Here is a 69,338-nt window from a genome sequence, read left to right on the forward strand (position 1 = left end):
TGGGGGTGCAGTGACACCCCCAGCTGGGGAGACACACATTTCCTGGCAAGTGTCAGCCGAGTGGAAACCGGACGGATGCGTCTCAGTCTGGAGAAGAGGGGAGAGGGGGCCTGCTGACAGATATGGGAACAGAGCAGGGCCTTCGAGTGGGGAGAAGCCGGGATGGTTGAAAGAACTGAGGCGGAACGGTGGCACGCTGAAGAATTTTGGGCTTGATCCTATGAGCAGTGGGAAGCCATTCAGGTTGGGGAATAACGCAGTGTTATGGCCCTGCACTGGACAATATTTTTGCCTTGTTTTCTCATTTAAAAAAAAAAAGTGGATTTTTCAATTCCATACCTGCCAAAATAATTTTTTTTTCAGAAGGAGAAAATAAGGGAATGATAGAATATGCATTTACCTCCAGGATTAAATGTGCTAACAGATGCAAATTGCCTAGCATTCTATGTGGTCTATAAATGGTAGTTCCCTTATCTTTCCTCTGAATTCCATTTCACAAATTCTGCTATTCGGAGAGCACGGAAGGAGACCAAGTCTCCCTACAGACTAAAGATAAATTTCATTTGAAGTATTCTGGATGGATGAAAAAAGTGGAATTGGTTCATAAGATCAAAGGGTGATTATTTTACAAAATTGTTATTCAAATAGTGAGGTCCCCCTGATCCAACTTATTACTTGATTTATGGAAATACAGTCCCTATTCAACTTTTTAGGAACACATTTGTTGCATAAAACAAGACCACATTTCACCATGTCAGAGCCCATGGCGATGTTATTCCTCACTGTGAGATTTCCATCTTTCTGGCCATGTAGTAGACATTTGAGTACTTGCGTGGTTGATTTAAATACTGGAAAAAATCTGCTAAATCTCAAGTTGGGGGCATCAGTTCTATAGCTCTCTCTTTATAGTTGTTCACATGACTTTTGATGGCATGAAAAATCTTGTTCTCGATTTATATTTAGCTCATACAAACACTACTGCACAATTATGTTGTAAGGAGGAATTAGGTTTTATCTTTAAGTTGTTATTATAGCGTTGTGGAAAGGTGAACATTGAGAATAACTATAAAGTAGTAGCATATTGTATTATTCATTTGGATACTCTTAAAAAAAGAAACAACTGTGGTGCAGGGCCTGGAAGAGACCGACACGTGTGTAGGTGTATCAGTCAGGCTCTGTATAAGGAGCGGATGGCATGCTCAATTAGAAATTAGAGGAGGGCTTAACACAGGGACTATTTACAAAGGTTTGGGTAAAGTGTAGGGAAATCATAGGGGTAGTGCAGTGTCCATAAAGCTGAGCACCAAAAAACTGATCCTTTAGAACTGTGGTGTTGGAGAAGACTCTTGAGAGTCCCTTGGACTGCAAGGAGATCCAACTAGTCCATCCTAAAGGAGATCAGTCCTGAATATTCATTGGAAGGACTGATGCTGAAGCTGAAACTCTAATACTTTGGCTACCTGATGCGAAGAACTGACTCATTTGAAAAGACCCTGATGCTGGGAAAGACTGAGCGCAGGAGGAGAAGGGGATGACAGAGGATGAGATGGTTCGGTGGCATCACCGACTCAATGGACACAAGTTTGAGCAAGCTCCGGGAGTTGGTGATGGACAGGGAAGCCTGGCATGCTGCAGTCCATGGGGTCGCAAAGAGTTGGACAGTACTGAACTGAGTGCAGTATCCAGGGGGCTAGGAATAACTGGGGTCTTTACCATTCCTAGAGCTAAAAGTTGAAAGGGAGGGAGAAATTCCAGAACCCAGAAAAAGAGCTGTGTGGAAAGGGCTGCCTTGAGAGGGAGCAGTGACCTTTTATCAAAAGACATAACCAACCTGAGGCCACCTGGCAGAGAGGGAACCAGGGAAATAAATACAGCACCCTCAGTGTCCTTCTGCCCTCCAGTCTGCTGCTGCCACCTCCCACTGGCTGTACCCAAATGGAAGCTAGAATGTCAAGTCTATGGAGTCTGTACAGGGGAGCATCCCAGGTCAGACAGTAGAACAGGAAGGGCAAATGGAAAAATATCTGGTACAGCAGGCTTCATTTCCAAGCTGAATAAATACCTGACATTTAAATCTTGATGTCTTAGACAATGAAACCTTTAGGGATGGCCCCGTGGCAGGAGGTTCAAGGTTATCATGTGTTTATGCTTTGGATCTACTGAACATTCTATAAAAAGAATTAAGCTGGACATTTTGATAGAAGCCCAGCTTTGACAAAAGAATCCCAGAAATGCAAGGAATTCTTCTTCCCGATGCACGTATTTTTCAGAACACCTGCCCACCCTATCAAAGAAGCACTTGTTTAGAGCTTGGAATATACCTATGACCCTACTGGACGCAAAAGTAGATGCTGCTTCCCTCCCCAGAAGCGAGCGAGTTCAGTTCAGGCAAAGCGCCCAGGATCTGAATCTCGTGGCTGGCAATTGGCAATTATGTTCCTTGTGTGTTGGTACCTCTTAGGTAGTGGCTGAATAGTCATTTTTCAGGCCAGAGGACCAGAAGTGGGTTTGTCAGTGCAGTTCCGGAAACTGGACTTGCTCTTGTGAATGGAGTGCATCGTGGTCTCACATTTTCTGATTCTGTGAAATCATCCCCCTCTTTAATGAAGTCCTCTTAGAAGAGGAGGGAATGGGTCTCCTTTACTGACATGACTCTGACAAGCAAATCAATTCGTTCCATTTGTTTCCTCTTTGAAAACAGCAATCCTCGAGCATTACATAATCTAATCTTCATGCCTCGCTGGTTTGTTCTGTCCTCCTGAGGAATTGGCAGATGGTGCCAACGCGGAGACCCGCACACACGCCTCGCGAGCCTCATGGTAATGGGAGAGTTGCTCACGGTGTCTGTCTCTTTGCTGTGGGGTCCCTCGCTGGCATTTGTTTCCCTGGCTCAGTCTGCTCTTTAGCATTCCTCAGGCACTGCTGGCTTCTTGCCTGGGGCTCTCATTCCAAGATTAATTGGAAATACTGAAAGCAGATAAAAAGAGAACAGAAAGTGAAGTTGCCAGGGCAGAGAATTTGCCGCATCTCTTCTAAACGCCCTCCTCTGTTAAAGTCTGAAGCATCTTTGGCAATTTTAGCTCCAGACCTTCCTCACCCAGCCCGGTCCCCGGGACCATCCTTGTTGCCGGGTTACACATAGCCTGGGGATGGCGCTGGCTGTGTCAGAGTGGGGAGAGCAGAGATCTGCTTGTTAAGGTCTCTGAATTTCTTTCTCTCTCTCTCTTGCTCGTGTGAGTCACATACCTGCAGGAATGATTGTTCCCCAGATAGGGCAGTTGCCTGGATCCGCCTTCAGGTCAGTGATGTCATCTTTGCTTAAGGAAAATTATCTCAGCACTCTGTAAGGGAAGGAGCTTCCCAGCAAGGCCCTGTCAGTGAAACCACGGTGTTTAGGTGTCCAGGCAAAGATGCTGCCTATGTAACTCATCTAAAAGGTAACAAAGGCTTCTCCAGCAACCTGTGGTGGAGGCAGTTCTACTGATATTAATACTTAGGACCGGAAATGAGCTGATATGCTCCAGTTGTGAAAATACTGAAATACTTCCATATCAATTGGTAAACAGTTCCACCTTTGCGCTTCCAAGTGCCTCACATCCTTCTGCTAATTTTTAAGTCTGTTGAGAGGCTGTTATTTTAGGTGATCGCATGAGCAAGCTCTACCTTTCCATGCAGCACTGTGAGTGGCCATTGCTACTTAGTTTTCAACTGTGCAGAACCTGGAGGTCTGCTCGGGTGCCGAGCCAGGCTCGACTCCAAGTGCCGCAGATGTAACCGCCCTGCTCACAGACTGCACTGTTGGCTGGCTCGAATTTTGGATGGAACCTCCAGGCAATTAAAACATAGAACCCTCCTGCCTGTGGCAAAAACATGCCTGGTCCTTAAAAGGTCACAAGTACCTTTACCCTGGCTGGTCACTCAGGATCCGGGCTGCACATACAGAGGATAGACACGATCTGTCTGATGGGGGAAAACAAAGCAAACCACGTGGAATGTTCTTCAGTTCCATTTCCCCACCACTGAGTCCAAACAGAGGGAACTAATTTCTCTAAAAACAACAAATGTTTTGCTGCTTTCAATTTGTGACTCGTTCACTCAACGTCAGGTGAGCACCTACTGTGCTATTATGTGTCGGTCACCTTGCTAGATGCTGGATCTCCAGTAGTGAATAAAAGCCTGTCTCTGCTTTCATGGAACACACAGTCGAGTGGGGGAGATAGATTATAAAGGAGGCCAGCATGGTTGGAATGTCCTTAGGTCGTCTCAACATGGGTTGCATTTCAGCTGATGGAAACTGTATGGATGTAATAGTGATTTCCGGTGTGTTGTATATGGAGTGTATGTGTCTACGCAGTGTAGGGGTGTGCCAGGGGTGTGTGGCAATCGTATCAAAGGAATAACACATGGCAGGGCGAGGGTAGGGGGTGAGATCACTTCCTGTATCCAGCCAAGATCTGAGAGAGGCTGAGAACTGCTTTGGGTTAGGGGAAGACAAAGAGGAATGCTCTGAATAAGAATGATGGTGATGATATATTTAATACTTGGAGATCAGATAGGCTGTCCTTAAAAGAAAATGGTAACCTCTGACCAGTCATCTGTTCAGTTCAGTTCAGTTGCTCAGTCGTGTCAGACTCTTTGCGACCCCATGAATTTCCCTCATCTATGCTTTTTATCTCCTTTGCCCTTGAAACAAGGGAACAAGTAAACAAAGAATTTGCTAGCTAGGAGGAGGGGTACAAACTGCACCCCCAAAACCATGGATGGCTAATGGCCTACATAGGGATCAGTTGGTGAAAACCCTGGCCTCACCGTCAGAGCCTCTTCCAATGGAATTCAGTCCCCACTATTTTGAAAATCATAATTCATGTCCCTAAGACAGTCTGGTAGTTGGTTCTACTTGTCAGTGTTAATTATTTTTGTTCTGTCTGTCCTGCTTGCTTGATTTTTCTTTGTATTGAGTTATAATTTATACACAGCAGGAGGTCTAGTTTCAAACGTACAGTTCAGTGTTGACATCTGCATATATATTCTTATAATCCACATCCCTTTTCATTTTATTTTAAAAATCTTGGAATCCTCTTAAGTGATGAACATTTGGGTCCAAAGGCAGATATCTGAAAAGGAACCCCCTCTTCAGTTCACTGACTGTCCCCTCCCTGCCGCCCAACCACTTGAAAAAAAAATTCTCATCTAATCCTTTCTCGAGTTCCCCAATCACCACAGAGGACTTAAAGCCATAAGAACATTTTGTAATCCCAGCTTTCTGAAACCTAACAGAGAGATTTTGTCATCTGAAAACAAGGGAGAGATTAAGTACAAATTTGGTTCTGACAGTGGCAGAAAGGAGCCAGCTCGGCAGGAAACATAACGAGACTTAATCCGAGCACCGCTGTCCACCTTTTTCAAGACTCTGAACATGACATAAGTTCTGGTCAGGACACAACAGTTTTTAAAGGAGTTTGCTACAGGGACATGACATCATCAGACTGAGGCATTTTAAATGAGAGATCCGTGTACATTTTAAAACCTTTGCCCTTAATCCTGCTTTGCTCCTCTGAATGCATGCTGCTAGAAATGAGACACCAAGACAGCTAAACACACTGTTCTCTCTAGACTGATGTGGTCCCAGACCCATCTTCTCTTTTTAACTGTCCTTTTGTCTTTCCAGCACTCCACAACAGCTCTTCTTTTGATAACTTCCATCAAGGGTTATGCAGTCAAATAACACAACATATAATTAGTTAATAATTGCAATTTGTATAACATTTAAAGGCAAGTGAGAGGCTTTATGTGACAATGCTTTTAATGCTTTTAAAGCTATAAAAATATGTATAATCCAAAAGGATTATTTAAAAAATTATTTCTACATGGCAGGATACTTTGCAGTAACTATACCCCCATTAATGGCAAAAAACAGAGAGGCAAGCCATTCTTATTTTCTATATCCAGAACTTCCCATGGCTTAACAGCGACATTTCTGAAATATTTCCTGAATCTGACCCAGAGTCTACTTTTAGTCCTTATTACCTCCCCATCAGACTTACAATCCATAAAGAAAGGCACAGTGTTCCCATTATTACTGCTCTGTTTCCAATGCCTAGCACATGGTGGGGACTTGAGCATTTATGTTAAAGAAATGGACCTAATTTCCTGGTTGGTCCTGCCTTCAGTGTCCTTTTAGTCTATTCCACAATGCATCATCATTTTCTTCAAAAACACAACCGTCAAGGCATCTGTCTTGTCTGTAGACTAAAGGACAGATTCTTGACTATATCACATTCCAGAGCCTTCACAGTTTCGTCCAATCACCTTTCCAGGCCTGTCTTCCAGCCCTTACCCCTCCTCCCCACAAACCATAGATAGTTCCCAAAATCCCTCTGCAGGTTCACACTCTCAAGCCTTCACAGAAGCTGTCCCCCTTCCTTGGAATGACCTTCCTTTTACCTTCCTTATTCACCTGGTGGAATTTCACTTCTTCAAAACGCAGCTCAAATGTCACCTTCTCTGATGCTTCTCCAGCTCCCTTAAGGGTTCTGCTTGGTGCTCCCACATAACCTAGCTTGTCCTGCCCTTATTGCACATTTCCCATGATATTATAGCAGGGTTTATCCTTTTTTTTTGTTTTTGCTTTTGTGTGTGTGCAAATTCCTGGACAGCAGGAACAGAAGCTTACCGTGATTCTTTACGAATCTCCTGACTCTGACCGTCCCTTCCTGCCTCCCCCATTTTTGGCCTAGTCCAAGCCACCCTGCTCCCTCACCTGCTCCACGCAACAGCACCTGGCCAGCTCACACTGCCATGTCTCCATCCGGGCGACAGACTTGCTGTGAAGCCACCAATGCTCCTCGAGCAACCAGGTGCCTCGTCTCTACCACAGACCTGCTAGTGGTTTCCCCTTGATATTTAAAAACTCCCAAAGCCCTGGACTCTCTGGCCCCTGCCTTCCTCTCCAGTTTCATCTCTATCGCTCTCCTGCTTGCTCACCCCAGCCCCACTTGTCTCTTCTTCTCCGGGAATGTGCCAAGTCATTCCCTCTTTGGGACTTTCTTTCTTTCTTTCTTTTTAACTTTTTGGCCACATCATGAGGCATGTAAGATCTTAGTTCTCTGACCAGGGATCGAACTCTCACCCCTGCATTGGAAGCTTGAATCTTAACCACTGGACAACCAGGGAAGTCTCCCTTCTTGGGACCTTCGACCTGTCTCCTCTCTGCCAGAAAACTGCCGGCTCTGGATATATGCCTGGCTTGCTCCCTTACTTCACTTTGATCTCTGCTCAAACGTCCCCTCCTTAGAAACTGCCTTCCTAACTACAGTCAAAGGTAACACCCTCCATTAAGTCTTCCTCTCCTACCCGCTTTATATCTCTTCACTGCACTAAATGCCACCAGTTGGTCACCATTAATTATCTGTGCATCTCCAGTTGTCTATCTGTTGCTAGGGATACAGAGTTTTTGTTTACCACCATGTCCCTGGTACCTAACATGGTGCCTGGCAAACAGCAGGCACTCAAGTGTTTGTGGAATGAGTGGATGAATCTTTATATCCCAGGTGACTAACACAGCACCTGGTTCTAGAAGGATTTGTCAAGTCAATGTCCAAATTAACAAATTTTACAGATGAAATGGCATCTTGGTCTATATCCAGGATAATCTAGGATCTGAGGGCAAGTGTTTCATCCATCTGTCCTGTGAACATAATCTTAATTTGTTTTATTTAAGATCATAAGTGATGCAACCAGATTCTTCACTTTTTCAGAAACTGGTCACTAACAGAGGTCTTGCCCAAGAATATTGAGGGAATATCAGAAAGCTCATCAAGAGGGGGCACAGTGGGGATTTAGAATACCCTTCAGCCCACTGCTTTCAGGAGCTCTGGAAGGATTCGGATAAGGTACTTTATCTCCTGTGATTTATCCAGAATGGACATTGGTTTTTAATCCTGCCCAACACTGATTACTCTGAGGGCTGGAACAGGTAAGACACGGACTGACCTGGGACTCCGAGAGAGTGGACTTGGCAATGAGGCACCCGAGCCTGCCTCAGCATTTGTTCTCCAGGAACCTGATGGCTTTGATGTGGCAATTCAGGCCCTGAGAGTAGGCGAAAGTGAAGAGTGAAAGTGCTAGTCGCCCAGTCATGTCCCACTCTGCGACCCCATGGAACCCTGCCAGGTTCCTCTGTCAGTGGGATTGGCTGCGGGGAACAAAAGGAATTTCCCTTGTTCACTTTGGCTTCTGGGCAGCGGTTTCTCCCATCCTGTTTTTCTTAAAACCTTGCGTATGGAATGAGATGTTTGCACAGGCAGACAGTACAGAGAGGGGTGAACCCTCAGCAGGGGTGAAGTGTAGCTTATTGGCAATCTGTCCATCTGTCCTTCTGTGGAGTCGAAGCTGTGATCAGACTTGCCCTGTTTGCCTGCATGGATGGGTTTCCCTGGTGGCTCAGCTGGTAAAGAATCTGCCTGTAATGTGGGAGACCTGGGTTTGATCCCTGGGTTGGGAAGATCTCTTGGAGAAGGGAAAGGCTACCCACTCCAGTATTCTGGCCTAGAGAATTCCATGGACTATACAGTCGCAAAGAGTTGGACACGACTGAGAGACTTTCACACTTTCCTGCATGGATGGCATCATCCATGTGATTTGGAGAGACCAGAACAGGGAGAGCCTGGGAGGTTCACACCCCATCCTTTCAAGTCTCTGGTATCCCATTACTAAACAAGAGTAGGGGATGGGGCCTCATAAGGTGCAGAGGGAAGGGAACTTCCTGAACTGCACTTGCGGTCCTGCTGTGAACACTGGGCTAGGCCTTTATGTGATAGCGTCATCAGATGTTACCGAGAAATTAGTTATGATTATTATCTGCATTTTACAGAACAGGAAAAGAAGGTTCAGAGAGGCTGATGACATTTGCCCAAGATACCCAGATGGTAAGTGGCAGAGCTGGGGTCTGAGATTCAAACCAGGCCTACGGAACTTCCTGCCTGCCTACCAAGAGCAGAAATTTCTTTACCATCTATACGGGCAAGAGGGCAGGAGGAGGACAAGAGCTGGAGAGGCAGCAGATGGGTCCTACCTGAGACTTGAGCATCACCAGACCCTGCAAAGTCCAGGTTATGCGGGTGCCACCTGGCTTCTCTTCGGTTCTGAGAACTGTCATCCTGGTTCCATTCCAGGGTACTGGGAATGGGTGAAGCCCCCATAGAGGGGAGCCGTTCCTTCCAGCAGTATCCTTCCACGCCATTCTGGCTCCGGGGTTCAGGGTGACGGTGTCATACACAGCCTGCCTTCACCCTCCTTGCGTATCGAGTTTACTTCCTTCACTTCTCTCGTCATCTTTTCGAAAGTTGTATCCCCTGGACAGTGCACCCCGCCAGCATTTCTGGAGGTTCCGGAGGTTGTGGGTTATTTGGGAACCTCCGGGTGTGCTCCCGGGCACTGCCGGCGCCACCAAGGTCTGGGCGTCTTCGGGGCCCTTCGCCGAGCCCCTTCCCTCGCGCGTGCGACTCCGCCGCAGCGCCCCCTCCGCCGCCAGGGGCCGCCCGGAAGCGGGGCTCCTCGAGCGCGGGGCGGGGCAAGGGGCGGGGCGCGGCGGTACCTGGGCCGCCGGGGAGCCGGGGGTGGACTCTTCGGGGACAGCCGGCGGCCCCCCCAGATTCGCACCGCCAGCCGCCGGGGAGCTCGGGGCTCCGGGCGTAGAGGCTGCGCTGTCACATGGGCGGCGGCGACGGGGCCGCATTTAAGCGGCCGGGGGACGGCGCCCGCCTCCAGCGCGTCCTCGGGCTCGGCTCCCGCCGGGCGCCCCGCTCTCTACCCGCCGGGGGCCCAGCGCCGCGCCGCACCGCGCCGCCCCCGCCGGGCCATGCGAGCGCGGGCCCCGCCGCGATGAGCTCGCACATCGCCAAAAGCGAGTCCAAGACGTCTCTGCTGAAGGCGGCGGCGGCGGCGGCGAGCGGGGGCAGCCGGGCTCCCCGACACGGCCCTGCCCGGGAGCCAGTGCTGCCCAGTCGCCGGCTGCCCGGCCCCTGCCCTGGCACGCCGTCGCCGTCCGGGGACCCCAGTTCGCGGAGGCCCCTGTGCCGGCCGGCGCCGCGAGAGGAGGGCACGCGGGGGAGCCGGCGCGGGCTCCCCCAGGCGCACTGCAGGCCCCGGGAGGCGCCGCCGGCCGCGGCGTCCCGACCTTCGCCGCCGTCGCCGCTGCCGCCGGCCCGCGGGCGGGATGGGGAGGAACGGGGTCTGTCCCCGGCGCTCGGCCTCCGGGGCTCACTGCGAGCCCCGGGTCGCGGGGACTCCGCTCCAGCCGCCGCGTCCGAGGCAGACCCGTTCCTCCACCAGCTGCGCCCCATGCTCAGCTCCGCCTTCGGCCAGGTAAGGGCCGCGCCTCCCACCCGCTCCCTGGAGAGGCGCTCGGGACCCTGCCGCGACTGCGAGCCCACAGCCCTCCTCCCGCTGCCCGCGGCCCCCCAGGTCACGCTCCTTTGGTCCTCCCGCCGCCTGGCGCCCTAGTCCGCGCGCCGCCTCCTCCCCCGTGCCTGATTCAGCACCCTGTGCGCTGTCCACGCTCCGGGCCTCTTCCGGGCCAGGCACCACCGCTTAGACTCCCTCCACCTGCCAGAACGGGCCAGTCTTGGAAAGGAGCGACCTCCACAAACCGCTTGGAAATTTGCAGGGGTCAAGGAGGGGTGCTCCGAGCAGGTGGCGCCAAACCCACTCTTTTGGCCTCTGACCGAGAAGACCAATGAATGAGCATGGAGTCTGGGGGTCAAGAGAGGGGACTTTGGGGTACACAGCCTTGTCAGGCGATGAGGGACCCTAGCCATTGCTTGTGGTGGCCCCAAAGACCTGGGAAAAGTTAGGAGAACTAAAAAATGTAAGAAAAGAGAAGTGTGTGGGTAGACATGGAGGGCTGTAAGAACTATGGCTCAAACTGGAACTTTGAGGGTATTTCAAGGAGGTTGTCATCTAGGAATGCCACAAGGATGGCCGCGGGCAGTTGTCGAGTTGTGAGACGTGGAAGAACACCCAGAGATCCCTAGTCTGAGTTAGTGTGCATTCTAGGGTCAGAAAGGTCGCTAAGGGGTCTCGAGTGGCTCATTTTGTTTCTTTTCTCTCAAGAGCCCCAAGCAGCTGGGCACCTGCCCTTTAGAAATGGCCCCGTAGTCATAATCCAGATCTACAGTTTGAGGCCGTGCTGCTGGGGAGAGAAGCTCAGCAGAAACGGACCTGTGAACTCCCGAGCGAAGCCAGGATTTTGTCTAGTTCCAAGTCCATAATTAAGTTGAACTCGTTGGCACGGCGTGGACACTGTTCTGCGGCAGCTGAGGAGGGGCGTAGTGCATAGATGTGATCAGAGTGTTTGCATGGTGTGTGGGGGATGGAGGGTGGGGGCGGGCCTGTGCGTTTCTGTGCTGGGATGTAGCGTAAAGAAGCCGTTTCAAGCTCCTGGCTTGCCAGGCTGGATCAGAACTCCAAGGAGGCCGTGTGTGTTTTGCTTCAGATGTGCACAGTTCCTTTTCAAAATACTACTCCGCTGCGGCTGATGCCAGTGAAGGTCTGACATGAAGGCGGCTGCACGTAGGCTCGGGTTGCGCGGGGCTGCGGTGGTGGTGTGATAGGGCAGCAGTCTGGCTTTGTTCCTACCAGGAGCCCTCGTTAGTTGAGGCAGTTGGAAACAGTTTCTCCAGAGTAGAGATGTGGATGCAGAGCTGTGACAGTGCAGCGCTGTGTTGACTGCGGTGGCATCTGTATGACTGAGGGGGTGTCAGGTGTTAGGGCAGGAGTGGGCTGGCTTGCGAAAGGGATACCGTGCCAGTTGAATCGGTGACAACTATCGGTTGCATTTATCAAATATTTTTTGATCACCTGCTTTGTCCAGGCGTTTGCTGGGCACTATGGAGATGAAAATAGAGAGGGTAGTGGGGTCCTGACTATTTTGGAGATTAGCAGTCTAGAAGCTTGGAAGGGTAGGTCATTGAGGATCACACACTTTCTGGTTATTTAGTTTGCCAGTGATCCGACTTCGTTCCTAGAAAAGGAGCCCTTTCTTTCCAGCCTTGCAGAATTTGTCTGCCTGGGCCCTTTGTGAGCACAGAGCATTTCAGCTCATGTGCTTTTCTTTCTTCTACTTTCTCAGTCATGAAATGAAGGCTGTTCTCCGTCCAGTGTTCTGAAATGTCACCAGGGTCACCTGAGTCAGGAGGAGCTGGAAGGTCCCATCAAATATTTACTACCTCCCCCTGGAAGCTCTTGCCTCTGGAGCTGCCAACTTTCTCTTTAAAGCTGGGCACATCCAGTCTGGGCTTCCTGCTGATGGCTCTAAGACATCTGCTCCAACGACAACGACAACAATAAAACCCAGCCTGGGACTTTGGATCAGAATCTCCAGTCTCCCGAAAGAATTAGTCTTTCTGTCCCTTCTCTCTGCATGGAGATTTCTGTCCTTAAGTCAGAACCAAGAGAAGGGAAATGAGGTTCTGAATATAGAAACTTTCAGATAGGATCTGCTTTGGGCAAAATATAGCCCTGGGGAAATATATTTTTCATGTCTCCCAAGTTCTTCTTTTTTTTAACCTTTGGTGAATCGCTCAACCTCAGTAAACCTATGTTTCCTTATCTGCATATTTGGAATAATCATAGTATCTAAGGTGGTGCAGTGGTAAAGAACCTGTCTGCCAATGCAGGAGACTTGGGTCCAATCTCTGGGTCGGGAAGATCCCCTGGAGAAGGAAATGATAACCTACTCCAGTATTCTTGCCTGGAAAATTCCATGAACAGAGGAGTCTGGCAGGTTACAATCCATAGGGTCCCAAAGAGTCAGACGTGACTGAGCATACACACACAGAGTATCTCAATGCGTTTGGGGGGGAATTAAAAGGGATGTGAAGATATACACAGAGCTTGGCCTAGAGCAAGGGTCTATGGATGTTATTATTGTTGTTGTTGATTCACTACCAAGGGCTGTGTCAGAACCTGTTTCCATTTGTAACAGAGTCAGGGAGGGCCAGGGGCCAAAGTGACACTGAGGGTATCAAGATAGACTCCCTCACGAGGGGGAATGGGAATTAGGGTTCTCCCAGTGACCTCACAGAGCATCCTTACTGCCTGCAGGGAGAGCATGTGGTTTTGAGGTTAAGGCATGGAATGGTGGGTTGGGAGACAGAGCTGAAGATTCCTATTCCAGCAATGTCACTTCCCACTGCTGTGACCTTGGGCCTGTTATTTTCTCTCTCTGGTCTGGGTTTCTTCATCCAGAAATGAGACTAACAACAACAACAAAAAGCTACCTTGCAGAACTCTCATGAGGGTTATACAAGGTTAAGGATGCCAAATGGCCTGGCTCAGAGTGGGTGCTGGAAGAGGGCTCAGGCTTCATTCATGTTATTATTATTATTAATAGAGTGATTGTCAAAATGAGGGCCTGCCTAAGGTAGTCTGAAAGCTGTCTCTGAGCCAAGTGAGGAAGGCCACTAAAGGAAGGAACTGAACGACCAAGGACCTTCCCTGGTATCCTCTTTGTGGCCAGCTAACGGCGCACCACCCAACTGCCTAGAGGGAAGATGTGGTACCAGGCAACTCTTGGCATTGGGTCTTGGAAAACTAATTAAAAAATTTTTTTGGCTGCACGGCATATGAGATTTTAGTTCCTTCACCAGGGATTGAACCTGCACCCCCTGCAATAGGAAGCACACAGTCTTAACCACTGAGCCATCAGGGAAGTCCAGAAAACTACCCAAAGGATAGTCTTTCTGTTCCTTATTTTAAGTTTGGGAAGAGAAACCTCTTTAGAGGAGGCAAATATGAATAAAACCCATAGATCCGTCCCATCCTTCCCCTTTCTCTAACTATAGGGACATCTCTTCTGATTTGAGTAGGCCAGCCCAATTCCTAAACTGCTTTGTGCATAACAGGATCAAAGATACTTAATGTATGAATGAATGAATGATGGGTGTCTCCAGCCTCTGGACTTTAGAGTTTCTTAGTTCCCATAGTTAAGATGAGGGAGACAGACCATGACAATTTGGGTCCTAACAGATTCAAGTGCACTAGGCCTGTGTGCCTAGGATGACGGCTCGGGTGTATTACTTACTCCTTCCCAGTCAGGTCACTTCCTACTGCTCTCTTAGAGGGCTGGGAGCCCCTGTGGCCTTTCTCTGGGGCCTGGGAAAGGGGAAGAGAAGGCCCGTTTGTGGTTGACATAGATTATAGATGATACTAGTGTCTTGGTGTCAGTTCGTAGGTTTTGCAGAAGCAGCATTGGCACTTTAGATCTCTGTCTAGAGCCCAGTAAGAAATGGACAAAGCCTCTTCTCATTATAAGCATCTTCTCATTATAAGCATCTTCTCATTATCTTATCTCCATAGCAAACTGAAATGTAGCATCATCTCCCCCCATTTTAGAGATGAAGAGACAGGCTCAAGAGAGGAGAAGTAGGTTGACCAAAGGTCCCAGAGTAAGTAAGAGGCAGGATTGTGACATGCTGTGTCTCTCTCCAGTCTGCCAGTGCCACACCATACTGGCTGGTAGGAAGTCACAGAAGTGTGTTTCCTGTTTGTCAGAAGTGTCCACAAAGCACCTCTCAGGTTACAACCCAGCTTTCCCCAAGTGTCTTAACACTGGGCTGCCATCCCAAGTTCAAATGCTGGCCTTAGGACTGCTCAGGGCCCAAAGCCAGCCTCCCTCCTAATCAGGAATAATCAGCAACGGGTTTATCCTTCTCATCCCTCTGATCCTATTATCCCATTCCAGAACTCTAAGTGTGGCTTCCGAAGGCCCAGGCCTGCTGCCACAGTGCATAGGGATGGGAAGGTGGGGGCCATGCGATGTGCTTTGCTCCTTAAGGAAGCCTCCACCATTCAGCCCTTTATAAAATTTTCTGCTGAAGGTCAAGCCATCTTCCTCGTCAAGATCAGTAGCTACTCCTGTCATGCAGAACCACCACCACCCCATCTGTCCAACCTAAAATAGCTTAAGCGAGCTCTGGGTTTGAATCCCAAATCCCTTTCTTCTGTTAAGCCCCAGGCTACTGTCGGCACCCCCTCTGCTAAAGAAGGATGGGATTTCTTCAAAGTAGGCAGATTTTTCCATAGGGGGAAAAGTCCTGTCTCCTGTCTCCAAGGACAGAAGCAAATTCCAAGGTTGACAAATAGGTGCTGTGTCCTGGACTGGCCTGCAGGGGGCAGGAGTCACCAGGTCTGACCTAGTGGGGGTCCTGCTAGACCAAGGCTGCTGGGCAGGGGACAGGGCACCTTCCAGGTGCTGGGCACTGTGCCAAGCCCTTTGCAGGTGTGATCTCATTAACTCCTCATAAGTCTTACAGGGAAGGGTTATTAGAGTACCCGTTTTATAAATAAAGAAACCGAGGCTCAGAAAGATGAACAAGTCCTCAAGGTCACATGGTTGGTAGGCAGCAGGGCAAGATTTGAACTCAGGTCTGTCCAACTCTGCATGCTGAACTCTTTACCTCTAGATCAGTGGTTCTCAACAGTGGCTGGAGGTTAGAATTACCTGGAGTATTAAACAACACCGGTGCCCGGGGCTCACCTACACCTATTCCATCAGCATCTTCGGGGAAGTTCCCCGGTGATTCTAGTCTGCAGCCAGCACTGAGAACGCTCCTGGTTCACCCTGTCCGGTCTTTTCATATATCCATCCATTTAGCTCATACAAATTGGGTTTGTACCTTACCTGGAGCCTAACTCATCTCCCCTCTGGGGTCTGTGGTAAGCCCCTAGCTTTTCAAAAGAGTCTGCAAGACTCTAGATTTTGTGTGCAAGTCTTTTTTTTTCCTGATCCCCCTACACTAAGATCCCTCTGGCTCATTCTCAGAGTGTTTGTGTTTCCCCTTCATGGTATTGACCTGAACTGTGATTCAGTAAGTTGATAGCTCTTTAGTATCTCCTGCCCCCCTGCTAGAATGTAAGCTCCCTGCAAGCAGTGAAAGTGAAAGTGTTAGTTGCTCAGCCGTGTCCTGACTCTTTGTGACCCCACAGACTGTAACCCTCCAGGCTGCTCTGTCCATGGAATTCGCCAGGTAAGAATACTGGAGTGAGTTGCCATTCCCTTCTCCAGGGGAACTTCTTGACCCAGGAATCAAATCTAAAAACAGGGACTGCGTGTATCTTGTTCCTACAACATTCCCAGAGCCAAGCACATGGGACAAATGATACTTCCTCCTTCCATGTTAATAATTCCTCATTCCAGTACCTGTTCTGCGTCACACACGTCTTATAACCAGCTGAGGGAACTGAGCCCTGCCAGGTGAATGTTCAGAAGCCGGCAGAGCCAGGACTCATCCTAGGCCTCCAGACCCTTCCCTTTCATCTGAGTTCATTGCTCTTCTCACAACCCTGCCTTCACGCTTTGCTTCCAAGAAACAGGTCTTTGAAGAAGGCATTTTTGTTGGCTCTTCCCATACCAGCTCTCCACGCCTCACCCTCCAAGTATCTTCACTCCCCTTTCCTACCCTTTAGACGTCAACAACCTCTCCCCCACCCCAGGCTTCTCCTTGTGTCCCCAGGGGGTGCCCCTCCTCCTCCACATCCCTCTCCGGAGGCCAAACCAGGCTGCTGAATGACTCCCCTGATTAAGCCATTCCATTGCCGTCACTGCTCGGTTGTCAAGAGCCACCCAGGGACCTGCCTTCCCAGTTTCCTGGGAGCTGGCCTGTGGCAGCTTCTGGTCAGTGTCCCCACCCATCTATCCCTAACGGGAGCTCTGATCAGCCACCCAAAACTGGACCAAAAAAAAAAAAATTCCTGCGAAAGGACCCTCTCCGGACTGAAACTCAGAGCAGTGCGCGGAAGGGTTTTTCCATCAGGGCCCGGAAGGAGCTTGAAGTTCCAGCCTGTCTCTGGTGCCCCCTGCTGAGAAAAGCAGGGGTGCAGGGAAACGTGGATACAGACTCTCCTGGGTCATCTGGCTCCGGGCTGTAGGTCTCGATGGTGACATCTGAGGCTTGAGATGAATTCACATCAAAGCTGGAACCCGGAGGGACGAGGACTTGCCGGCTACCTAAGAAGTTCCGTTCATGGGACTGTGACGATCCCTTTGCAAAGGGCGGCCTCTCTGCTTTGCGCCCCGAGGAAGCCGATGAAAGATGCTCTATCAGGGTCAGGCAGAGAGGGTTTGGGAGAAGGTTCATCGCCCTTGCTCGCTCACGCCTGCTGGGCCAGCACTGCCTCCGTCAGGACCCCCTCAGGGCCGGCTCTTGATTTCCCCTGGGTCGGAAAGACCGCACACGGTGAAGGGAGCCAGCGGAAGGAGCTGCTTTTGGCTCAACTGTGCTTCCAGCCCCGAAGCCTCATCCCATTTCAGTGAGGAGGCAAGTGTGAAAAATGGAGCGTGATGGAGAGTCGTCACAAGATCTCCAGGGCCTCGACTGGAGCCGCCATCTCTCGATCTAGCTGCGATGGCCGGGGGTGATTAAGATGCCTGTTCGTCCCTGGGTGCGTGTGTGTGTGTGTGTGTGTGTGTGTGTGTGTGTGAGAGAGAGAGAGAGAGAGAGAGAGAGAGAGAGAGAGAGGGAGAGAGAGAGAGACTGCACACACAAGGCTGGGAGCTGCGAAGCCCCGTGGATTTGGGGGCCCAAACTAGCCTGCTTCCCCTTCTGGGTCTGCTGGCCTAATTCCCAGCTGCAGCTGCCATTCTGGGCTCCCCTCCCCGAGGCAAGCTCCCCGCAGATTTGACAGCGGGAGGGGAGGGGCCGAGGGAAGGGGAGTGAACCGGGAGAGGACTCGGCTGTAATCTCATGTAGCTGATCCCGCAGCCTTCTCCAGCTCGGCTGGCCTCTGCCATCAGCTCTTCAGGCGGTTTTCTCTGTGCCTGCACTCTCCCCTCCTGCCTTCATCTCCTTAAGAAAGTGTCCAGAAAGTTAAACCCACACACACGAACACACACACAATCCACCAAAAAAAAAAAAAAAAAATCAGGGAGCAGGAACAGGCAGACGAGTAAGAGAGCACGCGCGCAGGAGAGAGGGCTCAGCCGGTCTTGGAGGAAGCACGGCGCAGGCAGAGGGAGGCTGGGGTTGGCAGGGACCGGGACTCAGGTCTCTTAGCCTCCGGGAGCCTCCTTCATGGACCCAGGGATCCTGAAAGGGGCTGCCTCAGCTTAGGATGGGCAACTGTGTCAAGTCTCCACTGAGAAATCTCTCAAGGAAGGTATGTTTCTGGAGTTCTTAAGACCTGGGGTGGGAGATTGGGGCATCCTGCCACCTGTCCCAGAGGTTGGGGGCGGAGAGGGTGGTTCTGTCTTGGGCCGCTTCCCTGTTCCTGCCTCTGCATTCCTTCCTATCACAGTTGTCTGTGTCCCGGGGCTCTGAGCTGAAGTTGGGATTTAGAGATGCATGGGGGCCTGTGATTGGGAATTTGCATAAGATTTAGGAAAGAAACCATGTAGGGTCCTTAGGATGTGCGTGGACAGAATGCCTCGGGATACACAGGATGAGAAGAGGGTTAAGCTGGACTTTGACCCTGCTGCTGGTGGTTCTTTCCCAGCGGTGGAGGAGGGGTTCGTTCACCTCCTCTGAGGGACTCTGACCCTCTCTGGTGGTCTCTAAGGTCTTCAGAGTTGTGGGTTTTGAAGTAGATCCCATTGTTACTGAGAGGAAACAAGCTGGACATCCCCTTCTACCCTTGAGAATTCTTGAGTCAGGTCAGAGACTCACAAATAGGGCCAGTCTGGCTCAGGGCCCCAGGCTTGTTTCCATCGAGAAATGGAGTATACAGCAAAGGTGTCTGTCAATTGCGTTCTGCAGTGGATGCATTGCTTATACACCAGGATAATATCCTTTTGCAAGAATCCCTTTTGGAAAGCAAATAATCATCTTCCTGCAAGCCTGGGCTTACGTCTGAAGGATCTTGCTTTAGGTGGGCTCTGCCTGTATTTCTGGCCCTCTGTAGTCAGGCCGTAGAAGAAATCCACAGATATTTCGTAAAGGAACAAGAAATATGAGGGATGGTTTCCTCCAATTCTTTCATTTTGCAGAGAAGGAACTTGATTGCCACTCAGGTTAAGTGACTTATCCAAGGTCTCAGGTTAGCTAATGGCTCCTCCACCCCCAACCCGTTCCTACCCCCTCTGTTAGTTTGACAGCCTCTCAATTTAGGACATTTCAGGCTTTTCTGCTCATCTTCTTCCTCATTTAGCTAAGCTGCTCACATCAAATTCCTTTTAATCTTCGCTGTTCCTTGGATCTTTCCGAGGGTTGACTGTTTCTTCTGTGCACACCCCCCACCCCCAGTCATCTGTCATCTTAAAGGAGAGTCCATTGCATCAGACGTGGCCTCCACACTGTTGCAGAGAAGTAGAAATGGATCTGAATTAGTCTAGAGGACCATCGGGCGAATGCCCTTTCCCTGAGTTCTGTCCAGACCTTCAAGAGGTGAACTCAAAGAACAAGAGCTGTCCTTCTGTCCTACCCCACCCATGACTCAGACTTCTTAGGTCTCCTCTTTCTAGCCATGTGACCTTGGGTAAGTTATTTGACTCCTGCTGGGTCTCAGTTCCCTGGTCTATCAAGTGGAAATACTAACATCTACCTCCTAAGGTGATTATGGGGCCTAAAGAAAGAGCTGGGATCACTGTCTGGGATGCAGTACTCAGTATATGTTAGCTGGTGTTAATAGCATTAGAATCATAATTTTATGATTCACAATCATAAAATCATATCATCACAATCATAATCATAAATTTTCTGAGAAGGGAGATGAGGAAAAGGAAATAGGAGAGGTTTTGAGTCCATGGAATAAGGCACAAGATCATAGTAGATATTACATTCAATTTCATTAAAAAAATAATAGTAAACATTGCTTTTTCCTGAATATCTACAAGATCTCCAACATCTGTTATCTCATTTGCTCTTTTCCACCGAGTGGTTCTCTTGCCTATTTTCTAGAGAAAGGAACGAGACTCAAAGATAAGAGTGTTCCTGAGATGCCATCGCTGACTGGAAGCAGGGCTGAGATGTAAACCCTGATCTGTGTGAATCTAGAGGCGGGGTTTTGTTTTTAATTTTGCCTCTCTCTTTTTCTCCTGCTGTCAGAGATGTTATTCATAGATTCATGAACCTGACCGTACAGATCATCTTAGTCCAAATTCCCACTTGCTGGGCAATGCCCTCTCCCACCACATCAAGTGCTTCCTTACTCATCTCCTCCTCCTGTGAATACCTTCGATGAGAGGGAGCACAGTCTTGGCTAGCTTGTGTTGTTAGAAAGCTGTTAGGTCAGGAGGCCCGCTGGTTCCTCCTGTTGCCCTGCCACACTCAGGACATGTCCCCCTGGTGCCAGGAAACATTGTCATCCCATAGGCTGCTGCCCAGTTGGCTTCCTGTGTGGTGACTGGGAATTGGTGATGGAGAGAGGTGGCCTCCTCCAGGCTCTGAGCTGGGCAGAACTGGGCTGTCAGGTACCATCACTGGCCAGGGAAGAACAGCTGCCTTCCGGGGCAACTGGGTGCCAGACTGGGTTAAGATCAAGAGATTCAGTGGAAATTCCCCAGCCATCGCTGGTTCTTGCTTCGTGGGAGCAAATTTTTCTCTGTCCTCCTCACTTCTTTCCTGATTGGCAAATATTCTCCCACTTCTTCTGTAGCCAGAAGTAAATGCCTTCTGGCGCCCAGCATCTCTCAAGTTGCATCATCATCATCGTCGTCATCATCATTGTCATCATCATTGTCATCACCATGGCAACTCCACATATTCGGCTCTTGCCATGCTCTAGGCACTGCGCAACAGCTCAGTTGCCTCTCACAGAATCCTGTGAGTGGCCCTGATCATCCCCCGCTGGACAGAGAAGGAAACCAGAGCCCAGAGAGGTGAAGTGACCTGCCCAAGGTCACACAGGAGCAAGTGGCAGAGCCAGAATTTGTCCCCAAGACTGTCTGAGTCCAAAGCCAGTTATACTCAATCTCCTCTCTGAGTTCCCTGCGGCCTGCTGCCTCCTCCTCCTGGGTGTGCTCATCTGAGCCAAGTGAGTGAGAGTGAGCCAGAAACAAAAAGGCTGATTCTCTGCAAAAATCTCTTCTGAGATTATAACTGGGGCTTAACCACAGTTGACTCCCTGGCTCCCTCTGTCCAGAAGGTCTCTCTGGTCCTGCCCTCATTCTAGCCAGGTCCCTGTAGCCTGTGAGAGTGGCCGAGGCTCTGAACCTCTTTTGGTCATCAAACCAGAATGGACCCTGATCACCCCTCAAGTTCTAAGACTACCCAGGGTGACCCTTATTGCACTCCCTGAACTCGGGCCTTGCACTGAGGTCCCGTACCTTGGGTCTGTGTGGCTGCTTGCCCTTAGAGGAACCAGAAAATGGCTCCTTCCTCTCTAGGCCTGGAAGAAGTTTAGAAGTTGGACATGAGTCTAGACTGCAGTCCCACACTGTGGGGCTTTGAGGAGAAGGAGCATGAGGACAGGGCGAGATGTGGGAGACTGCTCTGCTTGTCCACCTGGGAGGCCAGGTTACCCCTTGGGTCTTAGCGTCTTCTCCTGAGTGTGACCTTCTTGGAGCTGGAGGAAACTGACAGGAAGAGGATGCAGCAGAATGGATGTGTGGGACATGCAACTCTGGGGTCCCTGGACAGAGGCAGCCCTCTTAAGTTTTCACTGCTCTTTCCTTGGAAGGTTTGGCTCCAGCTCCTTACTCTGGGGGTGGAGGCATGCGAGCTGGGGGCTGAAGGCAGACCACCCCGACCTAGGGGGACGCTGGGCATCCTGGCGGGGAGGCTGGGCTAGGAGAGAATGTTGTGTCTGGACGCTGCTGTTGTCCTAAGAGGACGGTCTGTGGGCAGTGCTGACTTTTTATAGCTGCATGGGAACCATCAGGGAGGAGGATGGGTTGGCCGGGGCCAGGGAGCACGGCTATATTTGGTCAGTACAGAGGGCCTCTGCCTCAGCCTCCAGAGGTCTCTGGACCAGGCACGGAGCCAGCAAAGGAGGGAGGGACGAGGAGGATTGCTGATGGGAGACAGCGTCTAGTCTTGAGGCCACAAGCTGGGTGGAAGCTGACCGACAGAAGTGCTTTGTTTACCCCACCCAGTGCTTTAAATCGGAAGGTCTGGCAAAACCAGGCTGGAGTTACGTCATGCTGTCCCTTCAGAGGGGATGCAGAGCATCCATCTTACCCCAGGCCCCGCCTCTCACACCTGCCTGCTTTATTTCTGTTTGCCATGGCCCCTGTGTCCAGCTGTCACGCTCTGCTGCCAGCTCTGATGGTCCTCGCTACCCTCCAGTGGGTTCCAGCAGGGGTAGGATCAGAGGTCCATTGGGGAGCTTAGCCCTGAGGATTGTGCTGGGATGTTGGGAGTATCTTAGGAAAGGACATTATTCCCTGAATGAACAGAAGCCTCCCTCTGCCTGCTCCTCTCTCTGAGCCTCTGTTTGCACACAAGGGTGTGTTTCTATGCATGTGTGAGTATGTGTGTGTGTGTGTGTGTCTGCAGGTGTGCCACACAGTGGGTATCACACCCAGCTCTTCCTGGAGCATCTATTTTGGCCAAAGATCCGGGACTCCGTCTGTCGGACCAGTTTGCCGCCTGCCCCCCGTGCATCCTGAGGGCTCTTTGCACCCTGGTGTTTGCCTCTCAAGGTCTTCTCTTGAGAAGGGCCCCTTCTAGGACTGGGAGCCAGGCTGGGGCCCGGAGGACTCAGCTAGGCCAGAGAGGTGACACCTTGCCTCTGTTTTGTATTTGCTTGGTGCTGGCTGAAGATGCGCCAGGAGGAGACCAGCTACACGGTGGTGCAGACAAGCGAGGAGGGCCTGGCGGCCAGCGGCGAGCTCCCTGGACCACTCCTGATGCTGGCTCAGAACTGCGCGGTCATGCACAACCTGCTGGGCCCGGCCTGCATCTTCCTGCGTAAGGGCTTCGCGGAGAACAGGCAGCCTGTACGTAAGTTGGCCCCGGTGGAGCCGTGTTCGACTTGGCTTCACGGGGCATGAGGAAGGAGGTGCTGAGAAGAAGAGGGGCTCTGTACACAGTGGTGTGCATCCCCCGGCAGACGCACCTCACACCCTCAACTTGTGAACCTGACCCCCAGAGTTTCCCACTCATGGCTGCAGAGCCCTGGTGAGTCCACATCCACCAGCAAAAAAATAATAGTAGAAGCTATAGTTGGGGTTTGGGTTTTTTTTTTTTTTTTTTTTTGAGCACTTAATATGTGCCAGGCACTGTGCTCAGTGCTTTGGTGCTTAAGCCTCAGAGCAACCCCAGGAGGTAGGTACTATTATCCTCCCCATCTGCAGATGAAGAAATTGAGTTGGAGAGTGTAACATGCTCAAAGTAACAGCTGGTGGGCATTAGCGGTAGGATTCAGACTCAGGGAGCCTGCCTCAAGGGCCCCCTGTCTTCTGAACAACAGTACTGAATACACGGCACCAACCACTAGAACTTTCTATGATGATAGAAACATTTTCCTAATTAGTACGGCCCTCTACAGTAGCCACTAGCTCTTGAAATGTGGCTAGTGCAACTGAGGAAGTAGATTATTAATTTTCTTTGATTCCAATTCCAATTTAAATTGTCACACGTGGCCACTGCCTTGAAGGGCCTCTCGTACGTATCTGAACAGTCACAGAGAGGAGGGTATTGATGATGTTATAGATTCAAACATCGGTAGGTTTATTGAATGGTGGTGGTTGAGTTGCTAAGTTGTGTCCGACTCTTGCGACCTGATGGACTGTAGCCCACCAGGCTCCTCTGTCCATGGAATTTCCCAGGGAAGAATGTTGGAGTGAGTTGTCATTTCCTTCTCCGGGGTTTATTGAATGCCACCTGCTAAACACTTTACGTATCTTGCCTCACAGATGCTAACAAAGACCCTGTAAGGTGGTTTCTGGTATTAACCCATTTTACAGATGAGGAATCTGTGGCTCATACAGTGGAAATGACCTGTCCAACGTCCTACATCTAGGAAGCAGCAGATCCGGGCTTTGTCCTTGAGTCCATCTGACTTTAGAGGCCAAACTCATCCCTCGACTGCATAAGTTGGGGAGTGAGGGCCATGGTGGGCTCTGTTCCCACCTGACCCCCTGAATCGGTGTTCATGGTTTCCCTGTCATGTCAGTGAGCATCCCTGGCTCTGTTCCACATCCCCCGCCACTCTGCCCTGGGGAGCGTGTGATTCAGGGACCAGCCACCAGGACTCAGCCGGACCAGCTCTGGCCACAGGCACATGGCAAAGGGGTACTGGCTTTTCTGCACCCTGGTTCTGGGTTTATAAGAAGCAGAGAGGGGGCTGCAGAGCTGATCCTGGAGATGTGAGAGGCTGCAGGGTGGGAAGGGACTTGTCGCCTCTCCTAGTGAGCATACCCTGCATGTGTGTGTACATGCATATTCTCGCTGATGCTTTCACTTATGGGGGGTACCAGGCATTGAGAAAAACACCTTTTGTGGTCACTCAAGATCCCAGTCTGACTAAGAACAGCTAGTAGGGATAGAGGTAGGAATGGGTAGGTGTTAGAGAGAGTGACAACCCCTCCCTGTGCATGGTGACAGGCTTTTTAAGTGGAAGTCCTTTCAGTCATCTCACAGAGACAGACAGCTTCAGCTAGAAATGCTGCTGGCAGGACCTGGGAGCCTGCAGACTACTCATGCCAAGTTCATGTACACTCTCAGCATGGTCCTGCCATGTATGGCCCCTTCCAAGAGCCGAGTCCTTCCTGTGCAGTTGGTGGTCCTGCAAAATGTTGCTCAACAGCCCCTTTCTAGAAGATTCCCGGGTTTTCTGGCATTGGGATCCCTTGCCCTGGGGCCAGTTTGGAGCAGGTGGGCAGCAACTTCTCACCTGCCCTGGCCCAGTGGGCTAGAACAGCCTGTGTGCACAGCTATGGCACGCCCACATGTCTGTTTCCCTGAATGGTTTACCCACACCAGGTGTGTGCTTCCTCAGGACGGGCACACCCTGCCCCTTTGGGCAGGGAGCTATGACATATGGGCAGGATGAGCACTGTGGACCAGTTTTGGAGCCTGCTAAGCATGTCCAGCTGGGCACCGCATCCATTTCATGCCAGTCTGTTTCTCTCCTGGGCAGGCCTGGGGCAGCTGGCACGTCACCAGCCGGAGCCTGCCCTCTGCTCCCTCCGGGCCCGCTCTTTGGAGACTTCTCTGCCATCTGTTCGGATGCCTCACCCTGGGGCTTCCTTGACTCCCCAAGGAGACCTGGGCACTGCTTGAGGCTGGAGACGTGTACTTTGGACCCTGGCAGCCGCCAGAGGCACTGGCAGCCCCCAGGGTCCTATGCTGTGTCCTGTGACGGGGCAAGGTCTGCGATGGGAGCCCAACTGGAGAAGGTGGGGCGGTGCCCAGGAAGCAGGGCGCAGCCCTAATCCTGCCTCCACTCCTGCTCCTTCTCTTCCTCCCTCTTGTGCGCCTGTCTGGACCCCACTCTCCCTCTCCCAGCCTCTTGCTTCTCCCATTGCGCCCCCTCAGCCCCTCTTCTCCCCCACTCTTCCTGGTTTCACTGGGCATGTGTGTGTGCATGCTCAATCATGTCCGACTCTTTGCGACCCCATGGACTGTAGCCCTCAAGGTCCTCTGACTATAGAATTTTCCAGGCAAGAATACTGGAGTGGGTTGCCATTTCCTTCTCCAGGGGATCTTCCCAACCCAAGGATTGAACCAGCGTCTCGTGTCCCTGCACTGGCAGGCGGGTTCTTTACCAACTGAGCCACTGGGGAAGCCTTTGGTTTTATTGGGTAGAGCCCTCTTCTGTCTGTTGGAATCCTCCCAATAACCCTATTTTATTTACAGGTTTTGGCCTCCAGATCAGCTCTGTTCCTTGACCACATGCTTGTGTCTGGAATAAGGGGTTAGGGGTGCAGAGGTTCTGGGCCGTGGAAGGGGCTTCTGGCTCCCTGGACTCTCCCATGTGTGTTGGACAAGTGGGGCTGCACTTTTCCCCTCCAGGACATGGTCCAGGCACACCTCCGCTGCTGCCCATCACCTCCCAGCCAGTGCCTGCTGCCACTGGGATGGCCCTCAGCTGGGCACTGGATGACTTCCGGGCCCCTCCCGGCTGCTAATGGCACATGTTCTTTTGTTTCAGGACAGATCTCTGCGGCCAGAGGAGATTGAAGGTGAGACCTGGCCTCTTAGAGGAGGGTGTTGCTCAGCCATCCAGGAAGATGAGGGGAGGGAGGTGGGTGGGAAGAGGGGCAGAGACGTCTTGGCTTCCTGTGAACAGGGTCTGGTGCAGGGCCAGGCATCCTCTGGGGAGCCGGGCGTTGGAGGAATGCATGAGTCGATGGGTCCCTCGGGGCCGCCTCTGCCCTGGAGGCTCTGCGGGTCCTCCCCCCGCACCACGTTCACCTTCCTTCTCTTCCCCAGAGCTCAGGGAGGCCTTCAGAGAATTTGACAAGGACAAAGATGGCTACATCAACTGCCGGGACCTGGGTAACTGTATGCGCACCATGGGCTACATGCCCACCGAGATGGAGCTCATCGAGCTGTCTCAGCAGATCAACATGAACCGTGAGTCCCTCCGCCAGGCACCCCCTTCCCTCCCCAGCCTCGCCCTTGCTGTCCTCTGCCTGGGTTCAAGTTCTGAGCTCCCCCTTCTTCCTAGCTCTGTGACCTGCAGGCAAACCACTTACCCTCCCTGTGCCTGCCTCAGTTTCTTCACCTGTAAAATGAGGGGTGGAATGGGGAGTTAACTGGGGGTATGTTTATTTATTTATTGTTTTTTCTTGGCTTATTTATTCATTCATTTTTTTGGGAAACAGCTTTATCGAGATATTCATATATCATACAGTTGACTCACTTAAAGCCTTCCCTTCAGGGACTTCTGTGGTGGTCCAGTGGTTAGGACTCCTTATTCTCACTGCAGGGGGCATGGGTTTGATCCCTGGTTGGGGAATTAAAGTATAGAATTCAGTGTCTTTTAGTATATTCAGAGTTGTGCAACCATCACCCCAATCAACTTTAAAATATTTTCATGCCCCCTCCACCAAAGAAGTCCTATACCACTCTGCCATCACCCCCAAGTCCCTCCCCAGCCCTGGGCAAGCACTAAGCAGATTTGCCTATTCCGGGCATTTCTTTTTTTGAGTTGAAGTGTGGTTGATTTACAGTATTACATTCAGGTGTACAGCATAGTGATTCCAAATTTTTATAGATTATACTGTATTTAAAGCTATTGTAGAATATTGGCTCTATTCCCTGTGCTGTACAATATACTCCTATGGCTTTTTTATTTTCCACAGAGTAGTTGACATCTCTTAATCCCCAGCCTCTATGTTGCCCCTCCCCCAACCCCCCTTTCTCACTGGTGACTGCTGGTTTGTTTTCTGTATCTGTGAGCCTGTTTCTCTTTAGGGGACATATTTTATTTTTTAAAAAATTATTTATTTATCTTGGCTGTGTTGGGTCTTTGTTGCTACGTGCAGACTCTCTCCAGTGCGTTGAGCAGGGGCTACTTTCTGGTTGCGGTGTGTGGGCTTCTCGTTGCGGTGGCTTCTCTTGTTGCAGAGCATGGGCTCTAGAGCGCGAGCTTCAGTAGTTGCGGTGCACGGGCTCAGCTGCCCCATGGCAGGTGGGACCTGCCCAGACCAGGGATCATGTCCCCTGGATCGGCCGGTGGGACTCCCAACCACTGGACCACCAGGAAAGAAGTCCCTAGGCACTGTTGAGCTGTAATATTCTAAACAGCCCAATAATCAATAGCTGGCACTCAGTAAGACTTGAACAGAGGACGCTATCGTTATTGTGTTTTTCTCTGTCTCCCTTTGGGTTCTCCCAGGAGCAGACCAGGAGACAAGGGTTTGAGTGTGCAGTTTACTTAGTAGGGGCAGGACAGAGTCGATAGAGAGTAGGGAGGCAGGAGGGTGAAGACAGGGCACCAAGGCAGAAGGCACTCGAGGAGCTGCCACTGTGGGTGATCGAGCTCAGGGTGCTGGTGTCGAAGGCCCACGTGGAGCTGTCTCTCGGGCTGGGTATTTATCCCCCAAGCTCAGTCACCGGCTGAAAGTGTTGTGAGCAGGCCCCAGGGGCAGGTCTCCTGTATTTCCACCCTCTGAAGGCTGGTTGGAAGGTGAGTTCCACTTGCACAGTGAGGGAGAGAGGGGGGCAAGTGCGCCAGGCGCTCACGACTCCTGCTTCCCTCTCAGTCTTTCTGTGTGTTTGTCTCTGTCTCTCTCCTGCTCTGAAATTCTTTGCCTATCTCTGTGACCTCATGTTTCTTTCTCCCCTCTGTACCCCTGTCCAGTTCCTGACTTGTTCCTTTAGTTAGCCCCCGGCCACTCCTCTGAGCTCTTTTGCGATAACCCCCCTGTCCATGGTCACTTCTCTGTCCTCATTTGGCCTCTGCTTTTACCCTGGGCCTGTCGCTGGGAAGGTCAGGGAGGGCTGAAAGCTCCCCTGGTTGTCTAGTTGGAGGTGGGCGGTAGTTAGATGGATGACCTAGCCTGTTCCTCTGTCCCCAGTGGGTGGCCACGTGGATTTTGATGACTTTGTAGAGCTAATGGGACCTAAACTCCTGGCGGAAACGGCAGATATGATTGGAGTAAAGGAACTGCGAGATGCCTTCCGAGAGGTAAGTGGTGGACAGTGGACAGGCAGGGCAGGGGGACTTGTTAGAATTCCCAACCTGAAAGGAAACTGGACCTCTGGATCCCACCCCAGGGGAAGAAGCTTGGACAGAGAGGCACTCTGGGGAAAGGGTTGGTGGGGGGACAATGATGCTGAAGAAGGGGTTCAACCTTGGGATCTGCTTCTGACAGACTTCCTGTTGTAGCAACTCTTCCCTCCTTCATGCCCTCTCTAGTTTGACACCAATGGTGATGGGGAGATAAGCACCAGTGAGTTACGAGAGGCCATGAGGAAACTCCTGGGTCATCAGGTGGGACATCGAGACATAGAAGAGATTATCCGGGACGTGGACCTCAATGGGGATGGACGAGTGGACTTTGAAGGTAGGCGGGTCTTGAGAGTGAAAGAAGAACCAAGACAGGAGTGGGCATCCACAGAGAGCACCCCTCCACATGTGAGTCCACCATGCAGTCATCGATCTGCCCCAACTTCTCACCCCTTACCCTTCCATCCTTCCACCCCTCTAATCCATTGCCTGTTCCTACACCCACCCATCCATCCGTCCATCTTTCCAGATCTCTCCTTCCATGTGTCCATCCATCTGTCTCTTTTTCTGTCCAGGTGCCTATTTATCCACTAATGGATCTCCAAACAATTACCCATAGAATCCTTTACCTGCGGCCTTACCCAGCCACCCAGGCGTCTATTCATTCTGTGCATTCACCCATGCCTCCATCTACCCGTATACCTCCTCCCATCTATCCATGCATCAACGTCCATTCACACATTTATTCTCTACCCGTCCGCCGGTATCTCCACCCGTACTCCCATGGACCTGTTGGTTGTGTGCACAGGCCTTTCCCCATCTGTATCCATCGAATCACCCATCTATCCACTCCTGTGTCCCTCTGCCCCCACCCATCTCATTCCATGTCTACTGGCCCACCTTCTCCTGTATCCATCCATGGAGGTATTTTCTGAACCCACATTCCTCAACCTGACACTCAGACCCCTTAAGATCTATCCACAACTCACCTCTCTGGCCACAGCTTTCACCATTCCTTCGCTCACACTCCACCTTAAAACCACAGGTGATCCAAAAGCCTGCCAAGCTCTCATTTGATTACACTATTCTTTTTGTCAGGATGCCTTGTATTCTATTCTTCCCTGGGGTTAAAGTCTATTCCATCTTTAAGACCCAGCAGTGGGGCCACTTCCCTCCGTCCCCAGACTGAGCTTCCTCTTTTCTGGGCTTTCACAGCACCTCAGGCTTACCCTCGTTCTTCACACTGGCCCCTAAGCGCTAGTTATATCTCCACTGAATTCTGAACTTTTGGAGAAAAGAGGAACCCTACTTACTTTATCTCTGAGATTCCCACAGAACTCAGTACCTGACACATAGCGAATGCTCAGTAAAAGTGTTTTTAAAATAGTAATAATCATAATTAGTGATCATCTCTAACTGTACATGCTCTATACAGTCAGCAAAAACAAGACTGGGAGCTGACTGTGGCTCAGATCATGAACTCCTTATTGCAAAATTCAGACTTACATTGAAGAAAGTAGAGTAAACTACTAGACCAGGTATGATGTAAATCAGATCCCTTACGATTATATAGTGGATGTGACAAATAGATTCAAGGGATTAGATCAGATAGAGTGCCTGAAGAACTATGGACGGAGGTTCATGACATTGTACAGGAGGCACTGATCAAGACCATTCTCAAGAAAAAGAAATGCAAAAAAGCAAAATAGTTGTCTGAGGAGGCCTTACAAATAACTGTGAAAAGAGAAGCAAAAGGCAAAGGAGAAAAGGAAAGATACACCCATTTGAATGCAGAGTTCCAAAGAATAGCAAGGAGAGATAAGAAAGCCTTTCTCAGTGATCAATGCAAAGAAATAGAGGAAAATAATAGAATGGGAAACACTAGAGATCTCTTAAAGAAAATTAGAGATCCCAAGGGAACATTTCATGCAAAGATGGACACAATAAAGGACAGAAATGGTATGGATCTAACAGAAGCAGGAGATATTAAGAAGAGGTGGCAAGAATACACAGAAGAACTATATAAAAAAGGTCTCCATGACCCAGATAACCACAATGGTGTGATCATTCACTTACAGCCAGACATCCTGGTGTGTGAAGTCAAGTTGGCCTTAGGAAGCATCACTGTGAACAAAACTAGTGGAGGTGATGGAATTCCAGCTGAGCTATTCCAAATCCTAAAAGATGATGCTGTGAAAGTGCTGCACTCAACATGCCAGCAAATCTGGAAAACTCAGCGGTGGCCACAGGACTGGAAAAGATCAATTTTCATTCCAATCCCAAAGAAAGATAATTCCAAAGAATGTTCAAACTACCACACAATTACACTCATCTCACACGCTAGCAAAGTAATGCTCAAAATTCTCCAAGCCAGGCTTCAACAATACATGAACCATGAACTTCTAGATGTTCAAGCTGGATTTAGAAAAGGCAGAGGAACCAGAGATCAAATTGCCCACATCTGTTGGATCATGGAAAAAGCAAGAGAGTTCCAGAAAAACATCTATTTCTGCTTTATTGACTATGCTAAAGGCTTTGACTGTGTGGATTACAACAAACTGTGAAAATTTCTTAAAGAGATGGGAATACCAGACCACCTGACCTGCCTCCTGAGAAATCTGTATGCAAGTCAACAAGCAAGAGTTAGAGCCAGACATGGAACAACAGATTGGTTCCAAATTGGGGAAAGAGTACATCAAGGCTGTATATTGTCACCCTGTTTATTTAACTTCTAAGCAGAGTGCATCATGCAAAATGCCAGGCTGGATAAAGTTCAAGCTGGAATCAAGATTTCCAGGAGAATTATCAAATACCTCAGATACGCAGATGATGCCATCCTTATGGCAGAAACTAAAGAGCCTCTTGATGAAAGTGAAAGAGGAGAGTGAAAAAGTTGGCTTAAAGCTCAACATTCAAACAACGAAGATCATGGCATCCGGTCCCATCACTTCATGGCAAATAGATGGGGAAACAATGGAAACAGTGACAGACTTTCTTTTCTTGGGCTCCAAAATCACTGCAGGTGGTTACTGTAGCCTTGAAATTAAAAGACGCTTGCTCCCTGGAAGGAAAGTTACGACCAACCTAGACAGCATATTAAAAAGCAGAGACATTACTTTGCCTACAAAAGTCCATCTATTCAAAGCTATGGATTTTCCAGTAGTCATATATGGATGTGAGAGTTGGATCATAAAGAAAGCTGAGCGCCAAAGAATTGATGCTTTTGAACTGTGGTGTTGGAAAAGACTCTTGAGAGTCCCTTGGACTGCAAGGAGATCCAACCAGTCCATCCTAAAGGAGATCGGTCCTCAATATTCATTGGAAGTACTGATGCTGAAGCTGAAATTCCAATACTTTGGCCACCTGATGTGAAGAACTGACTCACTGGAAAAGACCCTGATGTTGGGAAAGGTTGAAGGCAGGAGAAAAGGATGACAGAGGATGAGATGGCTGGATGGCATCACTGACTCAATGGACGTGAGTTTGAGTGAACTCTGGGAGTTGGTGATGGACAGGGAGGCCTGGCGTGCTTCGATTCATGGGGTTGCAAAGAGTTGGACACGACTGAGCGACTGAACTGAACTGAACTGAACATTTATTATGTACCAGTCACTGTACTAAGTACCTTTACATGTATTATCCCATTTAATTTTTACAATGACTCCAGGGACTGCACTATTATTACCTCATGTTACAATTGAGTAAACTGAGCCTCAAAGAAGTAAGATAACTTGCTTCTCTTACAGAGAAGCAGAGCTGGGTCATGAACTCAGGCCTGGAATCTCAGCCATTCCATACATTATACTGTTCATGACAGCATCCAAGGCACCATGGGATACAGGGGGAAAAAAAACACAGCAAAACACTGATTCTAAACTCCATGAACTTGCATGCTGAGCAGAAAGGCAAGATAAACATGAGCTAGACTGTGAATATGTCCAGAACACAAAGGCTGGGAGGCCTTTTCTGAGGCCTTCAAGGTCCCAGATCTTCATCTTGATCTTCAAGGTCAGGAGAGTGTGGCAATGGAGAGGCTTGGCTACCAAAGGCTTGGCTACCACCAGAGCTGAACATTTCAGGTACCCTGCGTCCAGGCAGTGACCGCCATAGATGACAGCTCTTCCCTGAAAGCCCAGTATCTCCCATTAATTCTACCAGCATGTGTTGTACATCAGCTGTGTGCCAAGACCTGATCCCCACCTTGAGGAGCCCATGACCAGCAAGGAAAAGGGAAGCCGGCAGTACAGTCCATGCCATTTGGGGGAAAGTACAGCAGGCTGTTGCATACAGTGGGGGCACCTTTGCCAAAGTGGCAAGGATTAAGGAAGGCTTCCTGGAGGAGGCTGTAAGTAAGCAGAGCCCTAAGAGACAAGTAGGAGTCACCAGGTGAAAAAGAAGGAAGAGATATTTGCCTTATGGAATTGAAAACTCATATCTACACAAAAACCTACAAACAGATTTACTGTTTATAGCAGCCTTACTTATAATTGCCAAAATTTGGAAACAACCAACATGCCCTTCACTAGGTGAATACATAAATAAAACTATGGTATACCCAGGCAATGGAATATTATGCAGCGTTGGAAAAGAAATGTGCTATCAAGTGATGAAAAGACATGGAAGAAACTTAAATGCACAGTTAGCGAAAGAAAATCTGAAAAGGTTGCATACTCTGTGATTCCAACGATATGACATTCAGGAAAAGGCAGAACTATGGAGACCGGAGACAATGAAAAGATCAGTGGTTGCCAGGAGTTGTTCGTGGCAGGAGGGATGAATAGGGGGAACACAGAGGATTTTTAGGCAAGTAAAACTATTCTGTGTGATACTGTAATAGGGATACATGTCATTATACATTTGTCCAAACCCATAGAGCCTCCAGGCCTTCCCAGGTGGTGCTCGTGGTAAAGAACCTGCTCGCTGATGCAGCAGACTCAGAGAGGCGGGTTTGATGCCTGGTTGGGGAAGATCCCCTGGAGGAGGGCATGGCAACCCGCTCCAGTATTCTTGCCTGGAGAATCCTCATGGACAGAGAAGCCTGGGGGACTACAGTCCATAGGGTCATACAGAGTTGGACACGACTGAAGCGACTTAGCACATGCATACGCACAGAGAGTCTCCAACACCAAGGATAAATCCTAATGTAACCATGGACATGGGGTAATAATGATGAGTCAAGATAGGTTCATCTGTAAGCAACATCCTACTCTGCTCAGGGATGTTGGTGATGGAGGAGGCTGTGTATGTGTGTGTGTGTGTGTGTGTGTGTATAGAGGCAGGGGGTAGATGGAAAAATCTGGACTTCCTGCTCAATTTTGCTGTGAACCTAAAACTGCTCTAAAAAACAAAGTCTAGTTAAAAGAGAAGGGAGCGGGACAGGTTGCAGGAAAGCTAAGACGGGAGGGGAGGGGGAAGTCAGCTCCACCTCCATGGAGTTGAACTTCGTGGTGGGAGGTGAGTAGTGACAGGTGAGGCTGGAGCTGTCAGCTGGGGCCAGAACAGGAAGGCCTTGGGGTTGTGCCCGTTGTCCTGTGGGGACCATGAGAGGTTTGAAAGGGGTCACACGTACAGATAGAAAGATCCTGCTGGCTGCTGCAAAGAAGAGGGATTGGAAGATGCTGGATGGGGGACCTCCCTGGTGGTTGGGGCAGCTAGGATTCCATGCTCCCACTGCAGGGAGCCTGGGTTCAATCCCTGGTCAGGGAACTAAGATCCTGCATGCCACGTGGTGGGTGAGACCAAAAAGAAAAAATTCCGGATCGACACTGGGGACCAGCACGGGTCAGAGATGGTGGCCACAGACCGGGAGGGAGGCATCAATCTGAGGAAGGTGAGGCGCAGTGTCCTGGACCCTGACTGCTGCTTTCTCCCCACCCCCGCCCATCCCACCCGCCCCCACCGCAGAGTTTGTCCGGATGATGTCCCGCTGAGGCCGCCAGGGCCCCTCCAGGACCGCCAAACTCCGCGGGGCGGGAGAAGAAGAGCCTGAGCTCGCCTCACCCTGCCGCCGCCGCCACCGCCGCCGCCGCCGCCGCCGCCCAGAGCCCAGGATGTACTGGCGGACGGGGCCTGCCTGCACCCCGGGGAGGTGCCCACCCCGGACCCCCACCCCTCCGCACTGTGAAAAAGACTCACGACTTTTGCAACTGGAAAGGGGGGGGCGCCCGCCAACGAGGAGGCCACCATGCCAGGCCGGCAGAGGTCAGGCCGGGCGCCGAGTGCCAGGGACCAAGCCGCTGCTGGCTGGGGTCGGGGGGCCCACACAGCATGTCTGCCCCAGGGCAGAGCCTCTCACCACCTTCCTTAGCTCTGTGCCCGTTCCAGCTCGCCTCAGCCCTGTTATCTCAGAACCAATAAAAATATTTCCAAGAGGAAGGTGGCTCTGGGGGTTCTTTGCTTCTCCTGCCTGGTTAGATGGGTACATGCATTTCCTGAGTACCAGCTGCACACACAGGGAACTGGCTGAAAAACTTCCCTGCCCTCGCCTTGTGTTGAGTTCCATGAGGTCCCCAGCCTCTTCCACACTCATCTCAGAAGCCAGAACCTGGTACCTTTAACTGAAAGGGAGACTGGGGCATATACAGATGTAGCTGAATGCACCGCTGCCCCAAACAGTCAAGTTCTGTAAGGAAAGGAGAATGGATACGGCTTGTGCAAGCCCTGGAACGGGGTCTGCCTCACTTCCCACCTCCCTGGAGCTTTCACACTGGTTGGGGAGACCGACAGGAGTTAATCACATCCATATGTGATTATAAATTGTGATCCTGCTTTTAAGGAAAAATGCGGGGACCTTTGGTGGGGTAGAATAAGGAGGTCTGGACTACTCTCCCGGGAGGTCAGGAGAGGCTTTCCTGAGGAAGTGATAACACGGTTTTTGCCCAGGAGGAAATCCCAGAGTGTGTGAAGAGACAGATGTAGAATCAGCCTTCATTCTCTCCGCTGAGCGAGAAGCAGGATAGTGTTGGGTCCTGGATTTATTATGCTCATTGTGTGACTTTGGGCCAGCCACATCCCCTCTCTGAACCTCAGTTTCCTCATGTGCATTAAGGGGATAATAAAGTCCACTGTAAATGATCTTGGGGTATTGCAGTGCCCACCTCCAGAGGCCTCGAAATAGTGCAAGGTGGCATTACTAAACAGGATCCATTGTAATCACTGTTATTAATTTCTATAATTGAAGGCTTAAAGAAGTCTGAAGGAGAAGTTTGTGGGCAGAAGTTGCCCAGAATCTTTTGATAGGCTTGAGGCATAATCTGATTGGTGTGTGGGATGGACCCATGGACTCCAAGCCAGGGGTTCTCAAACTTGAGTTTGCGCATCAGGAGTACCTGGAGGGTTTATTAGGCACCCCCATCCCAATGATTCAGATCCAGTGTTTGGGACAGACTTTGTGAATTTGCATCTCTCACAAGCTACCAGGGGATGCTGATGCTTTCAGGACCTCAATGGGAATAACACAGTTGAACATCCCAGACACACGGGACGTAGCTAGTGGAGGCTGTGGGCTGCAGGCTGGAAGCGGGAGGTAAGTAGACACTCCCCTGCCTTTCTGTAGCCACTGAGAGAGGATCCGTGTTATCAGATCCATTAGAGGATGGTGGGCTCCCCCCCCTCGGCTCCACCCCCTAGAGGCTTGGGTAATCCCCAAATCCCCAGAGCCAGAGGGGCTGGGAGCTCCAAATTCACTGGAATAATCCAATTCGGAGACTAAGCCCTTGGCTTTGTGCCCTGGTGGGCAGATCTGCAGCCTTGCCTGCTCCTGTACCTAGCTCTGCCCAGAGACTCCAGATCCACACTGTTTCAGAAATCCAATGGCCCAGAGCCACTTGTAGAAAGAGCGTGTCTGGGGGGCATCCCTGTCAGCTGACAGGGATGAGCCCTTGAGGGCACCACAGGGAGAAAATAGAGTTAGGGTGTCAACTGAGGGCACCACAGGGAGAAAATAGAGTTAGGGTGTCAACTGAGGACACTGTCCTCAGTTCTGTGGTTTGCTAGAGTCACAGACATAGCGGCTATGATAAACGGACTTGAGAAGGTGTCAGACCACTGTTCAGAGGAGCCCTCATGCCCAGGACCAGGGGAAGCCCAGAGGTGGGGCTTCTGCCTCCTCCAGTGCTGAAACCCCTTGAACTTGTTGTATATCTAGGCATTCCTAATAAGATCATTTGAAGAAGAGGTTCTCTTCCTTTCCAAGAACCGAGGCTCACTTTCCTAGATGAACCCTATCCCAGGCAGGAACTCTTTCTATATGTTCTTCCCAGGCAGGTTTGTCGTCTTAGAAGAGTTCTCATTGTCTGTGAGGTCTGAAACTGAGCCTGGATTTGCCTCCTTGGACCTGTAAAGTCCAATACATTCACTCATTCAAGCATGCATTCAACTGATTTTTATTGAGCACCTAGTCTGCACCAGGTCCTCTGCCTGAGTCCCTGTCTCCTAGAAGCTCAGACTCTAGTAGAGGAAACGAATAAGAAGGCAGACAAGGCTAATGTACTGGTAGAAGTGCTATTTACCAGCTTACTTATGAGGTTAGCCTAGGAGAAGTGAGTGTACTAGAATCTACCCACCAATCTGGTGGGGTGGAAGGGACAGGTGTGCTAGGACCTGAAGAATCAGCTGTGCCCAGTCAGAGGAATTGAGGTGAGGAGCGGAGTGTTTCTAGTTAAGGGAACAGCAGAAGCAAAGGCCCAGGGATAAGAGAGAGTGTGGCTTCTTCGGGAAATGAAGCAGAATTCCACTTGGCTGGTGTACAGGGCTGGAGGAAGGAGCAGAGATGATGCTGGTCAGAGAGGAAAGGCCTGATCCCACCCAGACCTTGGAGGGTGGAGCTTGATTGGGACGGGGCTCAGGGGGGACTTATGAGGGGCAGCATCCTTGTGTGAGCCAGGCCCACGGCAACAGAATACCTGGTGCTTAGCTTAGAAAGGGCCCATATTTAACAGATAGGTCCAGAGCATGGAACAAATTCACAGGGCAGCTCGGGGGCAGCCAGGGGCTGCCAGGAAGTATCCTTATAGCAGCATGGTTGAGAGTCTGGTTCTGACCAAAAGACAGAGAAAAACAGGCATCCCGTGCCCTTAATAGAAGAACACACCCCTTGGGGGTGTTGCTGAGAGGAAAGAACCCTAGCCGGAGCCGAGCTGAGCCGGAGTGTGCCTCTAGCTCCAGCAGGCAAGTGGCAGGAAATTCGGAGTATGGAAAAACACGTTGAGACATACCGTGAGTATTCCGTCAGCAAAATTCAGACCTGGGAAGCTTCACAGGTCAAAGGGCTCAAAAGCTTCAGCATATAAATGACAAGAAAAAGAAAGGGATGGACGGAGGACTTGTAGATGAAAAGAGACTTAAAAAGTGTCAAGTTTTTGGTTTTTTTAAGTGGGCCTAAATAAATGACAGTTTTAGAGATGTGCACTTGAGTTGGAAAAAAAAAAACATAAATAGAAGAGAATTATTCTTGTAAAAGTCTGAATAGTGGTTCCTTTTAGGGCGAGAGAGAGGGAGGGGACTGTGATCGAGCTTCCTTGGTGGGTCAGACAGTGAAGAATCCGCCTGCAATGCAGGAGATGTGGGTTCAATCCCTGGGTGGGGAAGATCCCTCGGAAAAGGAAATGGCAACCCACTCCAGTATTCTTGCCTGGGAAATTCCATGGGCAGAGGAGCCTAGAGGGGTCCTAGCAGAGTCCATGGGGTTGCAAAGATTCGGACACAATTGCCCAATTAACACACTTAGCAAGAGAGAGGGAAGGGACTGTGATTGGGACAACGCACAGAGAGGGGCTTCTGGGGAGTCTGACAAACTTCTGTTTTTTCAAAAATACTTATTTATTTATTTGGTTGCTCTGGGTCCTAGCTGCAGCATGAGGGATCTAGTTCCCCGACCAGGGATCAAACCCGGACACGCATTGGGCACAAGGAGTCTCAGCCATGGACCACCAGAGAAGTCTGCAAAGTTCTATTTCTTGATCCATATGGTAGTTACAAGGTTGTTTGTCTCTCACTTAGTTGTACATTTATGCCAGGGTATTTTTCAGTTTTTCTTATTTTACGATAAAAGTTTGGTGTTTTTTTTTTAAGTGTGAGCTCAGAAGTCAGCCACTAGTTTTCAAATCTCAGCTCTGCCACTTACAAGCTGTGTCATTTTGGGTAAGTTATAAGATCCTCTGGGGATTTCCCCGGTGGTCCAGTGGTTAAGAATGAATCTGAATAAATTAAAAAAAAAAAGAATAAATTTGCACTTCCACTGCAGGGGACATGGGTTCCATCCCTGATGAGGGAACTAAGATCCCACAGGCCTCAAGATGTGGCTGAAAAAAAAAAAAACCACGCTGGGCCACAGTTTCCTCATCTGCAAAATGGGGATGATGTTACAGTGTTGTTCTGAAGATAAAACACACTACTGTACTCGAAGCCCTTGGAACAGTGCCTGGCACACAGGAAGTCTGGTACATGTTCATGCTATTTTTGTTACTATTGTGTTGTTATTCCTTTTTCCCCTATCCCTCTCTCCCATGTGTCTTCATGCCTCCGTGATTCCCTCTCAAGGAAAGGGGAATGGAGAACTAGCCTTGGCATGCCTTAATGGCTGTGGCTGAACCTCTCGTTGACAGTGACAAGCTAATCACAGCAGAAGTCTGGGATCTGGCTCTATGACCAGGCAGTGACAATCTGCATGGTGTGGACCTGCAAAGCGGTCCTGATGCTCTTGGCTGTGCTTGCGGCTTAGGCTGAGGGGCCAGGATATCCCTTCACCCCTCTGGAGGTATCTGCCACCTGCTCCCATGATCTTGCTGATGTCTGTCTTTCCTAGAAGAAGGACAAAGGGGCTGAGGTTCATGATCAAGGCATGGGCTTTGATAATATGAACTTGCTTAACCCATCTCTGCCACTTAACCAAGTTAAGGGATATAGGTGTTAAGGGAGTCCCTCTTCCTCTTTGAGCCTTGTTGCTGCTGCTGCTGCTAAGTCGCTTCGGTCGTGTCCAACTCTGTGCGACCCCATAGACAGCAGCCCACCAGGCTCCCCCGTCCCTGGGATTCTCCAGGCAAGAACACTGGAGTGGGTTGCCATTTCCTTCTCCAATACATGGAAGTGAAAAGTGAAAGTAAAGTCGCTCAGTCGTGCTCGACTCTTAGCGACCCCCATGGACTGCAGCCTACCAGGCTCCTCCATCCATCGGATTTTCCAGGCAAGAGTACTGGAGTGGGGTGTCATTGCCTTCTCTGTGAGCCTTGTTATCCATTAGTTATGATAATAAGTGCATGTACCTGGGTGGGGGGGTGATTTGGAGAAATACCCCATGCATAGTGCTTAATAGAGGGCCAGGCTCAGGGCCTTCGCATATGCTGTTCCCTTTGCCTAGAATGCTTTTCCCTACATTCATTGAGTGGCTGGATCTTTCTCATTTCTTGGGGTTGGGCTTAAATAGTTCCTTGGCTTCCCTTCTAAAGGAAGAAAGGAAGCCACTGCGACATCTCGTTCATATTCTTTAGAGCATATGTGACATTTCTGGCCTGACATACTTTATTAGATTACAATATATTCTTCCTTTCATTCTTTGACACCCCCTGCCCCTCACTAGAATTGAGAATCTCCATGTTGGCAGGGACCACCTCTACCTTGTTCACTGCAGTATCTCCAGTGTCTAGTAGGTACCTGACAATTATTTACTGAAAAAAATGAAAAAAACCCACAAATCTATAAATATGCATTATTCGCTTCTCTGTGGTCTGTCTTCTCTGACTGGTTTGTGAGGGACATAAGCACAAGCCTTGTCAGGCTTGTTCTCTGCTGTGTCTCCTGAGCCCCTTGCCCTGGTCAGTGTGCACTGCATGACCTGTAAATACTTGGCAGGGGAACATGGCCGGCGGTGTAGAGGGCGGCAGTCGTCTGTGAGCACTGCTCTCAGGCGCAGGAAGCACTCCAGGCCCTGTCCCTGGTGGCCTCTTGACTCAGGCCACACTCTGTTCCAATGCTGCATTTTTGCGGACCATTTCTTTGTGCTGCAGGCCCCTCAAAGTGATAGGCAGTGCCCTATATTGGGAAACAGACAGAGGATTGGGAGTTTGGGCAGACCTAGACACTAGTCTCTGATGATCAATCACTAACAGTCTCTGGGACCTTGAGTCAGTTGCTGAAGCTTCAGTTTTCTCATCTGTAACATTGTCCAATAGGGTGTGGCTATTTAAGTGAAGGCAAACTCAGTAAAAATTTACTTCCCTAGGTGTACTAGCCACATCTCATGTGTTCAATAGCCGCGTGTGGCAGGGGTTCGCTGGGTTAGATGGTGCAGATATGGTACATTTCCATCACGGTGGGAAGTTCAAGTCTAAAGGAACAGCTGACAAGTAAACTGGCATGCAAGCACTGGTTACTACGTTTCTTCTTGCTTCCCTAGTTTGCCTATCTCACGGGGAAGGAGTGGAAAGGATACAGCAGCTGCTTTACAGTGTTGTTGGGTATGTTAAGTCCTTTCCATTCCTCATTTCACTCCATCTATACAACCACTCTATTTTACCACAAGGAAACTGGGGTTCAAAGAGAGTTTATGACCTGTCAAGACTGTCCCTGGTGTTCCCAACTCCAAAAAATTGTGTCCTTAACACAAGAGGAGTCTGGGAGATAGTAAGAACAGCTAATACGTAGGAAGTGCTGATGATGGCCGTGTGAGGCTCTCTTGGAAATTCGCTTTATATAAATCTCATCCCAACCCTGGGCGGCTGAGCGTTCTCACCACTTCATTTACAGGTGAGGAAGCTAAAAGCGCAGAGAGGAAGTGACTTGCCCATGGCTACCAGATGGGAAGACGCTTGTTGTCTCTGACCTTGTCCCAGGCAACTTCCCTGTGACTCATATCCTCCTGGGGGAAGCCAAGAAAAGCCAAGTCCATACTCCCTCCCGTGAAGTTGGAGACCCAGCCAGGTTTCTCTTGGTCCAAGCTGCCTATTTGGGACAGGACCAGGAGACACCATGGGCTGGTTCCCCTCCTCTCTGGGTGGCTCTGGTCTCCTTGCTGTCTAACTGCTGGAGGCCCTGAGCATGGAAACTTGGCTTTGGGACCAGACCACCCACCTCCAAGACCAAGGGCTGGCAGGGCGGGCTGAGCAGAAGGCAGGGCTGGCCCCCGCCCCCTCTCTGTGTTTACCTTTTGAACTTTTATTGTGAGCTTATCTTTAAAGTGGAAAAATATTCCATAAACTTAAAATAGGCAAGACTTAATTAATAGCATGCTTTGTTCTTCTGATCCTTATCCGTACAGGAAGACCCACCCCTTTTTGGTTTTGTGGGTCAAGGTGAAATTACCCCTGGGGGCTTCCAAACAGCTGCTTCATTTTCTACTTTTGAACTCTGAGACCCTTTGGCTTTTCCCTCCTTGGGGTGGAAAGGTTTTTGTCATCTCGTTAGCCTAAGGATTTCACCAAGGCCTTTTCTATTTACCATATCACTAGTCTTACATGTTTTAATTATTTCTTCTCATGTGATTAATAGCTACTATGCATTGAAGACCTACTCTGTTAAGGGCTCCTAACACTCTTACATGGTAGATCTTATTTCCATTTTACAGACGGAAACAGGCCCAAAGAGGAAAAATGACTTTCCCAACACTGCACAACTCTAAGATGTGGAGCTTGGCTTTGACTCTAGGCTCCATGCCTCCACACACCCATGACTAATATTTTACTGACTGCTTAGCTCTGGGCTCAAGGGTCTAAAACATGTCCTTTTTACTTTCCTTGTTTAAAACCTCTCTTTTTACTTCTTACAGTCCTACAAGGCATGTATAATTATTCTCACCATTTCACAGATGAGGAAATTTTGGCTCAGAGAGGTGAATTCATTTACCCAAAGTCACACAGCAATCAATGGTGGAGCTGTGATTTGCACCGAGCTGTGTCTGATAGGTAGCTTGGAAAAGTAGTAGATTAGAAGCCAAAAACCCCCACAGATTTTGGTTCCTCATTGTATGGGCAATCCACTTAAGCCTTCTGAACTTCATTTCTTATCTGTGAAATGGGGACATTTTGTTTTCCTAACTTCTTGTGGTGGTTGTGAGAATCAAATGGCTCAGAAACAGTGGTTCTTGAGAACTGTTCCCTCAGGGCCTGAGTTTATCCCAGTTTTGGATGGAATTGTGGTAAATTTTGTCTTTGTGAAATTCTCTTCTGAGTTTTCCAACAAAATGTGTATCTTTCTTCCACGAACAGAGAAGAATAATCTATGTCCTTTTTTAAACCATCTCATTCAATCCCCACAACGGCCATGAGATGGATGCTCTTTTTTGCATTTTAGGAGAGAGGCGATTAGAAAGAAAAGGAGTGACAGCTGGGAGCTGCTGAGGAAGCAAGGGAGCCCAGTTCTGTTTGACCGTCAAATCTCCACGCACGTCACTGCATGGAGGGCAAATTCTCCATTGTGAGAAGGTTCTGGAGGGTTTGTAGTGTTTGTTTGTTTTTTTAGATAGACTTTATATTTTAGAGCAGTTTTAGGTTCACAGCAAAGCCGCATGGAAAGCACTTAGAGTTCCCACATTACTCCCCATCCTCACTCCATACACAGTTGTTCTGCCATCAACATCTCTCATCAGAGTGGTCCATTTGTTACAACTGATGAACCTACACTGACGTGTCATTATCACCCAAAGTCCAGTTTATACTGAGGTTCACTCTTTAGTGCTGTATATTCTATGGCTTTAACCAAAAGTATAATGACATGTCCCTGGAGGAGGGCAAGGCGACCCACTCCAGTATTCTTGCCTGGAGAATCCCATGGACAGAAGAGTCTGGAGCGCCACGGTCCATAGGGTCGCAAAGAGTTGGACAGGACTGAAACAACTTAGCAAACACACACACACACACACACACATAATGACATGTGTCCACCATTACAATATTATACAGAGTAGTTTCGCTGCTGTGACATGACTGAAGCAACTTAGCATGCAGGCATGCGTGCAAAAGTTCCCTGTCCTTTGCTTATTCATTCCTCCATTCCCCACAACAACCCCCGGCAACCATGGATCTTAGTGTCTCCATAGTTTCGGCATCATACAGTATGTAGCCTTTTCAGATTGGCTTCTTTCACTTAGTACTATGCATGTAAGGTTCTTCCACATCTTTTTATGGCTTGATAGCTCATTTCTTTTTTAGCACTGAATAATATTAGAGTATTGCATTGTTTGGAGGTACCATAGTTTATTTATCCATTCACCTACTGAAGGACATCTTGGTTGCCTCCACATTCTGTCAGTTATAAACAAAGCTGCTGTCAGCATCTGTGTGCAGGTTTTTGCGTCGATGTGGGTGTTCACCGCCTTTGGATAAACACCCAGGAGTTTGATGGCTGAATATCACAGTAAGAGCACGCTGAGTAGTAAGAAGCTGCCAAACTGTTTTCCAAAGCGGCTTACCATTCTCACCAGCAGTGAATGAGCACTTCTCCTCCTCTGAAGAGCTGAAGTAGTTTTTGGAGAAAACCAGCCCCAGCTAAAGGGGGCGGGGATGCAGCCACTCTGAGAGTCCTTGTGCTCTGAGATGGGGCTGACCTTCCACAGCAGGCAGGAGACATTGGAAGCTGGAGAGAAATGCCTGGGCCCGGTGCCACCAGGGAACTGACACCCTTCTCTGCTTTCCTAGAGCTCGCACTCCCTGCCGTGTGGACAGCCAGCCTTGAGAGGAGGTCCAGGGCTATTTGGGGACTCCTAGGTCAGAGACTTTGGATGTAATCCTGCCTCGGAGTCAGGCCCTCCAGTCTGGCTTGGCAGCTGGGACCCTAACACTTTTGTCTCCCCCCACTACCCCCATCTCAGGGGGCTTCCCTGTGGCTTAAATGGTAAAGAATCTGCCTGCAATGCAGGAGACCTGGGTTCGATCCCTGGGTTGGGAAGATCCCCTGGAGTGGCAATCCACTCCAGTATTCTTGCCTGGAGAATCCCATGGACGGAAGAGCAGGGCAGGCTACAGTACATGGGGTTGCAAAGAGTCGCACACAACTGAGCCACTAATGCATTCATTCACCACCACTGGCATCCCAGCCCTGAGTCCCGCTCATGATAACTCTTCAGCTGCTAGAATCTTAACTCCTCCAACCTCTATCACCACTTGCTCCCATAAAACTGCCCCTGAATCACACTATCTCAGATGAGACCCACTGTATAGGTGCCAGCTTCTTCTTGCAGAAGCAATGTCTGCCATTTGAAATCTGCTGGCTCCTATCCCTGCAGGCTTGCTTCCTCAGTTATATGAGGAGAGTAGGTATGGGGCTTTCAAACGCTGTAAGAATCTCACAGGGCTTCCCTGGTGGCTCAATGGTAAAGAATCAGCCTGCTAATGCAGGAGACTCAGGTTTGATCCCTGTGTCAGGAAGATCATATGGAGGAGGACATGGCAACCCATTACAGTATTCTTGCCTGGAGAATCCCATGGACAGAGGAGCCTGGCAATCTATAGTGCATAGGGTCGCAAAAGAGTCAGACATGACTTAGCGACTAAACAACAAGAATCTCATGAGATAAGAAAAGAGAAATAGCTTGGTGAGTCAAGCGGCCCAATACTTCTGTTAGGAAATCCCCTGTTAAATAGTACCACCAATTTCACCAAAATTGGTTATGGGGTGTCACCTACAGAAGACATGGTCACCCTTAAGGGGCATAGGGTCTTTCAGCAGAAAGGAATTTGAGGAGGCTGCAGCCTCAGTGATTATACTTACCACTCCTGGCATTCCTAAAAAAAGCCTGACTGGCAACCTTTCACAGGACAGGTCGGGGTACAAATTGCAGAAAGCAAGAACTCAGGGACCCTTTCATTCCAGGATAACAATTGGCTGAGTGCTTGACTTGTGCCAGGCACTACTCTAATCTCTACTCTAAAGTACATCACCTTCTCCTCTTCCTCCTCTGCCCCCTCCTCTCCCTCCTTCATCTTCTTTTTGGTATCAGTTTTATTTAAATATAAATTCACATACCAGGCAATTCATCTGTTTAACATGTACAAATCAGTGGTTTAGTACATTCACAGAATTTGTGCAACCATACCACAACCCATTTTAGATATTTTTGTTACCCAAAAGGACACCCCATACCCTTTAGTTATCACACCCCAATCTCCCTGCTTCCCCAGCCCCAGGCAACCACTAATCTACTTTCTGTCACTATAGATTTGCCTATTCCGGACATTTTACATAAATGCAGTATTAGATTTTATAGCCTTTCTTTTTTCTGGCTTCTTTCTCTCAGTACAGTGTGTTCAAGGGTCATCCATGTTATAGTCTGTACCAGAACTTTGTTACTTTTTCTGGCTGAACAGTCTATTGTATAGATATACCACGTTTAAAACCCTTTCATTAGTTCATGGGCCTCTGGGTTGCTTCCAGTTTTGGGTCATTATGAGTAATGCTGCTATGAACATTCATGTACCACTGTTGATGTGAACATGTGTTTTCATTTCTTTTGGGTGAAATGGAGTGAAATTTCTGAGTCAAATGATTGCATTACTTTCTCTAATTCTACATCTACCCTTTGAAGTCGAAACTATCTCTAAGTCACAATTGAGGAAACTTGAAACTCAGAGAGGTTGCCTAAGACCATATGGTGAGTGAATGGTGGAGCAGGACTTGGAACTCAGGCAGTCTAACTCAGATCCCATGCTTCTCATCCCACGTTCAGGGTCTTAGAACTTCTGTTTCACCTAAGAGGTAGCCCCAACTACAAGCATCTGAATCTCAAAAATGGGGCTAGGCCTCTGCGTACTAGGATAGCCCAGCCAGGAATGAACTCTGAAGAGCCTAGTTTTGGGGAGGGGTTTGGGGTGGAGAAAAATCAGGTATCTTGTTCATCGCCTGGGGTGACCAAGGATCTAAGGTACTGAGAGAAGGCTTACGTTTAGGCTTTCTGTGTGTGTGTGTGGTCAGTCATGTCCGACTCTTCATAACCCCATTGACTGTAGCCCACCAGGCTCTCTGTCTATGAGATTTCCCAGGCAAGAATGGGAATAACAAATAATGCTGTTATGGAGTGGAGTGGGTTACTATTTTCTACTCCACGGGATCTTCCTGACCTAGGAATCGACCCCCAGTCTCTTGTGTCTCCTGTGTTGGCAGGCAGATTCTTTACCACTGTGCGACCTGGGTCCTCTTTAAAAGTTAAAAAAAAAAAAAAAAATTTAACGGTTTCTAAAAAAAAAAAAAGTTTAATGGTTTTTGTGATAGTTTCCTCTAGACTAGACTGCCTTGAGGATGAAATAAACATGAGTTTCTGGATGCAGTGTAGTAAATGGCCAGCACATGGGCTTTACAGGTCAGCTGCCCAGAAGGGAAGAAGTCCCCATCACCTCTCTGTGCCTGTATTCCCCCACTTGCACCCTGCTCTCTGGGCTCTATAAGCTCTGACTTGTCAGGTTCCTCCAAAGATGACAGTTTTCAGAGGAAAGGAGGATTAGAAGCTCCAGAGCAGGACCCCAGAGGCCTTGGGAGGTGAAACAGGTCCCCAGAAGGAAACAAGTTCATATTCTTGCAAAAGAAGGGGGGAAAATAGGACTAAGAAGAGGATACTTCAAAAATTATCTCTGTGGGAATCTGCTCTTAGGGGCTGGGGAAGCAATTCAGGTGAATTTAAATTTTCTACCGAGCACTTCTTTGGCAGTCCAGTGTTTAAGACTCTGTTCTCCCATTGCAGGGGCCACAGGTTCCATCCCTGGTCAGGGAACTAAGAACCTGCCGTGTTTCCCGGCAGGCATTCCACCCGCCGGGTCAAAAAAGAAAAATTTCCCCAACTATACTTCACTTTGGTACCTCACTTTGTTCCTTTAGAGTACTCATCACTGGTCTAACTAAATAATTGAGTAAGGACTGTGATTCTCATGTGAGATCCTGAGTGTAGTTTTGTTCACTGCTGCCAAAAACTCATTGCCTGGCAGGTAGTAGGCAGCATTGTCAGAAAAAAACCCAAAAAGCCCAGTTAAATTTCAGTTTTAGACAAGCAATAAATTATTTTTAGTGTATGTTCATTTATTTGAAATTCAAATTTAACTGTGCTTCCTGTATTTTACCTAAATCTGACAACCCTAGGAGTAGGGTCTCGATAAATATTTGTGGAACAAATGGATAAAGGAGGTTTTGCCTTGGCTCCGCCCTAAACTTGTGGTTTGACCATTTGAGCAATGCTCGGTCCCTCTCTGGGCCCGTTTCTCTGACAGGTGGGAGTTCGGGCAGCGACCACAGCGCAGGGATCGCCAAGGCAGGAGAGCGTGGTGTGAACTGCCAAAGAAAAGGAGGAAGCTAGCGTCACCTCTGTGTGGGACAGTCTGGACCTTCAGACTGGGTACCGCTCTCAAGTCCTTCTGCCGGGGCCGGGGAAGCCCCAGTCCCGCCCCTCCAAGCTGGGGCTAGCCTGAGGCTGTCGCCATGGAGATACGGTAGCCTGGAGCCCCTCCCCGCCAGGCCACGCGTTTCCGCTGCGTTGGAGCCTCCTGATTGGAGGGCCATCTGGACGCTACCACCAGCCCAGAGCCCGCTAAGGGGTGGGGGCGGGATCTTGTCCTCGTGGGACCCTTGCCCTGAAAACCTGTTCATGTGGCCTCTCTAGGGGAGGATGGGTTCTCTGCCTGGCGTGGGGACAAAGGCTGGGTATCAGGTCGGAAGCGTGATCACTGCTTCTCCTACTAGATCTTATGTTCATGCCTCTCCCTGAGAAAGAAAGCGGGGATCGGGAAAGTCGGTAACGCCCCCCTCGAGAGCCTATTCGGCCCCCAAAATCTGGAGCACCGGAAGTGCTGGCGACGTGTCAGTGCGCCCTATCCTAAACCTTCCCCCCTAGGCCACCTTTCCTCTTCAGATACGGGATTCCGGGGCCGCCTCGGCGCTGCACCCCGCCACTTCCGCATTGAACCGCCGCTTCAACCGAACTCCCAGCCTCTGCGCGCGCTCCCTTTCATGCCTGATGGTTGGGCCGACGCCTGAGAGTAGCCACGCCCTCTCCTGCTCCTGGCAGCCAATGGGCGGGCGCCTCCCGGCGGGGTGGTGGGTAATTAATGAGGGCCGGGAGCTGATTGGTTACGGGGTCGTGGCCGGGGGCTGGGCGGTGGGGTAGGTTGTTCCTAAGGTGGGAGGCGGCACCCGTGGCTGAGAAGGAGGCCTGAGAGCGACATGTCCCCGGCGGCTGAGGCACAGCGGCCCGTGGCGCTGTTTTTCTGAGTCTGGGGCGGCCTGGCGGCCGGCTGAGGACAACACTCGGCGGAGGCTGCCCCCGCTGTGAAGGCCGCCATGCTAGGCGCTCGGGCGGTTGAGGGAGCCGCCGTGGCGCTCCTGCGACTGCTGCTTCTGCTGCTGCCGGCTCTCGGCGTGGTCCGCTTGGCGGGGGCCGGGCTGCCCGAGAGCGTGATTTGGGCCGTCAACGCGGGCGGGGAGGCGCATGTGGACGTGCACGGGATCCACTTCCGCAAGGACCCTTTGGAAGGCCGGGTGGGCAGAGGTGAGAGCCCCTCGGCCGAGCCGCGGGATCCCGGGCCTGCCGTGCCGGGCGCAGCGCGCCGAGGGCTGCGGGCCCCGAACCCCTTCCTCGACCCCGGGGCCACGTCTCTGGAGCGAAGTTTCTCTCTACAGTTTCCTCGGGGACCCGATCAGAGCCTAGAGACTGGCACTGGCTCGAAGCAGCCAAGAGCCATCGAGGCAGAGAGTTGGCGAGAAGTTATATTTGGACCTCGCATCTTGTATTTTCTTAACCCCTCACCTCCAACCGCGCTGGGAAAGTAAAGTCGGGGGCGGCCTATTGCCACCTCTAGGCCTCACGGGTTTTTCGGTTTTCGCTGTTCCTAGCCTGGTGGTCAGTTTCTGGTAGATTTCTGCCGACCCAGAAATCGGCCGCTCTCTTTACCCTCTCTGCAGGAGCGGGTCTTGATTCTTAGCCAGAATGGAAAGGAATCTTCGAAGAGGATGGGCCAGGAAAGTTTGATGGTAGCCTCCTCCCCCGCCCCCCCCCCCCCCCTTTTGGAGCGGGGCATATGTGTGCTTAAAAGTAGAAGCTTTAAGGCCCTTCCCAGAGTGTGGTTATGTCGCCAACCCTACTGCACACGGGGCTGGTGGTGTGTCAGCAGCGTAAGGTCTGAATATTCTGCCTGCCTGTGCGGAGAGCCTACCCCTCAGTGGTCCTGAGAGGTGTGATTCCAGGTTATGGGAAAATTGCTTTTGGCTTAACTGATTGAGCAACAGTAGTTTTGCAAGAGCTGCACAGTTCTCAGTGTGAAAATTGCTGGGGGAGCTAGTTAAAAATACAAATTCTAGACCTGTAGATTAAACCCAGGTTTCTGCACCCCTGGGGCTTCTGATGTAGGTCATCTGCAGACCACTCTTTGGGAAAATCTAGACTTTGTTTCTTCTGTTCTTAGGATTGGAAAACAGGTTTAAGAAGGAAGTTCCCCGTTTCATGTGTTGGAAGGAGGTTTATGCTGTCGGCTGGGTTCAGAGGCTGCCAGCTTGGCAACAGGCCATCTCCAGAAAAGTAGGAAACAGACTTTCTCACTCTTTTTTCCACGATGCCCAGATTTGGCTCTTGCTTTTCCTAAAAGGTTTAACTTGGTTCTTTCAACCAAATTAATTGCCCTGGCCTGCTTGGAATTTGTTGTATTGGGGGGTGTTTATTGCTTCCATAGACGTGGGGGTGTTGGGGCACAGAGCAGTTTTCCAAAGCTCCACGTTTGTCTTCAGTTTAGCTCTGGAATTTATTTAGCCCTGGCATGTAGGTCTCAGTAGCCTGGGTTCAGCTGAGTCAGGGCCCTGGTCTTCAGCAGCCATCACAGCAGCCAAAGGCAGACTTAATAGCAGGAGGTGGTTGTTATCTTCAGCCTGGACCCTTCCTCTTTCTTCATGGGTGTGGGCAGGGCGGAAGAAGCCCTTGAGGAAATTAGAGACCGTTTGTGGACTTCGCCTCTAGAGATAGCTGTGGTGAGGCCATGTACAGATGGTTCCTTTTCAATTAACAAATTCCAGGCTTTTCCTAGGTGACCTTATTCTCTTTGGTCCCTAGTGGGGAGGAGGGAGCTGAGAGCACACAGGTTTAGTCCCCAGCTACTTTACTTCCCTTATTCAGAAATCCTGGTTTTCATTTGCTGGTACCAGTGGGTTTGTTTTTTTTTTTTTTTTTTGAGTCTGATCAGCAGTCAGTCAGGCTGTCTCTCCTTAGGTTACTGGATCATAGTTGCAGTGCCTTTGGAAGAATTTATTGTAGCAGGTAAAATTGTGCAACTTACCATATTACGAAAGCTCACTTGTTCTGGAATCCTGGCTGGAACCCTGGCACTCTAAATGGAGGTTCCCTGCTCCACACTGGTAGTCCACTTGGGTATGAATTGCAGCAGTGTTAAGGGTTGAATGAGGGTGGAGGCTGGTTGTCAGCCTTTAGGTTGATGTAGCTTGAGCCAGCCAGTTGCGACGTTGCACTTGGAGGGCTCCTGAGAGCAGCATTTTGCTGGCTGTAGGTCGGGCTGAGAAGTGATTAGTCTTTCTCTCTCGGAAAGCAGCTCTTTAGATTCTTTCTGTGCAGGGGAGTCAGTACCACGAAGGGAAGTGCAGCTGCTCCTTCTGTTTGGATAAGGGTGTGCCAAGTATTTGGAGACCCTTGCTCCCCACCCCCCGAACCCTGCTGCTATTTACACTAATTTCCTTTGGAGCTGAACGTCTTTATTTTCCATACGCCCGTGATGTTTTCAGCACCCAAGGAAAGTCCATTTTTGTGTTTAATGAATTCAGATGTTTGTTGCCAAGTTAATCCAGATAAGAGTTTGGCCTGCTTTTGAACTTGCTGTCTCTCTATAGTGTCTTTGTAGTTTGGCATTCTCGGAAACTGTGAGTGGCCCAAGGCACCTAGTGGGTTTTGCTTTCAAAGGCACTTCACATTGTGTATTGAATTTCATTTCTGCCTTGAGGATAGCTAGGGCTCATGGAAGATGCTGACAGCCTGGGAAAGGCTTTTTTCACCTGTGTGCTTCAGCAGACAGAGGTACCACTATGGAGAGTGATTCAGAAGCTTTCTGTGTGGGATTCTGGCGTGCTCTGCATCCCAGGTTCTTCGTAACTTGCTCTTTGTGGGTTCTTCTGGACTCTGATGGAAAAGACTTGGTTATTTGGCCTGAAGGCATAGAGATTGGCTCGGTTTTAGGAAAAAGGCTATTTCTTCTTCATAGAAAGATGCCCGCTAGTTATTTGTACGGCCTTGATGAATTTGCGTTCCCTCTCTGAACCTTGTTTTCCTTCATAAAACTTGTCATGCTTTAGGAATCAGTGACATGAGTCTGAAAATTCTGTCCAGAGTAGGTTCAAGTGTCTGTCTTTTTCTTTGCTTGAAGATCTTTTACAAGGAATTACAAGTGGAGCAGAATATGGCTCTGGAGGGGAAAAAGCTGGCCAGGGGTCTGAGCCCATCAGATTACTAATTCTCTAGGACCTAAGGAAGACCCTGCAGGGGCTTCCCTGGTGGCAGTGGTAAGGAATCCGCCTGCTAATGCAGGAGATGCAGGTTTGATTACTGGATCGGGAAGATCCCCTGGAGAAGGAAATGGCAACCCACTCCAGTATTCTTGCCTGGGAAATTCCATGGACAGAGGAACCCAGTGGGCTACAGTCCATGAGGTTGCAAAAGATTCAGACAGGACTGAGCAATTAAAGAACAACAAAGAAGATTCTTCCCTTTTGGCTGGGGAAGGATCTGGCTTTGGGGAAATAAGAGCTTGAAAGATAATGTGAGAGAGACACTGGTACTTCTGATTTGCTTAAGGCCAAGGGATTTGTTTAAAATTCTCTTCTTATACTGCTTTCTTGGTGGCTCAGACGGTTAAGAATCTGCCTGCAGTGCAAAGACTTGGGTTCGATCCCTGGGTTGGGAAGATCCCCTGGAGAAGGGAATGCAACCCACTCCAGTATTCTTGCCTGGAGAATCCCATGGACAGAGGAACCTGGCGGGCTACAGTCTGGGGTCACAAAGAGTCAGACATGATTGAATGACTAGCACTTTAATATACTGCTACATAAGAGGCCAATTTCATTTGCAGGCCCTCCTAGGAGCAGTTCACTAGCAGAGAATTTAGGTAGATGGTACCCTGTTTTCCAGATGAAAAAACGCCTAGAGACAACAACATGTTCTACATCACATAGTAGGTAGCAGAGCCAGGATTCAAATCCAGGCCCATCTTCCCCTCAAACCTGGACTGAGTTTTTCAAGTAGCCTGGTGACTCTATTGTCTAGAGCTAAGAAGCTGTGGACAGAGTGTGGACCCTCTGGCCCCGTTCCATCTTTGGTTAACCGTCTGACCTCTGTCGGGCTAACTCGAAATTCTAATTCCAGCTGCCATTGTATGTTCCCCGTGTTCACTTCACTGTTAAGGTAGCCATGAAGGCATAAAGGCTCGGAGGGGAAGTTGCTATTGTCTCTCTTGAGACTTGGGCAAATTCAGCTTTGCATGTGGGAAATTTCGTGGGCAAGCCACTTGGAAAAGCTTTTAAAGGTAATTCCAAGGTTGTTGAGTAGTTTTTTGCTGAGTTTTCTTAGCTGTGAGACTGAGACTGCCACAGATTATGTTACCGTCAGTTTCTCACTTTTTCCATGCCAGAAGGGGGGAAAATAGATTCTCCACACATGCATAACATTTTCTGTGTCTCCGAAAAGCAAATCGAGTGACCATTCCAAATTTGTAAGGATCACGGTCTTTGTGAAAGAGGGAGATTCTTAGAACTCATTTGGAAGAGGATCGGCAATCTTTATATCTTTATAGGTTTGTGGTCTGAGCCTGGGGGTTGTATCTGGGGCAGTTGGCAGCACATCCTTTGTAGAGCTACTCAGCACCCCAGCCCCTTTGATTTTTCAAGGAGAAATAGGAAGAAAAAATGTCTGGAGACAAAAGTGCAATGAGTTTCCTGTTCATTGTCTCATCAGTCCATCTGATCTGGCTGCTATTCACTTACAGGAACTGTTAACAGTTCTGTTTATTTTTCTGGAAGGCTTGACCTCAGCCACTGGATCTTCTAGTTACTCTCTTACCTCCTGTGGAGATAAAAGATCCTGTCTCTTGGATTCTCGGAAGATAAAGCTGCCAGAGTGACCGCTCTCAAACATCACCCTGGGGATCCAGGTGCCAGATGTCTTCAGAGCCACCATGTGAAACTGGAAGGTGGTCTTGACATCTTAGCTCCAAGACTCCTCCTCCCAGGTGGAGGAGAGACTAGGCCCGTGTACCAAAATCACTGCCGAGTCTGTGGTTTGGAAAGTAGATGGATAGAGCTCTGGAAGGCATAGTGTTCACCTCTTGGCCCTGAGTGTGGAAGCATATTTGAGGAAGGACCCGGGTTAGTTTGTTGTGTGGGAGAAAGAAAAACATACACAGAGTCATAGCTGAGGGCAGTAGAGGATTTTGGCTCTTCTGATACCCACCCACAAAAAACAACTTTTTACTCTGCCTTCTTCCTCATCTGTTTAAAATGGGAAAGGTGGCTCAGTGGTAAAGAATCAGCCCACCAGTGGAGAAGCAGTTTCAATCCCTGGGTTGGGAAGATCCTCTGGGGGAGGAAATGGCAACCCACTCCAGTATTGTTAGCTGGACAGAGGAGCCTGGTGGGCTAGAGTCCGTGGGGTCGCAAAGAGTCAGACACGACTGAGTGACTGAGCACGCACATGCACACATTCCTCATCTGTCCCAAATGGGGAAGGTGGCTCCTTCTGGAGCTGGGAATCTGAGGCCAGAGGTGCAACAGGACCGTGGACCATTTTCCTTCCCTGCTAGGATGGCTCTCCTGTGGAGAGGAGCATGTGACTTGACTACCCTGCGGGCACCTCCTTTGTTGCCATTTGTTTGTTCAGTGGATCACACTGAGCGCGCTGATGAACGTGCCCAGGACGACGTTATGTCCTGGGGATACAGCGGGAATCTTGTTTCTTCTTTCAGTTTGTCTGGGGGAATGTTTGAGACCACGGGTGAGGTTGAGTTCGTGAGTCTGTGGGAAGTAAGGTGTTAGACCCAGAGGAAATTAGAGAGCATCACATCCTCTTTCTAACGACCTTGTTGCTTTTGACCAGCCCTGGAACTTTTTGAATGAAAACGTTGTAAAAAGCAACGAAAGCTGGTTTCTTATTTGCAGTAAAGACAATGAAGAATGACTTTCCTAACAGATATCCTGTTTTTTTTTTTTTTACTTAGACTGAGCTCTTCCAAATGAGGAAAAAAAATTCTTTGAACTTAATCATCTTGCAGTGTTCCTGGCCATCCTCCTGCTTTTACGAGGTTTCTCTGAAGCCCAGCAGCTGTAGGGCAGTGCTTTGTTGTAATAATGAGTTAGACTTGTTCCATTCCCATCACTCTGAATATGGCTGGGGAAAAGTCAATTTCATGAATGTTTGAAAGTTTTGCTGTGAGGGTGATGGGAGCTTGTTGGGGTGATTTCTGTGTTGGTTTCTTTCATTTTACTCTTCCTTGGTAACAGCTCCCTGACTCCTGCCTTTGTGGCTGGTCTCTTTGGAGCCAGGTGCAATGGGGGAGGGTTATTAGCTTTGCCCGGGGAAACGCCCCTGGCCATTCTGGGGTCTCCAGTCTGCTTTTGTGTTTGGCCTCTGATGTGGTTTCTCTTGTATCTTTTGTCGCCAGCCTCTGACTATGGCATGAAGCTACCAATCCTGCGTTCCAACCCGGAGGACCAGATCCTATATCAGACAGAGCGGTACAACGAGGAGACCTTTGGCTACGAAGTGCCCATCAAGGAGGAGGGGGACTACGTGCTGGTGCTGAAGTTTGCTGAGGTCTACTTCGCGCAGTCCCAGCAGAAGGTGAGGCGGCTCAGGCCCCCACTTGACCAGTGGGACCCCGCCACTCTGGGAGAAAGCTCCCAGAGAATGTAGGTGCTTAGGAGAGAGGAATAATTGACGTTTGAGGAAAAGCTGGGTTTTCTTTTTAAGGTCACGCCATGTGGCTTGTGGGATCTCAGTTCCCTGACCAAGGACTGAACCCCAGTGAAAGCCCGGAATCCTAATGACTAGGCCACCAGGGAACTCCCAAAGCTGCATTATTCCTCTTGCCCAGCTGTGTCCCGTAACCACGAGGCTGCATTTGCCTCGTGGTTGACAGAAGGTACCTGTGACAGAAAGAACCTGATGCTAGGAAAGATTGAGGGAGGAAAAGGGGACAGAGGATGAGATGGTTGGATGGCATCACCGATGCGATGGACATGAATTTGAACAAACTCCGGGAGTTGGTGATAGACAGGGAAGCCTGGCGTGCTGCAGTCCATGGGGTTGCAAAGAGTCAGACACGAGTGAGTGACTGAACTGAACTGACAGAAGGCAATGCCAGAATCCTAGATCTTAGCAATTAACTAATCTTCTTAAGGTCCTCCTGGTTATAACCTCTCCCTTCTTGGTTGTCTGCACCTTCTTGTTTTTCACTGTGATATTTTCCTGTCCCTTCTTCTGACTTTCCTTCTTTCTGCCTTGAGTTTTTTGTTTGCACTCTTTGTTCCCAGTTAGCAACCTTGACAGTGAAGGAATGTGCCTTTGGTTTGGCTCAGGTAAAGGTCTCTAGCCACCCTGAAGTCTATCCAGCCCTGCCTGTCATTCCTTAAATTACTTTTGAACTTGAAGCCCAGGCAGGTGCCTAATGTCCAGCTGCTGAAGGAGTGTGAAGCAGATGGTTTTTTGTTTGTTTTGGCTGTGTCGAGTGGCATGGAGAACCTGCCCTACCAGGGGTCGAACCTGCAACCCGTACGTTAGAAGCACAGAGCCTTAAAGTCTGAAGCAGGTGGTTTTGACACTGTCTGCTTGTCTCATCTTGGCAGGTGTTTGACGTGCGGTTGAACGGCCACGTGGTGGTGAAGGACCTGGATATCTTTGATCGTGTAGGGCACAGTACTGCCCATGATGAGATCATCCCGATGAGCATCCGGAAGGGGAAGCTGAGCGTCCAGGGCGAGGTGTCCACCTTCACAGGCAAACTCTACATCGAATTTGTCAAGGTAACGCTCCTCCTCTGTCCCCTTTCAGCCAAGGACGAGCTCAAAAGGATGGGTGCCAGGGGCAGCGGGGAGCTATTTGCTGCTGTGTGGCGGTAACCGCTGTTTCCCTTATTTTAGGGATACTATGACAACCCCAAAGTCTGTGCACTCTACATCATGGCTGGGACAGTGGATGGTAAGTTGTGTTTCTGGTCTGCTTTTTTTTTTTTTTTAATTATTTATTTTTGGCTATGCCGGCTCTTCATTGCGGTGAGGGCTTTTCTCTAGTTGGGGCAAGCGGAGGCTCCTCTCTAGTTGTGGTATGCAGGCTCCTCATTGTGGTGGCTTCTCTTTTATGGAGCACGGTCTTAGGTACTCAGGCTTCAGCAGTTGCTCCCCAGGTGGACTCAGTAGCTGTGGCTCCTGGGCTCTAGGGCGCAGGCTCAGTAGCTGTGGCTCCTGGGCTCTAGGGTGCAGGCTCAGTAACTGTGGCTCCTGGGCTCTAGGGCGCAGGCTCAGTAGCTGTAGCTCCTGGGCTCTAGGGCGCAGGCTCAGTAGCTGTGGCTCAGGGGCTTAGTTGTCCCCAGCACCTGGGATCTTCCTGGACCAGGAATCAAACCCATGTCTCCTGCATCGGCAGGTAGATTCTCTACACTGAGCCGCCTGGGCAGCTCCTCTGATCTGCTTTTTGACGTGAGCTGAAGGATATGATTGAGGGAACCGCTAGGGGTGATTTAGCTGATCACTATTCTGAAACCCCTAACACTTAAAGCCTTAATATGAGGAACCCGGAGTCAGGTGGCCCAGGCTGAAGTGTAGCAAGCACGGTGCTAGCCCTAAGCTTTGCAGCAGGGTCTGTGTTCAGATCTTCCTGTCACCATTTAATCAGTGAGTTGGTTTTAGACAAAAATCCTTTTAACTGCTCTGTAAATCAGGACTGGGTGTGCCCTGACCCTTGTAGTCATTTGGAATTGCCTAAACCTTACTCTTATTCTGTTTCTTTGACTTCTGTGAATGAGGTGCGGGGCAGGTAGATAGAAAGAGGAAAAAGGCAGAGGAAGGGCCCTGAGTGGTGTGCTCTAAGAGCACACTGTTGCTGGGCTGCACTTAGCAGAAGTTCACTTAATGTCTCCTTGTTCTGGGATCCAGCCCAAAAGTCCATCTCTTTCTTGGGGTTGAAGGTCCTGGCTGCCAGCTTTCCCAGGCCGGTTTTTGCAGAGAAGGCATCTGTCTCAGTGACTTTGCTCCCCCATCCCACCTCCATGCCTTTCCCCACCTCATCTGGAGGCACATCCCAGAGGATGTCTTACTCCCAGACTGATGGGTAAACAGAATCCCTTGGGAGGGGACAGTGAACAGAGGGGGAGGGTGTGCGGAGAACCCAGAACTCCGTGGATCAGCTTTTCCTCGGTTGCTGTGTGCATCAGAAGGGAATGTGGGGTTGGAGGAGGGAGAAGGAGAGATTTGAAAAGGTTAAGCTTGGGATGTTGGGTCACTGTCCTCATCCAGTCTGGTTCTCCCCAGGCTCTAAAGAAGTAGGACAGGGAAGGGAGACAGGGAGTCTCTCAGGGTGCAAGACTTCTACTCCGTTTTAGTTAAATCTCAGGAAGACCCATGTTTGCAGCCATCTGCTGTTCTCCAGGCTGGGAACTGTGGCTGCTCCTTCCTGTGGATCCTGCTTTAGGTCATAGGGTCTCTTGTGGCTCATTTACTTCCCTTAAGGGCCTCATTTAAATGCCGTGAGTCTTACTTAAAAGGTGTTCTTGTTCTCGTGTCAGATGTGCCAAAGCTGCAGCCTCATCCAGGACTGGAAAAGAAAGAAGAAGAGGAGGAGGAAGAAGAATACGATGAAGGGTCTAATCTCAAGAGACAGACCAATAAGAACCGAGTGCAGTCGGGCCCCCGCACGCCCAACCCCTACGCCTCGGACAACAGCAGCCTCATGTTTCCCATCCTGGTGGCCTTCGGAGTCTTCATTCCAACCCTCTTCTGCCTCTGCCGGTTGTGAGAACCGATCACCATCCTGAACAGGTGGAGGGGTGTGGGAAAGAAACCGAACGTGTTGGTTTGGGTTTCTGTATTTTTTATAGTGATTAACAAAAACGTGAGAAAACACACACACACACACACACACACACACACACACACAATTAAAGGAGATGAAAAGAGGCAGAGTGACTAGAGAGCAGCCCTCATCCACCACCTGGTCCCAGACCTGCTCTAGTCCTCATCCTCTCCCTGGGGCAGCCCCCAGCTGTCTCTTTCCTCTCTCGGGTACGTAGGGTAAACTCGATCCCACCTGGCCAAGGGTCTTCGTCCAGTGGAAGGAACTCTGAACTCAGAGCTGACCTGGTTCCTTTTCTTAGGTTAGAAATTAACAGCAGGCAAATACGATCTTCTTACTCCAGAAGACCAGCGCTGGGAGTTGGGTATGTTCTGAAGTGACGTCCAGAGAAGTTTTCAGATGTCCTGGGATTCCAAGTGGGTGTGTGGTCTGTGTGTGTGTGTGAAGGTGTATAATTTGTATGATAAGACAAAAATGGAAGGGGGATTCAAAAGAGGAAAAGTTAATACTTCCTTACATGGAAGCCTGTCTGGTTTTAGCCCAGTGACGGTTCCACCTTAAGTGTTTGAGCTTTGTCATCGCTTTTCTCCTTGACACGCGCCAGTTAGAGGACTGTCTGGTATCCAAGGCGATTCGTTTCTATCAGGTCCTCGAGTTGCCTATGACTTCTTACCACAGCAGATCATTTTGATTTCAGTGCCTGTTGGGGATTTGATTTCCTCTCTCTCTCTTATTTTTCTGAACCTGGCTCATTTGGAAATCTCTTCTCGCTCTCTCTCAACCATCCTGCTAAGTTATTGCCAAGAAGGGAAGGAGACATTGGGGATCTGGAGTTCCCTCTGCTTGAATGTCTTCTCCTCCACCACCTCACCTTACTGGTACCTCCCTCCCTGGATCTCTGAGCCAGCAGCCAGGAGGACCTGACCGAGCAGCTCTTTTACTGGCCCCTTTGTAGGGGCTTGCTGCCAGGGGACACAGAGGCTTTCCAGCCTGCAGACACAGAACACTTGACCTTAAAAGTCTCTTCTGGTCTTTGGATTGGAAAAGGCTTACGTTAGCATAACTTAAGAGCAACCTCAGAGACCTGAGCCCTACTAAGTGACTGACCACTGTTGAGAGTATCTAGTATCCGACGTTCATTGATTCCCTCCTCGTCCTACGTCATGGTTCAGCCAGTTTTGGCTTAAGGCTAGAGCTGCCCCAAGGAGCTAGAATAATTGTATCTGGCCCAGTGACGCCTCTCACTGACCTTAAGAGTGCGCCCTTATGACCTTTCATTTCCCCTGTCCAGGTCACTGCCAAGTTCTTGGTGTGATGGGGCAGGAAGGTTAACAGGCAGCCCTAGGCCTGGCAGCCCCGGATATGTCTGTCTTGAATTCCCTGCGAAAATTTTCTGAGGGAAGTGAGGCTCCCCTGTTGCCCACCTTTCTGATCCCAGTCAGCCTTTTCCCCATTAGCGGAGCACTGAGCTGGGACCCAGGCAAGCTACAAGGAGTTTTGTGGATGGAGAGCCACAGGATGAGCTGCTGCTGGGGCTGGAACAGCACAGACTCTCAGGCCAGGCCCATCTTTAGAACCTGTTGAATTTTGAGGGTTTTTTTTGTTTCTGGTTTCCAAGAGCTCTGCATATTTGAACTGGTAGTTTTGGGACAAAGGAAGTAGCCCCTGGGCTCCCATCCTGGGTTTTGGGTTCTGACCGAAGTTACTCCAGGTCCGCCTTTTAGTCCTTCGAGAGAGTCAAAGCCCTTCATTTCAGTTGTGACTTAGATGTCCGTCCTCGGGCAAGAGTCAGGCAGCCGGGTGGCTGCGGCCTGAAGCTATGACTAGAGGCGCACTTGGAGTGCATCACAAAGCCTCCTGCATTTCGCAGGGACGTCCTGAAGCCTCTGTCCTGGGGACCGCCTGCCTGGGGCAGTGGGCGTCCCGACGGTCACTCAGGCTTCTGACGGTGGCTTGGATTCCCGTCCCATCGCCGCTCTCCTGAGGCCACTGCCCACGCCACGGGGTAAACAGGATGCGGGAGGGCTTGCGGCCGCCATCTTGCCTTGTCCATTCATTTGCTGGGTCTCTCTGAGGAAGGAGGGCTCCCCGCCTCCTCACCTCAACCCTTCCCTCCAGTGACTCAGAGTCTCAGAAGGAAACCCTGACTCCTGGGGCCATTTCCTCACGGTACTGTAAGCCAAGCAGCCTCGCTTCTGCCTCTGTTTCCCAGCCCACCCTTTCCCTGAGCTCAGGGACAGGGATGGGCGCTTTCCTTTTTGGTCGTGTCTGAAAGGAAGGAACAGCTTTCTGTGGCTCATAAAAGCTAAAGGGGAAGTGAGGAAACAGGAAGAAGTATGGCAGGGGCGGGGGTCAAGTACCCTGTAGCCAAGCCCACCCAGCTCTCAAAGCCGCCCAGGGCTGGTCACGGTTGGCTTGGGATGCTGAACTTGAAAGCTTTTTGGTTTGTTTGTTTTTTTTTTGCTCCTTCAAGATGTTATAGGTACATGAAGTTTAGGTTAAAGGGGTGGGAACGGGGTACTGTTTATTTTTATTTTTTGTATTGTGCGCGTCAAGAATTACTCTGTTGTTTATCCTTTGCTCTTTGCACTGTTTGTCCCTGTGTCTGTGTCTTGAGCTGGTGCTAGGGCTGAGAGTCTGCGCGGTAGGGGAGTTGCTGGCTGGGGTTGGGGAGGTGAGAAGTCAGGCCTGTTAGGGGTGGGAAAGGAAAGACCTCGACTCTTCTCTACGGGATCCACACTCTGTCCGAGCTTCTGAGATCCTCCTCAGCCCAGCTGGCCAAAGCCAAGAGCAAACGCTAACTGAGATGAAACTCCTGGTGCCAGAAGTGTGGCTCAGGTCCAGTTTCCAGTTGGACCAGGCACAGATGTCCGTGGGAGGTGGGCTGAGTCTGCAGTGTTGCCCTGATTGGGGTCAGAGACCAGCTGGCCTCCAGTCAGACTTTTAGGGGGCTTCACTCAACCCTGATGGGAACATCATGCCAGGAAACAATCTGTGGGACCCAGGTACCCTAAACCAAATATGTTGTTCTGGGGGGAAAAAACAAAACAGAAAAAAACCTGTATGATCGAGAAGAAGCTGCTCAATGTTTACCTTGCGTTTTGGCGACTTGAAAGATGGTTCTCTTTGTTTCAGTGGTGTTAGACTCGCAGGAGGACCACAGGGCCTGTGGGCCCACCTGTCGCTTGGAGAGTGTGATCTTGTTTTCCCGTTCCCACCGTTTGCCTAAGAGATACTGGCCCAAAATTGGAGGATCATATTAGAAGTCACTTAGGCTTTGAAGAGATGGGGTAAAGTTTGAGTTACGTTACCCGCCCCCTTTCTGTGCCTGGGGACTGTTTAATCCAGTTTTAGAATCGCGTTGTGACTTCTTTTCTTTTTGGAGAAGCTTCTGTTTTAAGGAATTTCTCGCCCTTCGCATCCTGCTTCTGCGCTCTCCTGGGAAAGCCTGGCCGTGGCTTCTAGGATCTGAGTTGAACTTCGGAAAGCAGCAGCAGTATTTTCCCTTTCCTAGCTCTTACGCTCCTTTTCCTAGAAACGGGCTCACCTTGGGAAGCCCAGGGGGAGAATCAGTAGGTTCTCCACCCTCCCTGGGGGTTGGGGAAAGACCCAGCCGGTCAGCACAGTGCCTTTTCCTCTCCTGCTCTGAGCCAGGATGGGTGTTCCCACAAGATTCAGGTCTGGGCAGGGGGTCTCACTGTTCCTGCCGTGGGGCTGCCTCCCCGTCCCTTCTCTCCCTTCCCCTTTGCTGGCTGGCTCTGACCTAGTCCAAGTGTCTTCTTGCCTCGGGGAGCCTTAATGGCATCAAGTGGCAACATATAATGCTATCCTCCACGCCTCTCCAAAAAGACTTAGAAGAGCAGGTGAGCTTTCCAGAATGAGAGACTAATAAGAGATACTCCTGTGTCACAAAAACAAGGTGGGGAGGGAGGGTAAGCTTAGGGCCTCCTGCTGTGACCCTGGGGAAGGAGCCTAAGGGATGGTGCAGAAGTAGAACCAGAGACACCTGGGATCCGTTCAGAAACCAGAAAAGGAATCTGCTCCTCTTCTGTGGGAAGAGACGATTAGGGATGAAAGAGCTCTAAGAAAATTGCAAAGAAGCCTTATCGTTCAAGCTTCAGAGAGATTGGAGTCGTTTCTCCCTTTCAGCCCGAGCTAGGGCTCCTTCTGTATTTAGACCTCTCCTGGGGCAAGAGGGCTAGATTTCCCCGTTTTGTTACAAGACTAGGTTGGCACCAATGGGTCCACTGCCCGGCGAGGGTGGTTTCTTCTCTGTTACGTGGGTGGCTCACTGCCGATCTGGTGTGTCCTTGCCTAGCAGCCTTTGGCTAGCTGGCTTTCAGCTGCCAGACCATTTGGATGAGGGCTGGCAATTTGGGGCCTGGCTGGGTTGGCAGGGAAAGAGCAAGATGGATCTCTTGGGACGGGTTCCCTGCTCCTGCCCCGCACCCCGCCCCCCCCCCCCCCCCCCCCCCCGCCCCAGGAGTATAAAAACAAGGAGCCAGGATGGTGCTGGCAGCCAGGGAAACAGTAGTGCCTGTTGGAGTTGGCAGAGAGGCCCTTGGCACCTCTTGCATCCAGGCAGTCTTGTGAGATGGGGGCACGCAGCACCAGGAAAAGCAGGACTCCATTCTCACCTCTATTTTGAGCTTCGGGCCTTTATTTCAGTACAAGGAAAATCAACAACAATCTGAAGTGCGCTTTCCGTCCTTTCAAAGGACAACTGTCAGGAAAGGAGGGCTGAGTTGTCAGGTGGGAGAGGGGAGTTTGCAGGGCCAGGTGGGAGGACAGACCGGGGAATGAGACACCCTTGACTCCTCTCTTCCCTGCTGCGTCGTGATCCGGGGAATGAAAAGAAATTGGACCCTGGATCAGTCCCCTCCGAGGATTTTCCTTCCCCCAAGCTCTCCCATGCTTGGACCAGCTGTCCCTTCAGAGCTCAGGGCAGCCTCTTCAACTGTCATCGGCCTAAGCTGGGCTTGTTAGGACACCAGCCTGCCCCTCTTGGTCGGTCGATTCTGTACCAAGTGCTGGAGCCACAGTGTCCAGTTCATGGTAGCCCTTGTAGCTCCTATTCTAGAAGCCCATCCTCTCCCTGCGGAGGCCAAACCTGCTCTGTCTGTAGCCACAACATGCATTTATAGCAACACAGCGGGGTGTGACTGAGGAGCTTTGAACCTGGCTGGCCCGGGAAAGCTGCCGGGGTGCACAGAGCTGTCTTTCCTTCCGGGCTCTCTCCATCTGCCCTACCCCTCCCATGCCCCCACCCAACTCCCACCAAAAAGTGGAAAAAAAAAAAAAATCAGAATGTTTTTCACTGTCCATTGCTTTGTGTTTTAATAAACAATTTGCAGTGACACTCAGTGTTGGGATTGAGTTTGAACTTGATCGCAAAGAAGTGAGGTGGAGACCCAGGGGTTCTCTTGGCTGCAAAGGGTTCTCCCATGATGTGTCAGGGAGCTTTCTTTTCACCAGGATGTTTGGCTAAGGGAACGAAGTTTTGTGAAATGCCGCTGGGCCTTTTCAACTGGCAGCAGCTCTCTCAAGGAAAAATAAACAATTATTTTGTTTTGTTTCCACTTTCACTGGAACACCAGGCCGGGACTCTCATTTCCAAGACACACTGAGCCCGTTGCTGCTTCCCCTCCGGTTTTCCCCTCAGCTTTCACAATAACCTGTGGACAGACTCGGCCATGAGATGGTTTTCTCTGCTTTCTCCTCTTCTAGTGTGCTGTCGGTGTTGATAAGCTCAGAAACACGAAGCTCAGAAAACTTCAGAAATTTACCCCAGACTAGCCAGTAAATGGTCAAGCCAGGATTCAAACCCAGTCTGTCTGGCTGGAAAGCCCATGATCTTGCTAAGGCTATAGCAATAATCATTACAGATACCTTTGACTGAGCCTTTGAAATGGGCCTGGCAGGAAGGCCCAGCACTTCCACAGACGTTAATCTGTTTAATCTTTAACAAACGAGTTGGTATTCACCTTTAAGAGGTGAAGTGACTTGCTGAAGGTCACAAAGCCAGCAAAAGGCAGGGCTGAGGTTTTAAATCAGGACTCTCTCGCTCTTGACCATGACTCTCCCACACCGCCCCCCCGCCCCCACCCCTGACGCCATGTTCTGTGATTCTCCAAGCAGGAACCAAGGCTGCTGGTATGGGGAGAGGGAGGGAGAGTGTGGCCTGCCTCCCCTCAGTTATCCCTTGAAGGGCAGAATTCAGCGCTCAGCTCCAAGAATGAAACCACTGTTGATGGAGTCTGTTCTCAGGGCTCAAATAAGCCAGGAGGCCCACAGAGCCTCATTCTTAGCTTGAGCCCACCCATAACTAGAGTTCTTGACTAATTTAGACTTGGCTGTTACTATTTCAAGTAGCTTCGCGTGAGCTGCCAAATGGGGAAGAGACCTGAAGAAGCCCTACTCTAGGGACTCACAGGGAGGGAAATTGTCTGACAGAAGGTCTTGGGCCAAGTGCCGGGGGTTGGGTTAAACCACTCTTGGGTCCAGATCTTAATCTCGCTGAGGAAATCAGGCTCCCGGTTGGCTGGAGCCGATGTGTCGGACCTTTCTCCATACTTAGTACCCCACGCCCCTCCACCACCCCCATAGAGGAAGAAAGAAAAGAGTTTTTCCAACATTTACTGGAATGCCTGTTGCCATAGCAATGGCGAGAGGTCAAGGCGGAACAGAGGCGAAGCACGGAGCAGACGGCCTCTGCTCTCTAGCAACCGGAAATGGTAGGCACCTCTCCACAGTTATTTGGCCCAAGAGTCTTAGTTTTGTTTGTTGTTAACCACTTAATTAGTGAAAAACAAACCCACTTGTTTTTTGGCTTGGGCCTTAAGACTCCTCCTGGGTTTTACTTTTTAGCCATGAGGCATGTGGGATCTTAGTTCCCTGACCAGGGTTTGAACCTGAGCCCCCTGCCTTGGAAGTGCTGAGTCTTAACCACTGGATCACCAGGGAAGCCCCTCTTGTGGGTTTTCTCATGGCTTCTACTTGACCTCCCACCTGTTGCTTCCTTAAACCTTGGTCCCTGACACGTCTCCTTTCTGTGCTGACGTGACTGTTCTTTTAGTCACTGCACTGCACTCGCCCATCCAGCTCCATGGCTTTTCCCTGCCCAGGGTGCCTGCCTTCAGCAGAGGGGTCGTGGAGAAAGCGGGCACTTAAATGTATTGCCATAGCGACTGTTCATGAGACACTCTCCCTGACGCCAGCACAGTGCTTTTCATTGCTGTTTTCATCTCCTCTCAACCCCAGGAAAGACCAGTCACTGGCCTGACGTGTAAATAAGAAAACAAAGGGTCAGAGGGCATACGCGACCTACCCTGTGTTCTTTTAACATTGATGTATGACTTGTTTTTTTTTTGAGATGGAGTTTATTACTAAAATTTTTTTTAATTTTTTAAATTATGAAAGTATGATAAAATATTCACAGGAAACTTGGAAAATACAGAACAAGGTTACATATCATTCTACATATTACAATTATCTTTTTAAGTAGATAAACTTAAGATTTTTAGTTGTTGTTTCAGTATCAAACTCTCAAAAATTAATAGAATGAATATGCAGAGAAGTAGAAGGATATAGTGGACTTGAAAAGCACTGTGAACCAGTTCCACATAATTGAGATTTTATACAGTATTCAAGTTCCCATAGACTGTAAACCAGGATACGCTGGAACATATCAAGGGACATAAAACATGATGTACTAGTTTTAAGAAGGAACCTTTTGAGGGTAGATAACTGAGGAAGCTGGGTGTTGGTTACACAGAGGTTTATTATATTATTCTTTCTCTGAAAAAGAAAAGTAACCTTTTAAGGCTTAGTGATACAAAGTGCAAAGGTACATTTAAAAATTTTATATGGGGTACAGGATGTAAAAAATATTCATCGGTCTTAGCCCTACCTCTTTAATCCCTAGAGGATAATACACATGTTTATGTTTGGTTTATATCTTCCATTTTATAAGTATTTATATATGTACATATACAGTCCATGGAGTCACAAAAAGTCAGACACGACTGAAGCAACTGAACATGCATGCATACACATATTTACATATGTGTTTATTTTGCACATGGGCAAATGTGCCTTTGAATTCCATTAAGGAATTACTGAAAACAGTATATGCAAACAGTATATGGTTAAGACTCCTTAGTTCCACTGCAGGGACTGCAGGTTCGATCCCTGGTTGGGAAACTAAGATCCTGTGTGCCATGTGGTACAAACCAAAATCCATATATGCACTTAAAATGCTGAAATTTCTGCCCTCAAGAAAACTACACAAATGTCTGCCCACCAGTCTTATGCTGTATGACTTTGGAATATACCATGAATCTTTTTTGGAAGCAGGTGGGATAAAAGTAATAAATGAATACTTAAAGAGCCCTCAGCCAGGGAGAGAAGTGACTTGGGTACTAGGGAAATTACTAGCTCTCAGTTTCCCAGACCACAAGGCCCGCCTGCAGTCCCAGCCATGACCCGAGGATTCAATGGATGCCACCTCAGGGAGGCAGCAGGAAGGAGGACTGAACTTCCCTGTCTCAGCAGAAAAAAGCCCTGTGATGTCCCGCTTACCTTGGCTGCACCAGCTCTGGGCTCCACCTGCCTGGCCTGATTTGAGGCCGACTGCCTGGCAACTCTGAGACTGTCCTGGAAAACATCCACTGGCACAGCTCTCACAGGGAAGAAACTAACCCACTGAAGGAGAGGGACCTGAAGAGGACTGAGTCGGGAAGAAAGGGAGGTCAGCCTCTCCACTCCTGTCTTCCCATGTTCTGGCCCAGGCAGACAAGGGGGCTGTTGTTTAATGCAGTAAATCTCTATTTTCCTTTTTCCACCAAATGGAATGAGAAGACATACTTTTCAAAAAACACTTTTTATTTAAGAGCCTTTTGACATACCTTAGGAAGATTCGGTGAGGAGAGGCTGATTGGAGTTTACAGCCCTGATTTTTCCAACTCCTTTTTAAAAAGGAATAATTACAGATATTTTTTCTTTCTTTTTGGGGTGCTTACTGTTCTCCTAAAGACATAATCTTTTTAACCACAGTTTACAGATAGTGATCAGAAAGAGTACAGGCCTCAGCTCCCATATATGGCAGTATTTATTTAAATTTCTTTTTGAACAGAAAAAAGTGATCCAGTCTGAGGTAGCTTTCAAGTTTTTAAGAGATAATAAGGCTACTTTGACTTAGAATCTACCTTCCAGACACAGATCCAAAGTTATTTATTTATTTCAAAGTAAACAAGCAGCCCGTGATCATGTGCTTGTTGTGATAAAATAGCATAGAAGCAGCTCAAGAGTGTTGAAAGAGAATATATCCCCCTTCAGTCCCTTCTAATACTCTGCTTCCCAATGGGAACGTCACTTAATACATTATATCCAAACCCCTTCCATTGCAGTCACATACAAATATTCATGTACTTTTAAATTTTAAGTGAATGGGATTATATGCCTTGTCCACCTCCCCCCACAAACTTAATCTATCTTTGAGGTCTCTCCATACTAGTACGTGGAGACCGATCTCAGTCTTTTTAATAGCTGTATGACATGAATAGATGCAACTGTAACTTACTGTAACTTTTCAGTGTTAGAATGGTCCCTCATCTTTGTGAACACGTATCGGCTAAATTCCTGGATGTGGAATTGCAAATAAAGTGGTCAACACGCTTGTCTCATCCCTAAAAAGAGAAAAGCCGGGATCCAGGTAACTCGAGTTCTGGTGCTCTGAGAACAAAGATTCATGGAGCAAGTGATTGTGGGAAGTGGCTGTATGCTCACCCCCGCCCCGCCCATCACCATCTTAGTGATTCACAATCAAGTAGCATATTAACATTTTAGGAAATTCTTCAGTAGCTACTTACTGCTGAGTAGTTTGAAAAGAATTGTTTGCAAAGGGAAAGAGCTTAATTCTCTGTACACATCTTAAAATTCCCTGAACTGTTTGAGAAGTCCCACCCCGGGTGGGGGGAAGAGGTGGGGGTGGGTAATCTCTCCAAGACAGGACAGTATTTTGATAGGAACTTGACCACATACTGTTTCACCCTGCTGGGCAACTGAGGTGGAGTCAGGTTTGGATTTTATCCAGAAACTAGATGAGGCTTATCAGCTGCTCCCAAACCCCTCATATCAGGTTAGAGGACTCAGCAAGTCCTGCATAAATCCAGTCTTTTGAGGCTAACCGTAGAGAGATGGGTAGAGTTTCACTTTGGCCTGAGCCTAACAGGTGACATCAGCCTTGCAGACACATTTTGCAGCACTCAGGCCGGGGGCCTTCCAACACAGAAGAAAGTGGATCCTGACTCGAGCAAAGGAGCCACCTGGGGTGTAAGAGGGCAGCGTCTTCCCCCCTCCCACTCACCTCCAGTTGACATAATGGTGAATTTCCAATTTTCAGTGCAGACGTTACCCCTGAAGCCTCTCTCCCACCCCCCAGACCTCTCCTGTGTACTCTGGTAGCACCTCTGCTGCTACAGTTAGCAGTCTGGTTTTTCTTCTAGTTCATTTACACTAGGCTGGTCAAGAGGAAGGGCCATGTAGTGAATTATGTACCTCACAGTCTTCCCCAACAAAGTGGGAGCTCTTCCATAGCACCCTGCTGTGCAAGCCTTCCTTCACTCATTCATTCATTGTCAGTCAGTCATTATTGAGCACCTGGTGCTTTCAAATTGTGCTGCTGGAGAAGACTCTTGAGAATGCCTTAGCAAGGAGATGAAACCAGCCAATCCTAAAGGAAATCAACCCTGAATATTTGTTGGAAAGA

The 69,338-nt window shown here is 49.6% G+C and overlaps 2 protein-coding genes and 1 long non-coding RNA gene across 7 annotated transcripts; 2 read left to right on the forward strand and 1 right to left on the reverse strand.

Annotated features, from left to right (window-relative positions):
- Positions 1-989: 989 nt before the first annotated feature.
- LOC147355599 (uncharacterized) lies at positions 990-9,532 on the reverse strand. The gene is made up of 2 exons (XR_015144659.1): positions 9,074-9,532; positions 990-2,967 (listed from the first exon to the last, which is right to left on the reverse strand). It is a non-coding gene; the product is annotated as an uncharacterized LOC147355599 (long non-coding RNA).
- Positions 9,533-9,617: 85 nt separating this feature from the next.
- Positions 9,618-34,932, forward strand: CABP1 (calcium binding protein 1). 4 transcript variants are annotated; one of them, XM_086348291.1, is made up of 7 exons: positions 9,618-10,365; positions 22,697-22,873; positions 26,032-26,062; positions 26,313-26,456; positions 28,406-28,515; positions 28,747-28,894; positions 34,462-34,929. In XM_086348291.1, exons 1-7 carry the CDS (start codon positions 9,712-9,714, stop codon positions 34,485-34,487), a joined length of 1,290 nt encoding a protein of 429 aa, XP_086204417.1. In that variant the 5' UTR covers positions 9,618-9,711; the 3' UTR covers positions 34,488-34,929. The 4 variants fall into 4 exon arrangements, with proteins under 4 accessions (XP_086204417.1, XP_086204414.1, XP_086204416.1 ...); XM_086348290.1 differs by lacking the exon at positions 9,618-10,365 and adding an exon at positions 16,900-17,415 and having other exon boundaries at positions 34,462-34,932; XM_086348289.1 differs by lacking the exon at positions 9,618-10,365 and adding an exon at positions 17,943-18,156 and having other exon boundaries at positions 34,462-34,932.
- A 13,090-nt stretch (positions 34,933-48,022) lies between these two features.
- On the forward strand, positions 48,023-63,929 carry MLEC (malectin). 2 transcript variants are annotated; one of them, XM_086348315.1, is made up of 5 exons: positions 48,023-48,561; positions 55,167-55,345; positions 56,350-56,526; positions 56,644-56,701; positions 58,284-63,929. In XM_086348315.1, exons 2-5 carry the CDS (start codon positions 55,181-55,183, stop codon positions 58,511-58,513), a joined length of 630 nt encoding a protein of 209 aa, XP_086204441.1. In that variant the 5' UTR covers positions 48,023-48,561; positions 55,167-55,180; the 3' UTR covers positions 58,514-63,929. The 2 variants fall into 2 exon arrangements, with proteins under 2 accessions (XP_086204441.1, XP_086204440.1); XM_086348314.1 differs by lacking the exon at positions 48,023-48,561 and adding an exon at positions 48,599-49,012.
- The last annotated feature ends 5,409 nt before the right edge of the window (positions 63,930-69,338 follow it).

The sequence above is a fragment of the Bos grunniens genome, chromosome 17, assembly GCF_055505025.1.
Source record: "Bos grunniens cultivar Pamir isolate PY7600 chromosome 17, Bosgru_T2T1.0, whole genome shotgun sequence".
NCBI classification, from domain to species: domain Eukaryota; kingdom Metazoa; phylum Chordata; class Mammalia; order Artiodactyla; family Bovidae; genus Bos; species Bos grunniens.

Bases quoted from the DNA above. Each gene is read 5' to 3' on its own strand.
- CABP1 (XM_086348291.1), top strand. From the start codon at position 9,712: ATGGGCGGCGGCGACGGGGCCGCATTTAAGCGGCCGGGGGACGGCGCC. The intron at 26,063-26,312 runs GTGAGACCTGGC...TCTCTTCCCCAG, and splicing joins GCGGCCAGAGGAGATTGAAG to AGCTCAGGGAGGCCTTCAGA. The intron at 26,457-28,405 runs GTGAGTCCCTCC...CTCTGTCCCCAG, and splicing joins TCAGCAGATCAACATGAACC to TGGGTGGCCACGTGGATTTT.
- MLEC (XM_086348314.1), top strand. From the start codon at position 48,805: ATGCTAGGCGCTCGGGCGGTTGAGGGAGCCGCCGTGGCGCTCCTGCGA. The intron at 56,527-56,643 runs GTAACGCTCCTC...CCCTTATTTTAG, and splicing joins TCTACATCGAATTTGTCAAG to GGATACTATGACAACCCCAA. The intron at 56,702-58,283 runs GTAAGTTGTGTT...TTCTCGTGTCAG, and splicing joins CATGGCTGGGACAGTGGATG to ATGTGCCAAAGCTGCAGCCT.